The sequence below is a fragment of the Phyllostomus discolor genome, chromosome 3, assembly GCF_004126475.2.
Source record: "Phyllostomus discolor isolate MPI-MPIP mPhyDis1 chromosome 3, mPhyDis1.pri.v3, whole genome shotgun sequence".
Classification (NCBI taxonomy): domain Eukaryota; kingdom Metazoa; phylum Chordata; class Mammalia; order Chiroptera; family Phyllostomidae; genus Phyllostomus; species Phyllostomus discolor.
Genome location: NC_040905.2, coordinates 120086156 through 120158244, shown reverse-complemented (window position 1 = coordinate 120158244; position 72089 = coordinate 120086156).

Sequence of the window (72089 nt, the reverse complement as noted above, 5' to 3'; positions counted from 1 at the left end):
TGAAGGTTTGTCAAGAGCAGAAAGCAAAGGGTCTAATTAGGAGTCCAGTGAAGCTGTCCAGGGAATGATAATGGTGCCTTGGAGTAGGGTGGCAGTACTGGAGATGATGAGATGTGGTTGTCTCTATACCACCATAATGGCTAAGATTAAAAAGACTAACGACTCCAAAAGATGGCAAAGAAGTGGAAAACTGAGACTCTGATATACTGCTGGTGGGAGCAGGAACTGGTATAAGTAGTTTTAAAATTGCTTGTATCTTCTGAAGCTCAATATACATCTACCCTACAACTCAGGAAGACAACTCCTGGGAAGTGTCCAACCAAAATGAGTGCTCATGCTCACCAAAGACACGTGAATGGCTTTATAATGGCCTTATTCATGGAAGCCCCAAACTGGAAAACCAAATGTCCATCTGCAGGAAAACAGGTAAATGAATAAACTCCTGAATCACCCAGCATCATGCACAAAACTCACATAAGTCGTTGTTGAGCAAAAGAACTCAGGTGCAAAGAGTAGGTACTGCATGAGTCCATTCATAGATGGGTCAAGAACAGATCATAGAGGTCAGCACAGTGGTTCCTTTTTGGAGGACATTCACCAGAATGGAACGCAGAGCAGCCTTCTGGTATGTTGGGAATTTAGACATCTTGTGAGTGACAATGCAGATGCATTTGTGTGTAAAAATGAGTGGAGCTTAATGTTTCAGAAATTTATTCAATTCTGAGTGTAGATTATACGGAAATGATAAAGTTGACAGAAGTGAACTGTCAACTTCATTTAGTGAAGACATGTTTTAGAGGTTGGTCTAAAGATCCAGTAAAGCCTGTGGTTTGATTTGATGTGGAATAAGAAGGAAAGAGATGACTCAAGTATAACTCTTGAGTTTCTGGCTTGAGCAATTGGGTGACTGGTCTCACAAATTGGAGTGCTTGATATCCAGGGGTCAAGTCATGTTACCAAGGATCTTGACTATCACTTGTAATTTACAGATAAATGGTGGACACTGAGGTATAGTGTGAAGGAAATATCCAGATCTCTCAGCAGGTGGGCTAGCACAGAAATAAGAAAGCCAGGCCCTTGGGGAGCAGAACCTTGAGCTTCGGAGGAGAGAGCCACAATCCCTAATGTGGCATAGCCTCCATCTTACAAAAGCCCTGGAGAGAAACTAGTCACTGGGCACAAGAAGCAGACAAGTTCTATCCTGTGGAACAGGGCAAGAGATGAGATGAGATACAAAGAAAGCTTGTTGTGACTGAGCTAGACACTTACAAATCCCATGTCTTTCACCTAGGAACACAGGGAGACCTTATTTCCCAGTCTCCCTTGCTATTAAGCTGAAGGCATGTGCTGGTTCTGGTCATTGGGCCATAAGTGAGTGATATGTACACCATTTCCAGTCATGGCCCTAAATTTCTCAAAAGATCCTTAGTTCACTCTCTTTATTCAGAGCATAAGGGTCAGGGGAGGACTACAAAACTCTAAGAGGAAGACAGAGCCTCAAAATGAGAAAAAAAATGGATTGTTAAATTACGACATGTGAGATTGCCAGCTCGATAGCTGATTGAATTGTGACATGAGTAAGAAATACACTATTGTGCAGAACCTGGGAGATTGAGGTGTTGTTGCAGTAAATGGAGTAAATCATCCTGACCAATATACTTGTTTTCAGGTGGAAGGGAAGGGCTGCTACAGAATATGAGCTAGGGCACTTAGGTCAGATTAGCTCTGAGGAGCCTAGGGCACTGTCAGCCAATGCAGTGGATACAGATGAAGCTGAGTCTATGTGATGAAAGTGCCAAGAAATGACAATGTAAAACTTCTGTTTGGGGAAGGAGTAAGGGAGCTAGGCTGTGGTTGTGCATGTACATTAAGGGACACAGCTATAGGGATGTTGCAATTAGGAGATGTAGAGATATTCATTAATTCATCCATCTGTCCATCCATCCATCTATCCATCCATCCAACCAACTGTGCATCTGGCTATGCAATACTTCCAGTATGTGCTATGTGCTGAGCATTTTAGACGCAGAGGACAAATAAATAGCCATGGCTCCTACCTTCTGATTTAGCAAGATAGGGAGGGTAGCTATGAACTTAATCTCAGGTCAGTTCTTCCTAGAGAGGAATAGATACTTTGCTGCATCCTTTATCCTGAATATCCACATTATGGACTCTATTTCTTAAATTATTTTTATTTTTATTCTATTATACTTGTCTCACATTTCCCCACTTTGCCCTTTTCCACCCAGCCCTACCCCTGCTCTCAGTCAATTCCCACATGGGAATGGGTCACCGGCCAGCAGTAATCACAGAACGCTGCGAATGGCTCGTCAAAACTCGAGAAAAAACATGCACAGAGACAGACCAGCTTCTGTGGAGAAGTAGGGACGGAACGGCCACCCCCTCTAGTGGGGAGCGCCTTGGCCAACCTCTCTCCTGGAGGGCACATTGGCCACTCCTCACGTGGGGAGCACGCCGCTTGGCCACCCTTCCTGGTGGGGAGAGCGAGCCGTTCCCCCTCCGAGAGGCCGAGAGGCTTTTTATTGGTTTTGTTTCAATAAGAATTCAGGTAAAAGCTCATTAATCATTGCTAGGAAGTAAGGATCAAACAATAGGTAACAAGGAAGTTTGAGGACCTATATTGAGTCAGGATCAAAGAGCTATAAAACGTCAAAGAACAAACTTCCTTCTTCCTTGGACCTTTGTCATTCAACTGAGAGCATTCTAAACAAAGCAGGTTTCACAGTATTTTACATATTCTTTCTTAGGCCTGATCACCCAGGGAACCCGCCCTTTTCAGCACAGAGCTGCACCACCCTGTCATTGTTTCAGGCTTAGGTGGAGCAAGGAAACTAAGGCAACCAAGAGATTAGGGGATTTTCTCCCAGAAGATGAGGACTCAGGCTATGTCAAAGCCGAGGAGCAAGGGTCCATCACCCCCTTTTGCTGTAGCCCCTAAAGTCCTTTCTTGGGGGCCTCTCATATGATCGTACCTGTCTTAGATCGTTCCCCCCCTTGGGGAATCTTACCTGTCATTGGCTAACCGACCAAGCACTGGGGTTCAGTTATGAATGAAGCAGCAGAAGCAGTGCTCCTGCCAGGGCAATAAGCTTTTGTCTCCTTGCTGGTTTATGGTCCAAGGCCACTCCCTCAGCCTTAGCCTGGGCGGGGTTACAGCTTCTGATACCATGCAGGGCGGTTCCCAACAGTCATTCATACATGTTCTTTGACTAGTCCCTTCCCCTTCTTTTCACTATTAACCCCATCACCCCTCTGCTCTGACAGCAGTCAATCTTTTCCATGTTTCCATGCCTCTGGTTCTATTTTGCTCATTAGTTTATTTTTTTCATTAGATTTCTCTTATAGATGAGGTCACATGGAATTTGTCTTTAACCAACTGGCTTATTTCACTTAGCATAATAGTCTCCAGTTCTGTCCATGCTGTCACAAAAGGTGGGAGCTCCATCTTTCTTTGTGCTGCATAGTATTCCAATGTGTAAATGTACCACAGCTTTTTGATCCATTCATGCACTGATGGGCATTTGGGCTGTTTCCAGCATTTAGCTATTGTAAATAGCACTGCTATGAACACTGGGGTGCATAGGTTCTTTTGGATTGGTGTTTCAGGGTTCTTAGGATATAATCCAAGCAGTGGAACTGCTAGGTCAAAAGGAAGTTCCACTTTTAGTTTTCTGAGGAAATTCCATACTCTCTTCCACAGTGGCTGCACGAGTCTGCATTCCCAGCAACAGTGCACTTGGGTTCCCTTTTCTCCACATTCTTGCTAGCACTTGTTTGTTGATTTATTTGTGATGGCCATTCTGACAGGGGTGAGGTGATGTCTCATTGTGATTTTAATTTGCATCTCTCTGATAGCTAGTGATGTTGAGCATATGTTTATGTGTCTCTGGACCATCTGTATATCCTCTTTGGAGAAGTGTCTATTTGTTGCCCATTTTTAATTGGATTGTTTGTCTTCCCGGTGTTGACTTGTATAAGTTCTTTATATTTTTTTTCGGAGATTAAACCCCTGTCCAATGTACCATTGGCAAATATGTTCTCTCATACAGTGGGTTCCCTTTTCATTTTGATGATGGTTTCTTTTCTTTTTATTGTTGTTCAAGTAGAGCTGTCTGTATTTTCACCCCACCACAGCTCCCTGCCCTACCTAGCTCTGCCTCCCACCCTTGAACCTACCCTCTTTGGCTTTGTCTATGTGTCCTTTATGCATGTTCCTTGATGGACCTTCCCCTATTTTCCCCCATTATCCCTCTCCCCATTCACCTCTGGTTCCCCTCAGTTTGTTCTTTATTTCAATGTTACTGGTTATATTTTGCTTGCTTCTTTGTTTTGTTGATTAAGTTCCACTTATGGGTGAGATTATATAGTATTTTTCTTTCACTGCCTGGCTAATTTCACTTAGCATAATGTTCTCCAATTCCATTAATGCTGTTGTAAAGGGTAGGAATCCCTTCTTCCTTTCTGCTGCACAGTGTTCCATTGTGTAAATGATGGTTTCTTTAGCTGTGCAGAAGCTTTTTAATTTCATGTAGTACCACTTGTTCATTTTTCCCTTTGTGTCTCTTGCCCTGGGAGATATATCAGCAAAAATATTGCTGTGTGCAATATCTGAATTTTACTGCCTATGATTTCCTCTAAGATTTTTATTTTATTACAATTTATATTTAAATGTTTTATCCATTGTGAGTTTATTATGGTATAAGGTGTAAGTTGGTGGCCTTTTTTCATTTTTTTGCATATACCAATCCACTTCTTCCAACACCATTTATTGAAGAGGCTATTTTTACTTCCTTGTATGTTCATGCCTCCTTTGTCAAATATTAATTGACCATAGAGACATGGGTTTATTTCTGGGCTCTTTATTCTGGTCCATTGCCCTATTCTTATGCCAGTACAAGACTATTTTGATTATAGTGGCCTTCTAGTATAGTTTGATAGTGTGATCCCTTCTACTGTGTTCTTCTTTCTCAAAATTGCTAAGGCTATTCAGGGTGGTTTTGGTTCCATATACTTTTTAAAATATTTGTTCTAGATCTGTAAAATATGTGAATGGTATTTTAATAGAGATTGCATTGAATCTATAGATTGCTTTGGGTAGTATGGACATTTTAATTATGTTAATTCTTCCTATCAATGAACATGGTATGTGCTTCCATTTATTTGTATCTTCCTCAATTTCTTCCTTCACTTTTCTATAGTTTTCCAAGTATAGATCTTTTACCTCCTTGGTTAAATTCATGCCTATGTACTTTATTTTTTGTTGTTGTTGCTATAATAAATGTGATATTTTTCTTGCTTTCTTTTTCTGATAGTTCATTGTCAATGGACAAAAATGCCATCAATTTATGAATATTAACTTTATATGCCACTATTTTGCCAAATTCACTTATTAAGTTGAATACTATTTTACTTAGTTGAAAACTAAGCAAATACTGTATAGTTTTCTATGTACAGTATCATGTCATCTGTGAATAATGAGTTTTACTTCCTCTTTTCCAATTGGGATACCTATTATTTCTTCTTCTCTCTGATTGCTCTAGCTAAAATGTCCAGTACTATGATGAATAAGAGTGGTGAAAATGCAAGAATCAGTGTGGCTGTAGCACCAGGCCCAGTGCCTTCCAGGTCTACCACAAAATTCTTGGGAGAGAGCCAGGTCAATGGCTCCCTCCACTACCAAACATGGTTTGAGCAGCACCAGGAGGGACCTGGATGCTTGAAGTCGCAGGGGGGAATAAAGACAAAGTAGCAAACACACAGGGGCAGTATGCACCCAGTAAGACTGTGTATGCCAGCTGGGAGGAGTTGGGCAGTGACAGACCCTGATCAGGATAGTCCCCAGTCTGGTTAGAGAGTTGGACCATGTGAGAGGCCAGGTGCTTGTTTGGAGTGGCAGGTTTGAATAAGAGGATTTTTTCAAAAAGAAAAAGAAAAAGAGAAAGAAGAGGTATTCAGGGGCTCTTTGGGGAACACTCTGGCAGCAGCCACCCCTGCCTCCTGTGCCCCTACCCCTGCCTAGCCACAGCTGTTGTACTCCTGCTATAGCAGTGGAGGCCACACACTCATGCCCAAAGCCCCTGGGATGGTGCACACCCGAAACTTTGGCCCACTGGCTGTTGGTCCCGCCCCACCTGCAGAGGCAAAGGGCTCACTCCCGCAGCCACAGGGATGGAGCATACCTGGCCTCTGCACCCAGAGGCACCCCGCACCCAACCCCTGCACCACAGGAGCAGTGGCAGAGGAGGTGCACACCTGAACCTGCAGTGGCAGCCATGGTGGTTCTCCCATCCAGCAGGGCCTACTGGCTCTATAAGAGGAAGGTGGAGATACCCCCACAGAGGAGAGCTTCAGGGCTCAGAGAGTCAGCAACCCCAGAAAGACTTAACTCAGTGTGGGGGCTGAACTATTCTGAAGGGACTCTGAGAGTTCCTAGCATCTAGGACAGCAAAGAGCAAGAAGTGGGTGTGAGTTGCCCCTAATGGGTGCACCTCAAGGACAGAACAACTGGTGGACTGAAGGTGTAGACTGAGTGCAAAAGGACACTGAGGCCTGGCAGCATACTGAGAAATTGGGATGGAGGCTGGGCAACTTCAAAGAGTGAAACTCGGGAAGGGAGAGAAGGGTAACCAATTCCCCCTCAACCTGCTGTAGCAAAGACCAGCAGAACTGGCTTGGTCAGTAAAGCCAGCAGGAGGCTTTTTTTTAACCCTTCTTCCTTTCTTCCTTCTTTCTATTTTTTTATTCCCTCTTCCTTCCATCCTTCCTTTTTTGTTTGTTTGTTTTAATTCCCACAGGTGAGACAATAAAACCTGGAGCTGTCAAAGGTCCAGAGTTAGAACCAAAGAGGGGTCATCCAACAACTGAGACAGTGAGACAAATTTCACTTTGCTACTCCAGAGAACTTGCAAGTTATTGTATATTTGTATTATTATTATTATTTCATTATTATTACATCTTTTATTTTATTAGTTTTTTCTATTTCTCTTCTTACTGTTTAATATTTTTTGCTTGATTTGTTAAATTGCATTGTTTGACTGGTTTCCCTTGTTCTCTCTTTCATAATGTATTTTTAATTTTCCATCTTTCACATCACTTGTGTTCCAATAGCACAGTACTCTAGGTCCTGCACATCCTATTCTTGTTATTCAGATCACATACATTCTGTCATATGATTGTTGCTCCATTGCTATTGTAAATAGTTGCCATTCCATACAATTGCAAATACTGCACAGCACCCCATCCTGGATCTTAGCTCACTTCACTGTTTCCTGAAACTTATTACTATTGTGGTTAATTTTATTCTCTCACACACTACACCTATTTTCTATCCCTTACTCTAACTTTACACATAATCTGACCTCCCACTAGCTAACTTCTTTCTAGATCCAACTCAGAAATCCTTTCCCCCCACCTAACAAGAGTCTTCTTTTTTCCACCCTTTCTAAAAGTGGCTAGTTAGGTGAAACATCACAGTTAACACTATACATATCCAAAGGATTTCCTATCTATTCTCTAAAGGATGGTATTTTAAATACCATAGAATACACTCATGCTGTCTTACGCCATTTTGTCTTTCCCCTCCACCTGATCACAAAAAAGAGTAGGTGGTAGCTGTGAACACCAGTATACCTGCTGGAAGAGGAAAACCACCAACAAAGGAACCGCCAACAGATAACAATGGAAGCAGGTGAAGGGGGGGAGTGGAAACCACACTAACCTCACCAAGGACTGATCTGGAAATACAACTAAATAGTGGGGAAATTACCCAGAACAAACAACTGAACAAGAGCGAGAGAGAAGCCTCAAAACCTCATATACACAGAAGAACCAGCTGCAACACGACCTGTCCACATCTGCACAACAGAATACAAGATGTTGTGGACAGAGTGACCCTCAGTTAACCAGCTGGAGGGAAGGATCCACCCAAAGAACACCCAACAATCAAAACCCAAAAGACATACAGGGAGCCACATAAGTGACAACTGAAGACCAACAAGCTCAGGAGATCAAGGAGACTGTACCAATGAATCTCACAGGATTTCTACCATAGAAGTTCACACCATAAACCCAGGGAGTCATAACAGATCAATTTAAAAAGCAGAGGCTAACAAAAAGAGTCTCACAAACAATGGGAAGACAATGAAACAATTCCCAAATGAAAGGAAAGGAGGACACCTCAGAATGAATGCTAAATGAAGAGAAGAAAGCAAATGAACTATCAGATATTGAGTTCAAAGCAATAGCTAGTAGGAAGCTCAATGAACTCACAGAGAATTACCAAAAACTATAGGGAAGCTACAATGAACTCACTGCAGACAGTATCAGCATAAAAGGAAAGAGAAACTAACAGTAAGGGCCAAGAGGAAATGAAGAATACAATTTCTGAACTGAAGAAACACAGTAGAAGGAATCAAAAGCAGGCTATATGAAGCAGAGGGATGGATCAGCAAGCTGCAGGACAAGGTAGAAAAAAACCCCAGAAAGGGCAAGATAAAGGAAAAGAGGTTGAGAAAGAACAATGATGGGTTAAGGAAATGCAGAGCAACGTGAAACATAATAATATCCATATAATAGGGATACCAGAAGGAGAAAAAGAGCAAGGGATAGAAAACCTATTTGAAAAGTAATGATGGGAAACTTCCCTAATTTGATGAGAGAAAAGGCCACACAAATCCAGGAAACACAGAGTCCCAATCAAAAGGAACCCAAAGAGGCCCATTTCAAGACACATCATGATTAAAATGGCAAAATCCCAAGACAGAGAATCTTAAAGGCAGCAAGGGGAAAACAGGAGGTAACATACAAGGGAGCCCAATAAGGCTAGCAGCCCAACTTCTCAATAGAAAAGCTCCAAATAAGAAGGGAATGTCAAGAAATATTCCAAGTAATGAGAACCAGAGGTCTGGAACAAAGACTATTTTATCCAAGCAAGGCTCTCACTTACAATGGAATGCCAAAAAGGAGATTCCCAGAAAAAAAAGAAGCCCTCAAAGAATATACTGCCTCCAAACCAGCTCTGCAAGAAATGCTAAAGGGTCTGCTTTAAGAATAGGAAAAAAAAAAAAAAAAACAGTGAGAGAGAAAGGAACACAGGTATAGAAAACATGGCAATGACTAAATACCTATCAATAACAACTTTTAAACATGAATGGATTAAATGCCCCAATCAAAAGACATGGAATAGGTGAATGGATAAGAAATCATGACCCACACATATGCTGCCTACAAAAGGCCCAGTTCAGAACAAAAGACCTACACAGACTAAAAGTGAAGGGCTGGAAAACAATATTCCAAGCAAATGGACAGAAAAAAAATCCAGGATAGCAATACTCCTATCAGACAAAATATACTTCAAAAAATGAGTCATAAAAAGAGACCTATAAGTTCACTTCATAATATTCAAGGAAGAATCCATCAAGAAGACATAAACATTATAAATATACATGCACCCAACATAGGAGCACCCAAATACATAAAGAAATCTTGGAGGACTTCTAGACACATATTGACAGCAACACAATTATAGTAGGGGATTTTAACACTACACTGTCAAAAATGGATAGATCTTCCAAACAAAATATCAACAAAGATATTGTGGCATTGAACAATACCCCAGATAAAATGAATTTAACTGATATATATAGAGCCTTTCATCCCAAAGAAGCTAAATAAACATTCCTTTCAAATGCACATGGAACATTCTCAAAGATAGGCCACATGACAGGACACAAAACAAACCTTAACAAAGTCAAGACAATTGAAATCATATCAAGCATTCTCTCCAACCACAAGGGACTGAAACTAAAAACCAAACTCAAAGAAAAAACTGAAAACACTCAAACTCATGAAGATTGAATAGCATGCTGTTAAACACTGAATGGGTCACAAATGGGATTAGGGAACAAATCAAAAAGATTCTGGAAACAAATGAAAATGAATTCACAACAACCCAAAAGTTATGGGACACAGCAAAGGCAGTCCTGAGAGGGAAGTTCATAGAGATACCAGATTACCTGAAAAAGATAAACATTTCAAATGAAAAACCTCAATCTACACTTACAGGAACTGGAGGAACAACAAAGACAACACAAAGCCAGTAGAAGGAAGGAAATAACCAAGATAAGAGCAGAATTAAATGACATAGAAACTAAATGATCAATTCTAAGGATCAATAAATCCAGGGGCTGGTTTTTTGAAAAGATAAACAAAATCGACAAGTGTTTAAGCAGACTCATCAAGAAAAATAGGGAGAGGACCCAAATAAACACAATCATAAATGAAAGAGAAGAGATTACAACCTATACCACAGACATAAAAAAAGATTGTAAGAAATCACTACGAAGAACTACATGCCAAGAAATTTGAAAACCTTGGTGAAATGGACAAATTTCTAGAAAAAATATAATCTTCCAAAACTCAGTGAAGAAGGAGCAGAAAGCCTGAACAGACCAATAACAGCTGATGAAATTGAAGCAGTAATCAAAAATTTTCCACACACAAAAGCCCTGGACCAGATGGTTTCACAGGAAAATTTTACAGAGCGTTTAAGGAAGAGCTAATCTCTGTCCTTCACAGATTATTCCAAAAATTTCAAGAAGATGGAAGACTCCCAAACTCTTTTAATGAAGCCAGCATCACTCTAATCCCAAAACCAGATAAAGACATAATAAAGAATGAAAACTTCAGGCCAATATTGCTGATGAACTTAGATGCTAAAATCCTCAACAAAATATTGGCAAACTGCATCCAGCAACACATAAAAAAGATCATACACATGATCAAGTGGAATTCATCCCAGGGATGCAAGGGTGGTACAATATTCACAAATCAATAAACATAATACATCACATAAACAAAACAAAAGGCAACAATCCCATGATAATATCAATAGATGCGGGAAAAGCATTTGATAAGGTAAAGCGCCTATTTATGGTAAAAAACACACAGCAAAGTGGGAATAAAGGGAGTATTCCTCAACATAATAAAGTCTGTATATGAGAGACCTACAGCCAAAATCATATGCAATGGGCAAAAACTTAGAGCTTTCCCACTAAGATCAGGAAGAAGACAAGCATGCAGCTTTCACCACCCCTAGTCAACATAGTTTTGGAAGTCCTAGCCACAGCAATCACAAAAAAAAGAAATAAAAGGCATCCAAATTGGATAGGAGGAAATAAAACTGTCATTGTTTGCAGATGACATGATAGTGTACATAGAAAATCCTATAAACTCCACCAAAAAAAAACTGCTCAACCTAATAAATGAATTTGATGAAACAGCATGATACAAAGTCAATACTCAGAAATCAAAGGCATTTTTGTACACCAACAATGAAGTATCAGAAACAGAAATCAAGAAAAGAATCCCATTTGATATATCAATAAGAAAAATAAAATACCTAGGAATAAACCTAACCAAGGAGATAAAAGACCTGTAGTCAGAAAACTACACAACACTGAAGAAAGAAATTAAGGGAGACACAAATAAATGAAAACATGTACCGCGTTCATGGATTGGAAGAATTAACATCATCAAAATATCCATACTACCCAAAGCAATTTAGAAATTCAATGCAATACCTATTAAAGTGCCAATCACATATTTCATAGATATAGAATAAACATTTCAAAAATTTATATGGAACCATAAAGGACACCAAATAGCTGCAGCAATTTTGAGAAAAAAGAGCAAAGTAGATTTCACAATAACTGATATAAAACTGTTACAAGGCCACTGTAATCAAAACAGCATGGTATTGGCATAAGAACAGACACATGGACCAGTGGAACAGAAAAGAGAGCCCAGAAATAAACCCAAGTCCCTATGGTCAATTAATATTCAATGAAGTAGGCAGAAGCATAAAATGGAATAAAAATAGCCTCTTCAACAAAAGGTGTTGGGAGATCTGAACAGCTACATGCAAAAAAAAAAAAAAAAATGAAACTCAATCACCAACTTACACCATACACAAAAATAAATTTAAGGTGGATAAAAGATTTAAATATAACTTGTGATACAATAAATGTCCCAGAGGAAAACATCAGCAGGAAAATCTCTGACATTCCACGCAGCAACATCTTCACTGATATGTCCCCTAAAGCAAGGGAGATAGAGGAAAGAATAAACAAATGGGACCTCATCAAGTTAAAAAGTTTCTGCATGGCTAAAGACAACAGCATTAAAATGAAAAAAGAACCAACTATATCGGAAAACATGTTTGCCAATGATACCTTGGACAAGGGTTTGAACTCCAAAATATATGAAGAACTCACATGACTCCACTCCAGGAAGACAAACAACCCAATTAAAAAATTAGACAGGACTTGAACAGACACTTCTCCAAGGAAGACATACAGAGGGCCCAGAGACATATGAAAAGATGTTAAGCATCACTAGCCATCAGAGATGCAAATTAAAACCACAATGAGATATCATCTCACACCAGTTAGAATGGCCATCACAAATAAATCAACAAACAAGTGTTGGAGAGGCTGTGGAGAAAGGGGAACCCTAGTGCACTGTTGGTGGGATTGCAGACTGGTGCAGCCACTGTGGAAAAGAGTATGAAAGTTCCTCAGAAAACTAAAAGTGGAACTGCCTTTTGACCTAGCAATTCCACTGTTTGGATTATATCCTAAGAGCCCTGAAACACCAATCCAAAAGAACCTATTCACCCCAATGTTCATAACAGCACAATTTCCAACAGCCAAGTGCTGGAAGCAACTTAAGTGCCCATCAGTAAATGAGTGGATCAAAAAACTATGGTACATTTACACAATTGAATACTACATAGCAGAAAGAAAGAAGGAACGCCTACCATTTGTAACAGCATGGAATGGAACTGGAGAGCATTGTGCTAAGTGAAATAAGCCAGTTGGTGAAAAACAAATACCATATGATCTCACCTTTAACAGGAACATAATCAACAAAGAAAAAAAGCAAACAAAATGTAACCAGAGTCATTGAAATTAAGGACAATCTAACAATAGCTAGAGGGGAGCGGGGAAGGAACAGTGGAGGGAAGGGTTTTCAGGAACTACTATAAAGGATGTATGAACAAAACCAAAGGGTAAGGTGGCAGCATGGAAGGGAGGTGGGTTTGGCTAGGTTGGAGCTGGGGGAGTGATGAGGGGAAAATCAAGACAACTGTAATTGAACAACAAAAAAATAATTTAATAAATAAGAGTGGTGAAAATGGACACCAGCTTCTTGTTTCCGACCTTAAGGGGAATGCTTTTAGATTTTTCCCATTGAGTATGATGTTGGCAGTAGGTTTTTCATGTATGGCCCTTATTATGATGAGGTTTGCTTCCTCTATTCCCACTTCACTGAGTGTTTTATCATAAATGGGTGCTAAATTTTATGAAAAGATTTTTCAGCCTCTATTGATATGATCGTGTGATTTTTGTCCTTCATTTTGTTAATGTGGTGTATTGTGTTTATTGATTTGTGAATATTGTACCATCCTTGCATCACTGGGATAAATCCCACCTGATCAGGGTGTATGATCTCTCTAATGTATTGCTGAATCCAGATTGCTAGTATTTTATTGAGGTTTTTAGCATCTATGTTTATCAGAGATATTGGCCTGTAGTTTCTTTGTTGTGTCTTTATCTGGTTTTGTTTCTAGGATAATATTAGCATCATAAGAAGAGTTTGGGAGTCTTCCCCCTTATTAAATTTTTTGAGTAGTTTGAGAAGGACATGAGTTTTTTCTTCTTTGGATGTTTGGTGAAATTCACTGGTGGTGACACCTGGTCCAGGGCTTCTGCGTGCCAGGAGTTTTTTTATTAATGTTTCAATTTCACTAGCTATCAATCTATTCAGGCTTTCTGTTTCATCTCAATTCAGTTTTAGAAGACTGTATGTTTCTAGAAATTTATCTATTTCACCCAGGTTTTCAAATTTCTTTGCATATGGTTATTCACAGTAATTTCGTATACTCTTTTGTATTTTGTGGTATCAGTTGAGACTTCCCTCTTTTGGTTCTGATTTAATTTATTTGGATCATCTCTCTTTTTTTTTCTTGATGAATCTGGTTATAGGTTTGTCAGTTTTGTTTATTTTTTCAAAGAACCAGTTCCTGGATTCATTTATTCTTTTAATTTCTTTTATTATAGTCTCTATGTCACTTAATTCTGCTTTGAGCTTAATTATTTCCTTCCTTCTACTCATTCTGGGCTTTATTTGTTGTTGTTCCTCTAGTTCTTATAGGTAGATGGTTAGGTTGTTTATGTGATATTTTTCCATCTTCTTTAGGTAGGCCTTTATTGCTATATACTTCCCTCTCAGGACTGCCTTCACTGTGTCCCATAGGTTTTGGTTGGTTGTGTATTCATTTTCATTTGTTTCCAGATACCTTTTGATTGCTCCCATGGTTTCATTAACCCATCATTATTAATAACATGTTATTCAGCTACCCATGTATTTGAAGTTTTTGAATTTTTCCTTGTAGTTGGTTTCTAGTTTCAAGTCATTGTTATTCTAGAAGGTGCTTGATATGATTTCAGTTTTCTCAAATTTGTTGAGGCTTGTTTTGTGTCCTACCATGTGATCTATTTTTTGTTCTATGTGTGTTTGAAAAAAAATGTATGTTTTGCTTCTTTGGGGTGAAATGTTCTATAAATATCAATTAAGTCCATTTGTGCCATTCAATGCCACAATATCCTTGCTGATTCTCATATGGAAAATCTGTTCATTGTTGGCAGTAAGGTGCTAAAATCTCCTGTGATGGCTGTATTTTTGTTGATCTCTTCCTCAAAGTCCTCCAAGATTTTCCTTATATATTTAGGTGTTCCATGTTGGGTGTCTATATGTTAATAAGGGTTATATCCTCTTGTTGGACTCCTCCCTTAAGTATTATGTGATGACATTTTTTGTCTCTTTTTATGGCCTTTGTTTTGAAGTCTATTGTGTCTGATATAAGTATTGCTACCCCCGCTTTCATTTCATGCTCATTTGCTTGGAATATGTTTTCCAACCCTTCACTTTAGATTTGTGTAGATATTTTGTTTTGTGGTGGGTCTCTTGCAGACAGAATATGTGTGAGTTATGTTTTCTTATCCATTCAGCTACCCTATATCTTTTGATTGGAGCATTTAGTCCCTTTACATTTAAAATTATTATTAATGGACACTTATTCATTGTTATTTTTACCCTTTGTATCTTTGTTCCTTTCTCTGCCTTTTTCTTCTTCTTAAAGTAGTCCCTTTAGCAACTCTTGCAATGCTAGTTTGGTGGAGAGGTACTCTTTTTAGACTTTTTTTTTCAGGGAAGCTCCTTATTTTGCCTTCCATTTTAAATGAGAGCCTTCCTAGGTAGAGTAATCTTGGTTTCAGGCCTTTGCCTTTCATTACGTGGAACATTTCTTGCCATTCCCTTCTGGCTTATAGTGTTTCTATTGAGAAATCAACTGATAGCCTTATTGTAGCTACTTGTATGTTACTAGCTGTCTCTGCTTTGATACTTTTAAGATTCTCTCTTTGGCTTTAAATTTTGCTGTTTTAATTATGATGTGTATTGGAGTGGGCATCTCTGGGTTCATCTTGTTTGGGGCCCTCTGTGCTTCCTGAACTTGTGTGACTTCTGCACTTTCCATGTTAGACAAATTTTCTGTGATTACTTTTTCAAAAAGGTTTACTACCAATTGCTCTTTTTCTTCTCCTTTTAGTAACCCTACCATGTGAATATTATTGCATTTCATATTGTCCTGCAGGTTCCTTAAACTATCTTTTTTCTTTTTAAGCCTTTTTTTTTGTTTTATTGCTCTGTCTGTTTTCTATCTTGTCTTCCAATTTGCTGATTTGATCTTCTGTTTTATGTAGCCTGATTTTAATTCCTTCTATTGCATTCTTCATTTAAGATATTGTATTCTTAATTTCTTCTGGCCATTATTCATAGATTCTATGTCCTTCTTTCATGCTGATGTAGTTCCCACTGTGTCTGGTAGCTTTCATTGAGTTCCTTGTAGTGTTCACTGAGTTCCCTAAGCATTATATAACCATTATTTTGAACTCTATATCTAATAGATTCCTTGCCTCAATATCATTTAGCACTCTTTCTAGGGATTTCTCCTTTCCTTTTGGTTGGGGATTGTTCCCTTGTCTCCCCATTTTAAGTGACTTTTTGTTCCTTTTTTTGCATATTTAATTGATCTACTATGACTCCCTGTCTTCATGGGGTGGCCTTCTATGGTAGGAGATCTGTAGGACTGAGTAGTGCAGTCTCCTTGATGTCCTGAGCTGGATATTCTTGGGATGCCCTTTATCCCATTTATGTGGACTCTCTTTTGCAACAGGGTTTTGGTTTTTATTAGGTTATTCTTTGGTGGGTTCTTCACTCCAGCTGACTGAGTGAGAGTCAGTCACATCACCCACCATGTCTTATATGCTGTTTTACAGGTGCTGCCAGGACAAAGCCAAACAATGGAGGAAACAAAATACATACCACAAAAATAACCCCCAACCACAAACACACTATCAACAACAAATGAACAAATATTAATAAAGGCTCAAAGAGAGAAAGGGAAAAGGAAAAACAAATTATTAGAAAGGAAAAAGCAAATAGGATATGACTACTGGAAAGAAAAAAGATATTGAGAGATTAGAGGAAGGAGAAATAATAAGAGTAAGTAATAGAAACAAGGCAAAGAAAGAAAAAAATAAAATTTACAATGTAAATAAAAATGGAGGGAATAAGGCAAAATTGAGTAAGAATAAGAATGAGTATAGTATGAAATTAAAACAAATTAAATAGGGGAAAAATTGAAGAAAAACAACTACCACAAAAATATCAATGGCAAATGATAAATAAAGATGGGAAGAAAATAAAAAGGATCAAAGAAAAAAGATATGAGATGTTTAAAGGCCATAAAAGTGATTTTGAGAGGATATAGGGAGAAGAAATCATGAGTAATGAATAAAAGCCAGATAAGGGAAAAAAACAAAATTTAAAACAAAAAAAGAAAGGGCAGGAGGAATGCAAAATGGAATAGGAGAGGGGAACAATAAAATCTGGGATTTGAAATACAAAAATAGTGAATATCTAGGAATGCAATTGAAGAAACACAACAACCACCATTGTATCAACAAAAAAGAGCAAAGATTAATTAAAAGGCAGAGAGAATAATGGTATTATAAGAAAGGAAAAAGAATGTGACATGACTAATGGCAAGAAAAATGGTTTTGAGAGGCTGGAGGGAGCAGAAATAGTAAGAGTGCAGAATAGAAACAAGGCTTAGAAAGGAAAAAATAAAAAATTGAGATCAAAAATAAAAGGAGGAAAGAAGAAGGCAAAATGGAGGAATCTAAAAGAGGAGTAAAATATAAGATTTGAAATAAAACTAAAGTAAAAAAATAGTGAAATAATAGGAATAAACTTGAAGAAAAATGTTAAAAAGCTATTCAGAAGAAAAAATAATGCAAATAATGGAGAATGCCAAGATGGAGTTTGTTTCAGCAGAGTTGTGTTTGCCAAGGCCATCTCTTTCTGGATCTGCCCCTGGTAATGTCAGATGGTGTCCTAGTCTGACACCAGCCTGTTCAAGGCTACAAGAGATCAACAGTCTATGGCTTTCTCCTTCAGGCCTGGCTGTTCTGTCCTGCTTGCTTTCCATTAGTACAAGGCTCAGGAGTAATTCATCTAATGTCCAAGAGCATTGCAAGTACCACCTCCACCTGCCTCCACAGGGGTCCTTTGGTGTGATAGGAAGGGTGGAATCCCAGGATCACCCCCAGGAGGTGCTGTTCAGTCTTCATGGAGGATGGTGGGAGTGCCCCCCCACACACACACCATGTTACACATCTTGGTCTATCCCAGATTATTTCCAGTAATGTATAGTTTCTGATGAACTAGCTGTCCATTTCCTGAGAGGGGCCAATCTATATAAAAGATCAGCTCTCTCCTGCTTGGTGCTGATGGCAGCTCTGTATAAGAGCCAAGGCTGGACAGAACCTTGAACACACCTTACGGCTCCTGCCTGTAATCTCTCTGCTCTGCTGTTTTCAGGTCCCAAGGAACCAGTGTAGCTTGTAATGTCTCATAGAAGTTCAGAAAGGGCCCTTTTAGAGCTTCTCCTTCTTTCCCTTGTGAATATGCGCTAAGCAGGGGCTCCTGAGTCAGATTTCATTGATCTGCAGAGCCTGGCAGGTAGACGTTAAGCATACCTGCCTGTGAGGGGACCTGCTCTTGCAGGAGACTTACCTGAACTCTCTGCTCTGCAAAGCCCCCTGCTTGCCAGCTACATTGGGTCAGGTGCCACAATCCCTTAATCGTGCCACTTTCTGTTCTTCCTGCACAGCTGGATTCAGTGGGACCAAACTGCACTTTCATTCTGGTTTCTTTGTTGGCAGAGCTGCTGTGTGCATAATCATGGGGTCCCTGCCCAGCCACACCTCAGCTCCCCTTTTAAAAAGTCTCTATGTGGCACCCACACTGCAGTGCTGAGCCATGTGCCAGCTCTCTGTGCACTCCACCTCCCCAAAAAGCAGGAAGCCTGTCTTGGTCCGGGCTGTCTACACCCTACCAGTGTCTCCAATAGCTTTCAGAGTTTCTCTCTGGAACTCCCCCAGGAGGCACTGCAACTATGGACATGCTGCTCACTGTGTGTGTACCGCCTAAGTTTCCCAGACTTTGTATATCCTTCCAAATCTCTCCCAGTTAGGGGTTGGAGTTTCCCTGTGCAGGTGCAGGGCCCCGGCTCCAGGAAGGGAGGGAGCCACTAAGCTGTATTTTCTGTCTGATCTCTTCTCTGCTGCAGGTGCCTTGCACAGGGCATTTCTCCCTCAACTTATAAAATCTTTTATCAGATAGCACAAAGCATCCTCTGTATTCCTTAGCTTCAGAAATTTATATCAGCTGAGACTCTATTGATTATTCAGGTCACTCATAAGATCAGCCAAAAATCCATGTTGGGGGCACAAGCAAGAGGGCTCAGCATCCACTTACTTGGCCTCCATTTTCCAGATCCTACACCTTGGAGACTCTTTTGGCACAGACAGTGCAAGTGACCTTGAGCAACTGAAGAAAGAAGCATGTCTAATCTCAGCAGGCAGGAGGAGACTACTAGAACAGCTCAGCCAGAGGACAAGGTAATAATAATAATAATAACCTGAGAGGCTATTCCTATCTGCATATCCCCCAATTGCCTTAAGAATAGTCCCTAAGGACACCAGTGGGGTCAGGTAGCAATGTACAGTGTGTGAGCTTGTGTGAGAAGCCTTGGCAATGTCCGTTTGAAATCAGGTCAAGGAAGGAGCAGTAGTTCTCAATGGAAGCACACATGGAAACTGCTATTTGAATGGTGGACAGATGGAAATGATGACAACCCTCTGAACCAGGCCAATTTTCTCTCAAGCATTTTCTCCTGAGCTATGTGGTGCACCATCTTGCTGGTACCCAGAGCCCTGTGGAGAACCAAAGGCTGCCCCACTCAAGTTTGATGCCAGCATTATTTTCACTACACTATAAGTAATAATGGTAATGATAAATGATACTAATGATAATAATAAAAAGCCACTCACTGAGGTTCTTCTACCACCAGTCATTTTGTGTTATTTCCTTTATTCTCATGCCAAAACCATAAAACATCAGGAATAAGGCCATCCAAGTTACAATACCTAAGATTAATTGAGCGTTTGATGTGCATCAGGTTCCATGTTAACTGGTTTAACTTGCTGACTTTACAACACATCTGTTATGTAGGCACCACTAGTATCTCCATTGCGCAAAGAAACTGAGGTCCAGAAAGGCTGACTAGCATGCCAAAGGTCACACACAGCCAAGAACATGGCAAAGCAGGTTTTGAGCCCAGCAGCCTGGCTTCAGAGTCCATGCAGCTATATACTGACAGTAGCATGCCAGTCTATAACTTTCTCCAGAAGGATTAACAAGCTGATGCCATTTTGTGTAGAAAGGCAATGCTATGGCAAGGCTAGTAATTCTACTGAGAAGTAAAAATCCATGCTGTGTAGATGGGGAGATTTTCCTGGGTTTCTGAATAATGCCTAGATTCTGATCCTCTGCCTTTCCGGAAGACGCACAGACATAATCACTCACAACATGAACTTGATGGTCTGAACCAATGCTCTTTCTTCCCCCTCCCCATGGGAAGTGAAGCAGGCTGGCACGGGGAGCAGAATGTGTTGATCACTGGTCAGCTGGTCAGTCTGAGGAGGGCTATACCTGGCCATGATGTAAGCCTGGAATAAATCCTGGGACAACTGGATATGGCAAATTTCCTTTCAGAAAAATTTGTGTTTTGTACCATGCAAAGAAAGTTCACAGCCATAGGCTGATTGAATTTGAACCTTAAAAAATAAGTCCTGGTAGGCAAAAAAAAAAGCAGAAACTAATATCCCTAACACTGGTGAGAGTGTTGTTTCCATGCTATAGATAAAGAAAGTGAACTTTGGTAAGCCAGTGTCGTTTGAGAGCTCAGGACCCTACAGTCTCTGTAGAACAAAATCTGAACCCATAACCATCAGACCCACTGGCTCCCAGCAACAGACACCTTCCCATTGTTGGCCCAACCATGGCACCCATCCCACTGCATCCTCAGGGGTTCCATCAAAAAAGGCACATAGGAGGTACTTGGTTAGTGTTCATTGCATAAATGGGTGGGTGACTTTGCTACCTCGAGATATAATGGTGACTTAGATATGACAATAGTGTGGCAGGACTACTTCTTCACTCTGACTAGAATCCAGGCCAAACCTGAATTTTGCACACGTAGTCAGAAGAGTGTAAAATGCATGGGTTTCCCTGAAGTATCTCTAGAATCTTCTCTTCTTCATTTATAACATATCCTTTTATTTATCAGAATCTGCTGTGCACTATCCAACATATACATTATCTACCTGAATTCCCTTTCCAGCCATGGTAGGCACATATTATTACTCCCATTTTGCAAATGAGAAAACTGAGGCCCAGAGAGATTAAGTAGTTTACTCAATTCATACTGTTATTTAGCAGCATAGCTGGGAATCTAATTATAATCTGCCAGTTGCTGAAGATCATCTCCAAACTAGTAGTGGTTTTCAGGCAAGTGTGGTCCTCTCAAGATTGTTCAGATGAGTCTGGGAGTTTCAGGGAGCCTGATTATACACAGCTCACCTCCCCTAAGGGACTCTTGTGACTTCTAACAAATTCCACCTTCCCCTACCCCCAACAGAGAAAGGAAACAGCAGAGAGATCTCACTTTGTTCATCAAGAAGCTTCAGATAGAAAGCTAGTTAACAATTCATCTAAAAGAAGCAGCGTACTCCAAGCATATCCGAATTAATATTTATGGAGGGAATGCTTGCTCAGACCCAATTATTCTAAGGGCCTAGAAGACAGGCAAAGTGATGCATGGAGTAGTGGGAGGGAGCAGGCTTCCCAGGGGCTGGGAACAACTGACAGGACACTGCTGGGTATAAAGTATGGTGTCAGTGAAGGCTGAGTATATTTGATGGGTGAAGAGGTAACTCACCCCAGTCCCTTTTATTTACAGGTGAACACTAAGCTTCACCACAGTGTTAATGGTTCTCTTTAGCACAGAGCTTGAGCAGAATGCATCTTTCCAGAGGTCAGAGTCCCAAAGGCATACAGGGATGCACAGTTGGATAAATCCATAGATGGACCACCTAGGAGCTCTGGTAAACCAGACACCAAGCACCACATTTTCCTGCCTTTAATTTATTACTGCCAGAGCAGATGGTGCCCAAGTCTGGGCAGCAGATTTTTTTGTATAGGAGACTCAAATTTTAATAAGAAAACTCTATAGCAACTAATTCACATTTTTAAGTAGTGAGAGGGTCAACAGAGCAGGTCTGTGTAATTTTTGGCCCTCATGCTACCTTGTTATAACCTCTGGCCTGAAGGCTGGAATCAGATTATTTCCAGTACTTTTGATTAAATCCTGCCATTTTTACCTTATAGATTTCTCCCAGCACTGGCATAAAACCAATCTATCTGTGATGGTATTTCTCCAGGTTCTAATAGACACAGCCCATTGCAACCCTGGGAGCTGAAGTTCCTATTAGAAGTCCCAAACCACCACTGAGAGGAGTAAGGAATAATCTCAGTCATTATTCCCAAGGCCTTAATGTCTGCATCAGAACATTCTCCCCGCAACCTCCTACCCATGGATACCCATTTCTGGGTCTCTGATCTCTAAATTTCTCCTCTCCTATTTATCATCTGCATCACACCAGTGGGATCTTTGAGAAGTGAAAACCTGATTTTACCATTCTACTTCCCCTCAAAGACTCCCCATTGTCTTACCCAAAAGGTCAGCCTCCTTAGAATCTCATTTAAGCCCCTGTATGATGTGACCTTGCCCATCTCTCCTGCCTCATCTCCCATCATAGTTAGCCTCAATTCTTTTTTTAAATTTTTTAAAAAGATTTTATTTATTTATTTTTAAAGAGGGAAGGGAAGGAGAGAGAGAGACAGACACATCAATGTGCGGTTGCTGGGGGTCATGGCCTGAAACCTAGGCATGTGCCCTGACTGGGAATCGAACCTGCGATGCCTGGTTTGCAGCCTGCGCTCAATCTACTGAGCTACGCCAGCCAGGGTGCCTCAAATTCTTTAACAGTGATTGGTCTTTGTTTGGAAGCAGCAGAAAGTAGCTTTGACTAACTAAAGCAGACTCTGAATCACCACAGTCACTTGCCTGAATTTCTGCTTGTCTACTTGCCCAATTCAGTCTCTTCTCAGTATAATAGCCAGAGTGATCATTTTAACCTTGAATTAGTCCATGTCCCTCCTCTGCTTAAATTCTCCTAGGACTTTTTATTTCATTGAGAATAAATATCAAATTGACATAACGATTTGCAACAATAACTAACATTCAAGCATATGTACCAGGCATGTTTCTAAGTACCTGACATGTATTAATATGTCCCAACAACCTTGTGGGGTAGGTTCTATTATAGGCTCCATTTAACAGATGGGGACACTGAAGAATAGAGAGGTCAGGTAGCTTGACCAATGGCACACAACTGAAAGGAACAAGCTGACACCAGAGTCCCTGATCTGCTGACCAGAGTCACCCACTGCTGCACCCAATGTTGTCTGTACTCTCCTGACTGTCTTCCTTGTTCACCATGCTCCAGTCTCACTAATCTTACTGCTGTGTTTCAAACCTACAACATTTGTTACAACCCCAGGGTGTTTTCTCCTGCTACTCCTCCTGCACAGAACATGGATCTTCATAGCATCTCTACCAAGAGGCTTGCCCTAGTGACCCTATGTAAACTAGCACCTTTTCTCCTATACCATGTTATTCCTCTAGACTGCAATATTTTCTCCAAAGCTCTAAATCAATGCGAAGGAAGGAGTACACGTTTGAAAAAGGCAGGGACAGGGAGTTTGGAGAGATCATTGTAGCAAGAGCTGGTGGGGTTGCTTCAGGTTCCTGGAATGAATCAATTTCCACAATTTTTCCATCCTTGTTATAAATTTCAAGGATAGATAGGTTTTTGTTGGTATATACTTGGTCATGCACATAATTCTTGGCTACAAGAGAGCCGGGCATCTTAATTGACAACCAGGGTAGCTGCCAACCTACATTGTACCTTGGTTCAAGTTAGAGTAAACTGTTCTTTCTTTAAGATACAAGTGACCACCATTGTGCATAGTTGATTTTAACTCAGCCTTGATCAGGTACCCTTGTGCAGTGAACAGCCTTCACAACCACACATCGCCACCTAGTGAGGATTGCTCACAGATGAGGAGAGATAACTCCTCAAAATGTAATTAAGGACTATCACTAAAGTGAAGGCATATGCTGACTGGCCAAAAAAATAAACCTGCTGATGTCCAACAGTTATTCTCAGGCAGTATCTCTTGACTCAAATTGCATGTTAAAGACACCTGATGGGCCTCACAAATATTATGATTTGGGTAGATCTTAAAGTCCTATCCAAAACCATTTCAATCAGTATCTTTTGGGGTGGCCCCTAAACATCAGTGTTTTTAAAGCATTCTCAGTGATTCTAATTTGTTATCAGGTTTAAAAACAACCACACATCTAAACTCTTCTTCCCCTGGCTGCTATGGTTTCTCACTTGGACCTTAACATATATTTTTACACCCCTTTGTTTCAATTCTCACCTTTTCCTAAAATGCTCACAAACGTAGAACATACACACTATCTTTTGCTATAATAACTCCTGCTCTCGTTTTTTCTAACAAAATTTTTAATCCTTACCCAAGGACATTTTTCATTATTTTCAGAGAAAGAGGAAGGTGTGGAGGGGGAGATAGAAAGAGAGAACATTGATATGAGAGAGAAATCACCAATCAGCCACCTTCTTCTTTGTGTCCCAACTGAGGATGGAACCTGCAACCTGGGCATGACCCTGACCAAGAATTGAACCCATGACACTTCAGTCCATGGGATGATGCTCCAACCAACTGAGCCACACCAGCCAGGGCCCTGCTCACATCTTAAAAAAAATGCCTGATTTCCACTGGCCTCACCCCCTTATTTCCTAATCACTGAACACACCACAAGTCTCTGTTTGTCATCAGACCTGTATGTCCATCCCATCAGATTATAAACTACCTGAAGACAGGGACTGGGCCACTTTCATAATCAACCGAAATCTAACCATAGAAACTCAACCCTAAAATACAGGGACTTATAATAGTTGTCATTACATCTATTTCTTACCAACACCACATATCGACATAGATGGGCTCAAGATTTTAGTTCTACTTGTATCTCAGTTCATTCAATCCAGAGTCTGCAAATGTACTTTATTCTGAAAATTGCTGTTAACTAGAAATCTAGACAGTTCAGGTCTCCCATATTTTAGGTAGGGCTGTCCAGAGAAACAAAACTAAGAGATAAGTAAACTAGGGCATTGATTATGGAGGCCGAGAAGTCCCATGATCTCCTATCTGCAAGCTGAAAGATTCAGGAAAGCTGGTGGTGTAATTCAGTCCAAGTCCAAAGGCCTGAGAACCAATTGCCAAGAGCAGGAGAATAGGATGTCTGAGCTCAAGGAGAGAAAGAATTTGTCCTTACTTCACATTTTTGCTCTACATGCTAACCCACAGTAGTGAGGGAGATCTTGTTTTCCCTCGTCTTTTCACAAACACACCTAGAAATAATGTTTCACCACTGATATGGGCATCCTTCCCCCAGCTAAGTTGACACATAAAATTAACTGTTGAATCCTGGATATTATTCTGGCATGCACTGAACTGTTTTGTTTTTCATTTGTTTGTTTTTGGTTGTCTTGTGTCTTTTTGGCTTTGAAAAGTAAATCTGTCCCAGTGTCTCCTACTATGACAATAAGGCTGCCCACCCACTTGGTCTCAGTTAAAATTTCTGAGTCACCTTTTTACTCTCTTTGCATCTCCTGAGTTTTTTAGTGTTCCCTGAACCTTAAGCTATATCCTTAAAGGGAATCTCTCTTACATTGCCCCTGACTTTTATTACCCCAAGGCCTGAGACTCTAATATGCCCCAGATTCACCCTGCCTTCCATGAGAGAAGTAGCCAAAACTTGAATTAAAAGGATGGTCCACAGAAAGGGCTTTAACTGATCTGTGCATGCAGTTTTTCCTCAGTGTGCTGGAGGGAAATGAAGGAGGCATTCTATAAAGAGCTCCTATCTCTACTCAGTGTCAGCAGCTGTTCTTAAGTCAACAGAGCAATGGTGTGTGTCTGGGCTGAAGAGAACAGAGGTTGCTTAAATTGTTTTCCATCCCCTCTGAAACCAATAAGTGCTACTCCACTGCTTGGCACAATTGAGTTTCTGAATGGGGCCCCAGTAGGGTGTCAAATCAAATCTTAATCCTATCAAATGCTGGCTTTGTGAGTTTTCAGGAGCAGGCATTGGGCCAAGTGAGAAGAGGTGAAGGTCCAACTAGCCCATGAAGGAGGCCATGCTGAGGAACTTTCCTCAGTTTCTAGGAGACAGGCCATCCATCCTAGCAAATATCTGGGGTCTTAGAGATGCCTTCTAGAAGTTTTAACATGGCTATGAACAATACTAGTACAAACTGGGTCTAACTTTATGATAAGTTTGAACAAGGCAAATAGTGGTCAGAGGGCATGGAGTTGATGACATTATGGATGGAAGTTTGGATGGATTTATTTAATCACCACAGTTACTGAGGGCTTAACTAAGCACTATTCTAGATCCCAGGGCAAAATCAATGAATTAAGAAGGTAAAAATCCCACTTCTGGCCAAGATGGAGGCATAGGAAGATACATTGTGCCTTCTTGCACAACAAAAAGGACCACAACAAATTTAACAACAAAAAAATAAGCAGAACTGCCAGAAAATGGAACTATATGCAAGTCCAACAACCAAGGAATTAAAGAAGAAACATTCATCCAGACTGGTAAGAGGGGCAGAGATGGGCAGCCAGAGCAGAGAGGACACATGGAAAGGCAGCAGCGGGCTGAGCAGGTAGTCCCACATTTGCATGCAAATAAACTGAGAGGAACAACTAGGTAGTGAGACAGAATGTGCCACCCAGGGTTCCAGTGTGAGGAAATAAAGCCTCAAAACCTCTGACTGAAAAAAACCTGTGGGGGTTGAGACAGAGGGAGAAATTCCAAGCCTCACAGGAGAGTTCATTGGAGAGATCCACAGGGTCCTAGAACATACACAAAACTACCCACCTGGGAATCAGCACCAGAAGACCCCAATTTGCTAGTGGGTAGTGGAGGAAGTGACTGAAAGACTACTAGGAGCTGAGAAAGCAACATTGTTCCTTCTCAACCCCCTCACATACAGCCACCAACACAGTGACATGGGTAGCCTGCCCTGGCAAAATACCTAAGGCTCCACCCTTTACTATGTAACAGGCATGCTGAGACTCTCTCTCTCTCTCTCTTTATCTCTCTCTCTCTCTCTCTCTCTCTCTCTATATATATATATATATATATATACACACACACACACATATATATTCATATATATATGACTATATATATATGACTATAGGGACTTATCTAAAGGGACTATATATATATATATAGTCCTAATGAAAATACAGATCAAAACTCCAGAAAAAATACAACTAAGTGATAGGCAACCTATCAGATACATAGTTCAAAACACTGGTAATCAGGATGCTCACAGAAATGGTTGAGTATGGTCACAAAATAGAGAAAAAGTGAAATAAAGAAAAATATACAGGGAACCAACAGTGAAGGGAAGGAAATCAGGACTCAAATCAATGGCTTGGACCACAAGGGAGAAATAAACATTCAACCAGGACAAAAAGAAGAAACAGAATTCAAAAAAATGAGGAGAGGCTGAGGAATGTCCAGGACAACTTGAAATATTTAACATCCAAATCATAGGGATGGCAGAAAGAGAAGAGGAAGAGCAAAAATTTAAAACATATTTACAAGCATAATGAAGGAGAACTTCCCTAATCTGGCAAAGGAAATAGACTTCCAGGAAGACCAGGAAACTCAGAGAGTCCCAAATAATTTGGACCCAAGGAAGCACACACCAAGGCACATCATTATTACATTATCCAAGATGAAAGATAAGGAGAGAATCTTAAAAGGCAGCAAGAGAAAAGGAAACATTTACCTACAAAGGAATTCCCATAAGACTATGAGCTGATTTCTCAAAAGAACCTTGCAGGCAAGAAAGGGCTGGAAAGAAGTATTCCAAGTCATGAAAGGCAAGGACCTACATCCAAGATTACTCAATCAAGAAAAGCTTTCATTTAGAATGGAAGGGCAGATAAAGTGCTTCCAGATAAGGTCAGTTAAAGGAGTTCATCACCAAACCTTTATTGTACAAAATGTTAAAGGGACTTATCTAAGAAAAAGAAGATAAAAAATATGAACAGTAAAATGACAACAAACTTACAACTATCAACAACCGAACCTAAAAAAACAAAATGAATCTAATCAAACACTAGAACAGGAACAGAATCACAGAAATGGAGATCACCCGGAGGGTTATCAGCAGGGAGGTGGAGGGAGAGAATGGAGGAAAAGGTACAAGGAATAAGAAGCATAAATGTAGGTACAAAAATAGACAGGGGAGGTTAAGATAGTATGGGAATGGATAAGCCACAGAAACTTATACGTATGACTCATGGGCATGAACTAAGGTGGGGGGAATTATGGTGGGAGGGTGTACAGGGTAGAGGGCAATAAAAGGGAGAAAAAAACTGGGACAACTGTCATGGCATAATAAATAAAATATAGTTAAAAATATTATCAAAAATCCCTAAAGTCAAGGGGCTGATAATCTAGATATGGTCTGCCTCTAACTCACTCTGGAAAAGCACATGTCTTGAGAGATGAAAGAGCTCTCAAGAGATGCCATTGGACAAAAAAAAAAAAAAAAAAAAAAAAAAGGAAAACCAGCTACTCAGAGGTCCCACAGAATCCAGCCTTTTTTTCAGATCACATGTTCTAACACTATAGACTTGCCTGGAAGCAGACCAGTTCTATTCATAAGAGACTATTGTGTGAGTGCCCAATGAAGTTTTTGTGTCATTTTTTTCTTTATTTTTTCTCATCAGGGATCTCATCATCACTCACAATGGCCTCTGTCGCCCTGAATGTATCCAGGTATACCTCTGCTCAGATATAATTTAGTTGATGGTATGAAGAGTAATAAAGATCTCAGACTACAAATTCAGGTTTTGGGATCCCAACTCCTCCACTTACTAATAGGTAATCTTGAACATGTCCCATAGCCTCTGAGTCTCAATTTTCTCAATTAAAAGATGAAATATATACCTGCTTTTCAGAGTTCAGGGAAGAATTCATTTAGATACAAACAACAAGTGTTGACAAGGTTGTGGAGAAAAGGGAACCCTGGTGCACTGTTGGTGGGAATGAAGATTGGTGCAGCCACTGTGGAAAACAGTATGGAATTTCCTCAGAAAACTAAAAGTGGAACTGCCTTTTGACTCAGCAACTCCACTGCTTTGATTATGCCCTAAGAATCCTGAAACACCAATTCACAACAACCTATGCATCCCAATGTTTATAGCAGCACAATTTACAATAGCCAGTGCTGGAAGCAAACCTAAGTTCCCATCAGTAAATGAATGGATCAAAAGCTGTGGTACATTTACACAATGGAATACTATGCAGCAGAAAGAAAGAAGGAAACTCCTATCCTTCATGACAGCATGGATGGACCTGGAGAGCATTATGCTAAGTGAAATAACCCAGTTGGTGAAAGACAATACCATGTGATTTCACCTAAATAAGCAAAATATAACCAGAGGCACTGAAAATTAAGAACAACCTGACAGTAACCAGAGGGGAGGTGGGAGGGGATAATGGGGAGGAAAAGGGGGGGAAGGGTTGTCAAGGGACATGTATAAAGGACACATGGACAAAGCCAAAGGGGGGTAGGATCAAGAGTTGGAGGTGGGGGCCCTGGCTGGCATAGCTCAGTGGATTGAGCGCGGGCTGTGACCAAAGCATTGCAGGTTCAATTCCCAGTCAGGGCACATGCCTGGGTTGCAGGCACGTTCCCATGGGGGCCACGTGAGAGGCAACCACACATTGATGTTTCTCTCTCTCTCTTTTCTCCCTCCCTTCCCCTCTCTCTAAAAATAAATAAATAAATTTTAATAAAAAAAAGAGTTGGAGGTGGGGATGGCCAGAGGGGAGAGGGGGAGTTCTGGGGATGGGAAATGAAAATGACTGTACTCGAACAATAATAAAAATGTGAAAAAAGAATTAATTGAGATAATTCAGGTAGGATGTAAATAACTGTTAGCTGCTACAGTAATAATATTATTTTGTTACTATGATTCACGTTTATTTTGTTTTTGTTGAGGTATGCAATGCAATGCAGAGATGAGTTAACCCATGTAACCACCACTTAGCACACAAAGGACATTGGCTCAGCCTGGAAAATTCCCTTGTACCCCTTCAGTCAGATTATTTGTTTCTAATTTGAATTATAAATTCTTTATATGTTTCAGATGTAAGTTTCTGGTCACATATATGTTTTTTAAATATACTCCTCCAAGTTTGTGGTTGTTCTTTTGATTTCTGCAAGTCTTTTGAAGAATACAATTTTTATTTTTAATAAATCTAATTTATTGATATGGTTCCTTTTTTATTTTTGTGTGTGTTATGTAAGAAATATGTTGACAGCCTTATAAGGTCACTGAGATTTTCTCCTGTGTTTTCTTCCGTACATTTTATATTTTGGCTTTTACATTTAGATTCATAATCCATTTAAGTTAAAAAATTGATTTGTATGTGAGGGCAGGCGCTGAAGTTCTTTTTTATTTTAGCATGTGACTAATCAATTTATTCTTGAAAAGATTGATCTTTCTCCCAGTGTATTGCCTCTGCATCTTTGTGAAAATTCACCAAAACGATGACCAATATTTGTGGGTGTATTTATTTCTGGACCTTTTATACTGTTCCATTATTTTTACAATCACTGCCACACTGGCTTGATTCCTCTAGTTTTGTAATAAGTCTGGAAATTAGATAGTATAAGTTTCCATTTTTTTATTGTTGTTCAAGTACAATTCTGTTCCTCAAAGTTGTTTTCAGTATTCCAAAGCCTTTGCCTTTCCAAATGAACTTGAGGCTCAGCTTATCAGTTACTACAAGAAAACAGCTTCCTGAGACTTTGATTGAAATTTGAAGAGAATAACATCTCTAAAATATTGAGTCTTTTGATCCACAAATGCATTATTAGATTTGGGTTTCTTTAGTTTTTCTTAAATTTATCTTGTTAATTTAAAAATGTTTACAGGTATTGGCCCTGGCTGGGTGGGCTCAGTGGATTGAGAGCCAATCTGGGAACCAAAGTGTGCTGGTTCCACTCCCAGTCAGGGTACATGCCTGGGTTGCAGGACAAGTCCCCATTACAGGTCACACAAGAGATAACCACACAGTGATGTTTCTCTTCCTCTACTTCTTCTTCCCCTCCTCCCCCTCTCTAAAAATACAAAGAAAAGAAGTTTACAGTACATCTTTTAGCAAGATTATTACTATGCAATTTATTTTGTTTAATTTCTAATTATTAAGTACTAGCATACAGAAATACAATTAAAGTAATCTTCCCCCTTTACAACAGCATTATATTTATTTGTCTGGGTCCTCCAGTGGTCTCCAAGTCTTGCTCTGCTCAATTATCTGCTGAGAATTTGGGTTTTCTTATTACTTTCACTAGACTTGGTCGCCTTACTGTACCCTTGGATGATGTTCCTGGTCTCATTTTTCATGCCTTCATCAGGAAGGTCCAGCCTATCCTGAGCTCATCACTTAGAATGTGCTCTGACCATTCCATTATATACTTCTGGAAGTTGACTCCTACTCAAGGGACAACCTACCCAAGAGAATTATCATGTCTTCTCAAGATGGACAAGTTCAGCTGCCACAGATGATGTAGTTTGCTCAACCTCTCCTCACACCCTGACTGTTCATCCATTTTCTTATAGTCCACTGTGAGGGGGCTCCACCCACAGAGCGCCCCCCACCATCTGCCATGTATGAGAATAAATCTACCAAGACATGATCCACTTGGGGAGGAAAGGTGTCCAATCTCTCAGAGGAGAAGGGCCTTAAGCCTGTTTTCTCAATGGGCTTTTATTGGGTTTAATCTGCATAGGAATACAGGGTGTATATGTAAAGCTCATCAATCATTGTCAGGCAGTAATGATCAAGTAATAATAACATTCAAAGAATATAGAAGGGCTTATTCTGAGTCAGGGTCAGATAGATAGAGTGAAACAAACTCGTTTTATATGCTTGGATCCTTATCATTTAAATTGAGCAAATTCTTAGCAAAGCAGGTTTCACATAATTTTATGCATTCTGTTCTTAAGGCCTGATTGCCCTGGGGAACCCATCCTTTCTAGCCTGTGCTAGATGCACCTACCTCCAGCATTGTTTTAGGCTTAAGTCAAGTGGGAGATTGCAGACAACCAAGAGATTAGGGAGACTTCTTACAGACAGGATGAGGACTCAGACTAGGTCAAAGCTGAGAGGTAGTGGGTCCATCACCCCTTTTTGTATAGTCCCCCATGTCCTTCTGATAGGGAACTTAAGACTTGGAAAATTATTAGCTTCAGGTAAATAGCCAATAAATCTAGCAAGTAAATGTATATGTTAAGCTTTTTTGTTTCAGAAACTACAGATAAGGCCCATCTGGGCCCCTGAGAAAAAGCGGCTAAACCTGCTGGGGTTGCTGGCTAGAGATTACCCCCTGGAGACCTCTGTATGGGGAAGAAGCAGGTGACTACCCCTCCACTTGGAGATAGGCTAACTGCCCAGGATAGAAGTGCTGCAGCTGCAAACTTCAAAGACTCTCACTGACTCCTGTTTGCCCTCCCCCAACCCCCTTATAAAAGATCTGGCCAGGAAAGAAAAGGGGAAGATGGGCTGTTAGGGTATGAACCCGCCATCTTCTCAGATCGCTGGCCATCTGAATAAGCACCTATAAAAGATTCAATCACTATCATTGCTTATTGGATTTGGTAGTGACAGGTAGCCTGAACACCGGCATCTTCTCCGGTTTACACTTCCATCATGGCCCCATTTTGACTGTGCCTGTCTTAGGTCATCCCTCCCTTGAGCAATCTTACCCATCATTGGCTAACCAGTCATCTGCCTGGGGCCAAGCAGGGGAAAGTAAAAGGGGCAGAGGCAGTGCCCCTGCCGGAAAGATCAGCTTTGTCTCCTTAGTGGCTTATGGTCCCAAGGTCCTTTACTCGGCCTTAGGAATGGGGGTGGGGGTGTTACAGCTTCTGAAACCAGGCAGGGCAGTTTCCCACAGCCCACCAATTTTTCAGCCTGGTTTCTAGACTATCCCGGTAGAATATAATAATTTGTGAAGCTCTGTATTTTGTTAGAATAAAAAAAAAAAACTCTTAGAAGCATGCATTCTCCACATTCTCCATGGTAATGATTATTGGCAGGACTTCCTAGTGGTGGTGTGAATTACAGATGCAACAAATCAAAAGTTCACTCAATATTAAAAATGTCCAGTTAGGAAATGAAATGAGAGAAGGGAAGACCCATTCACAATAATAAAAATTATAAAATATCTATGAATAAATTTAGAAAGCACAGGTACTTATCTTAATAGAAGCTATAAAATTTTATGGAAGAGCATAAAAATGATCTGAATTAATGGAGAGATATAGCAGGATCCTAAATGGGTGACTCTGTACATTACATATACACCCTTCCCAATTAATGTATTTACCACAACTTTCTCTCAGAATTCCCATGCTTTTTTTTTTGCCTTGATTAATTTTTTAAGGGAATGAAGAAAATTAGTTTCACTAAAGAACAAATTTGTGGTTTTTGAAAAAAAGAAGAGTGGCAGAGAGGGAATTATTTTAAATCTACATAAAAAAGATACTCTAAAGACGCTCTAATCAAAACAGTATTGTCCATAGTAATAGATATTATTGTAGAAAGTAACAGAAAATACAGAATACATCCTGGTACATCAATAAATGTAATGCTTTTTCCGGATAACAGTTTCATTCAAATGAGAAAAAAGGTTTATTACTAAAAGTTTTCTGGGATAACAGGCTGCATGTCCAGGCTAGATGCAATGCTTAGTCCCTACTATACAAAACATAGAGAAACAAGTTCAAACTTGATGAAAAAATATAAAATGAAAGTAATCCACAATAAAATATGAATATATACTTAAGGAAAATATTTGTAAGACCTCAGGTTAGAGAAAAACTTCTTAAATAAAACAGGACATTCAAAAATCACTATTAAAAATAATGAAGGAAGAAGATATAATATAAAATTAAATAACAAAGAATGGACTGGAGAAGATATAAATTTGAGATATTGCAAATAAATGTTTAACAGTTATATACCAGATGATTCAGAAATGTTAACATAAAATCAAGCACCTTAAAAATACAAAAAGAAAACCCCAAGGACAGATGATATCAACAGGATATTAGTAAAGATAGTGGTGGATGATCTATGACCTCTGATCTCTATATTTTAACATAATACAAATGTCTGTATTACTCTCATGAGGACTAGACTGGTTCTTCTTGCACAGCAGTACCATTCATGTGGTTATTTACAGGCCTAGTTTCCTTTCATCTTGTAACTCACCTTTTTCTAGGGCCTCTAAGTCCTACAGATATGCCACAGATATATGAAAAAATGCTCAACATCACTAGGCATCATAGAGATGCAAATTGAAACCACAATGAGATATTACTTTACTCCTCAAAATGGACATCATTAATAAATCAACAAACAGGTGATGGCAAGGACGTGGAGAAAAGGGAACCCTAGTGCACTGTTGGTGGGAGTGCAGAATGGTGCAACCACTGTGGAGAAACAGTATGGAAGTCCTCAAAAACATTTAAAAATGGAACTGCCTTTTGACCCAGTGATTCTACTGCTGGGAATATAACCTAAAAGTCCCAAATCACAACAATTCAAAAGAACTTATGCATCCCTATGTTCATAGCAGTGCTATTTACAATAGCCAAGTGCTGGAAACAGCCTAAGTGACCATCAGTATATGAATGGATCAAAAGCCATGGTACATTTACACAATGGAATACTATGCAGCATAAAAAAAGAAGAATTCCTACCTTTGCGACAGCATGGATGGAACTAGAGAGTATTATACTAAGTGAAATAAGCCAGTCAGTAGAATGATGAATAACATATGATCTCACCTATAACAGAAATCTAATGGACAAAATAGAACCACAGGCATGGAAACATGGAACAGAACTTAAAGTGACCAGAAACAAGTAGGAATGGGGATAATGGTGCAAAGAAGGGGAAGGGACTAGTCAAAGAACATGTATGAATGACCCATGGACACAGACAACAGTGTGGGAATTGGGTTTGGGAGCAGGGATTTGGGATGGGCAGATGAGGGCAAAGGGGGAAAAATTGAGACAACCATAATAGAATAATAATAAAAAATTATTAATAACAAAAATTAAAATAAAAAAAGAATGGCAGAGGAAAAGAAGAAAGGATCACAAATGGAAGGATTTATTGAAACAGTCCTAGGGAGAGAAGAATCACATTACTTCCACACACATCTCATTAACCAGTTTCACATGATCATGCCCAAGTGCAACAGGCAACAGGGAAATGTAGTTCAGATATGTGTTCAAGAAAGAGGAAATGGGTTTGATGATCTTCTGGAAGACTTTGCCACAATTTGGCAATTCGCAGGAGCCAAAATCAGTGGTTAATGAACATTTGACAAGCTCCTTGACTAAGTATTATAGAAAAGCAAATTAAAACATTACCTCTCATTCAATGAAAAAGAAATAAAAGCATTAAAGCACAAATATGGAATGGGAGGGAAGGAATACTTTAATGTGTTTTCTGGTATAAATAAGAAATGCTACAGCTTCTTGGAAAGCTGTCTCACAGTACCTATTATACGAATTAAAAAAACACATACACAATAGTCACCAACCTAGGAATCCCACTTCAGAAACTCTATTTCATAAATGCAAATGTGTGAGTAATAAAATATGTATACAGAGATGTTACTGATATATGTTTAAAATAACAAGGAAAAAAGTCAGGAAAATCATGGATATTGACCAATAAAGGAAGAGTTGAACAAGTTTCAGTATATTTATTCTATGAAATATTAAAAAAATGCTGAATTAGATGTACACATGTTTTTCTAGAAGTATGTTTACAATGTACTGTTAAGTGGAAAAAACAAGGTGCAAAATTGATTTGAGTATTGTCTAATTTTGTAAATAACTTTCATAAAAGATTATTTTGTGTATAAATTTACATATTATTACATGAGTAAGGAGTATGAACAGTATATTCTGGTAGTTGGGGAAGCCAAGAACCATTTCAAGCAAACATACAAATAATTATTTTGCATAAATAAATAAATATGAATTTTATAAACATGAGTTAAGTAATTCATCCACATATTCATTCAAGTTATCTTTGAGCCAAAGCACCTTACTAAGTGATAAAGTGGTGATCTAGCAAATACGACAGATAATATTGGTACTTACAAGCAGCTTGCAATAAATGTGTTGTTTGTTAGGTATGAGTAAATGAGCAATACAACAGTATGATAAATTCCTTAATGGGAAAATTTCAGGAAAGGAAGCAGTTAACATCACTATAATGAAGTGGGGAATCAATATCTATATCATATTTGGACTCAATAAATACCCTCTATGTGTGACCCTGAGCAAGGTGCATAGAAGCTTCTAGACTCAGTTTCCCCATCTTTAATTAGTATCAAAACCCCTCTAACTTACAGGGTTGTTGTAAGAATTGAATGAAATAGTAAATATAAATTATTTATCACTGTGCTTAGAAAATATAGAATCCTGGCAAAGTGAGGTACTTTTGATTTTCTCTCCTTGATACACTACCACATGCACTTTCTTCAATATGGGGAAGGCTGCAGGAGCTGGAGAGGAAGGATTTCCCCAAACCTGCACCACTTTAGCTTTCATCATTTCAGCATCCAAGAGTAAATAAGCTAGCCTCTGTTATTGAACAGTATTAACCAATAGCTGCCTCCTAATAGACCAAGTGTTCTTTAGCCAGAAAGACAGACTTCAGGCCTGGCCCCTTGAAAATGCTCAGAGTGGTTCTAAGGTAGTTGGCTAGTGTTTATCAGGAGTGAGATCCCAGCATCTGATTAACAGTCACATCTAAAGATCTCCAAGATCAGACCTGTGACGGTTCTTGTTTAGTGTCTTACTTTTACTTACTCATTTGCAAATGGTTTAATGGAAGAGACTGTTAAGAACTGAAGTAGAAACATGTTATTATAACATCCATTTCATCCCCTTCTTGTGACAGTGTCCTGGTTTTATTTTGCAAAGCCACTTCTCCCACACTTCCCCATCCTGTGGTTTAGTGGGGATGACCACAACCTCAACTACAAAGATGGTAGACATACGACCAAGGCTTGGTGATTCAGGGCATTTAACCCACAAGAAAACACTGGTTGGTTGAAGAACAATAGACGTCAGCTTCTGGACTTTTGCTTGTGCTATTATAAAAGAGAAAGATTCAGCTTACTAAGGTTTTCTGTAGCTTCCAGTGTCTACCATGTGAACATGCCTCTATCTGAGTTTTTATGTAAAATCTTTTAATATTTTAACATTTGTAATTAATTCAATTTTAAAAATAAATAATATATAGTCAAACAATACACATCTACAGGAGGGCTGCAAACAGTGAGCAGTATCTTTGTAAACTCTGGCATAAACATTTCAGCAAGGCATGCCTCTAGACCAGCCCTGTGAACTTTTCAACCAGAGTGGTATGAGCAGAATAAAGAAGACTACTTACTGAACATTGTTCTCCAGATCTCCTCATAAGATGAGTAAACAATGATACTTTTCTTTCCACTCTTTTAACAATAAAAGAGACAGTGTTTACAACTTCAGGTTTATAGTTAAACATACCAGATTTGAATCCATCTCAGCAGCTTACTAACTTTGTGATGGTGTTGACAATAGTACCTGTCTCCTAAGGTTGTTTGTTATGAGGGTTAGGTAGAAAAAAATGAACCTCAGGACTGCCTTGATAGTCTCCTTCAAAGGAGAAGTCACTGTAGAAAGCAGACAGACAGGTTCCCATCACAAAACCTCAGGCCAATGTTGCACATCTATTTGTATCTTTTTCCTGAAAGCACTTGCAAATATCTGTCCCCTTTTTAACCAGTATGTGTCTTTTTTTGTGTGTTCTCTGCACAAACAAGAATTAGAACAATCTTTTCCCATGAGAAAAAGAGCTCAAGTTGTCCTGTTTTTAGGGTCACTGAGATTTAAATTTGTGTTGGTTTTCCTCTTACTCCTTTGTTTTTTGTACCTTTATAAGAACACTGTCATCTCTCCTCTCTCATTTTTTTTATCTTCCCATTTATATATGTTGATTTTTGCTTTCTTTTTCTCTTCTATTTCTCTCTCCCCCCTCCCACCAGCTTGCTTTACACATTCTTTCTCTCCACATCTTACCCATTATTTCTTCTTATTCCTACATCTGTAAAGTAAGGATCAATAACTGTATCATCATGACTATGTTAAGGTTTAGAAAAATACATTTAAGATTTCTAACCTTGCCTGTATATAGTACAGGCTTTTAGTTGATGAAAGATGTTCTTCCAGTTCCTTTGCATCCACCCTCTCCTCGTTCTTATTTCCTTATTTGAATCGCTCCATGGCATCTGCCTTCTGCCTTCCACCCCCACCTTCTGCCTGTCAGATGTGTGTCATCAGCACTTCCATCACCCTGCAGCTCAGTGAGGAAGCTGCCTTTATTCAAACCATTAACAGCCCTTCCTTGACTTTTTATTGTTCCTTCATTTGAGATGCACAAGGGTAACTTGTTATACTGCTAAGATGATTGACAATATATCACAAGAGAAAACAGTCACATTTCATGAGCTTCAGAAATTTTCTCAATATAGGCATATTTACTCTATGTACATTTTAGTTATCTTTACCAAAGGATTATTTAAAATGTTAGAGGCAAAATTTTTTGGAAGTCAGCAGGTGGAGCTTGGCTCATGACAGAAGTCCTCTCCAAGGTGCTGAAACAGAAACCCACAAGATGTTTTCAATTAATAGCTTTTTGAGAGGGTGGACTGCAGATACTCACAGACAAGCTTCACAGACACTGCTGCAACACCTGACTTGGAGGTTTCTGAATTATGTTACATGTAATTCATACCTCATTCCTGTAACATCATTTCTTGGCTCAGATATCTTCCATGATTTTTTTCTATTGCAACAAGCCCTTCCAGCTCTGTCTTGTCACAGCATCAGGTTCTGGCAAAAACAATGGCTCCAGAAGCAATCCCTCTCTATCACTAACTATGTGATCTTGGGAAGATTACTTAACTTCCTTGTGCCTCTATAAAATAGGAATAAATAGGAATAATGGCATATGTACTCCATGGGTTTTGTAAGCATTAAACAAATTAACGTATATTAAAAAATCCTTAACAAAATACCTGTCATATATTAAGTACCATATGAGTTAGTCAATAAAATATTTTAAAACAAAATGGAAACAATTTATCTCTCCAGTTTAGGTAGACTAGCATAGTGGAATTTACTCGGAACTTAATAATAAAGGCTTCTATGTATATCACTCACTACATACCAGACACTGTGTTAGACACTATACATTATAACTACAACAATCTTTTGGGGGAGATGCAATTATTATCTCAATGTTTCAGGTCAGAAAGTAAGATGCTGAAAGCTTACAATGTTATTTTAGATTATCCAGCTCTAAGTATTTTATTGAAAAGGATGTTTTTAGGTGCAAGTGAAAAATATAATGAAAAGTGCCTATGCAAGGAAGTGGAGGATTTATTGTTCAGTTAACTAAAAGTCCAAAGGGAGAATTTCTAGCTTCAGGCACAGTCGAACCAGGTGATTAAGTAATTCTGTCTGGAATCTGTCTTTGTTATCACTTGGCCCCTGTATATTCTCTGTTGGTCTTACACTAAAGTAAGGTCTCTCCACTTGGTGGCAATATAAAAAATATATATATATAATATTTTTAACTTTGTAGTCTCTGTGAATTTACCTCTTTATTCACATGTTATCCCAAACTAGTATTCTATACCATTATTTTGCTTGTAGTTGAGCCTGTTTTATTCCTGTAATTTTTATTTAATTCATTAATTTGTATAATAATTGGGAGGTTCTCAATTTGTTTCTTAGAATCTGCAATGTCCCCTTTTATTCTGTTTTATTGTTTTAGCATCTCAACATTGAGGTTTCATATTATTGTTCTAATTAGCACTTTTCCATTGCTTAAAGTATTCCTCAAGCAATTCTGTGAGCTATGTTTTCTTTCAAACACGTTTTTTCACTGAACTTTTATGAACCTCATTACATGTTTCTCTATTTCTTGTGTTTTAATTGCATTAGTAAATTTTCAGTGCCACAGTGCTATTGTAAGCCTCTTGTTCATACTAACCATGGGTGCTCTACCCACACCTTTTACATATATAAATGTGAATTTGCTGCGCCTTTTTTGGTCCTTATCTGAAAGCTGCTTAACTTTTGATGAACAAGAGGTGAAGTCTGGGTGTTGCTACATGAACTTTTACCTACACACAAACACAAATACATAAGAAGGTGTGAGGTGGGGCAGAAAGAAAGCTTAGCTATAGAAATGGTTAGATCACCCACTGGCATTCTCTCTCACTCACTCTTTCTCTCTCTCTCTCTCTCTCTCTCAATAAATGACCAAAATCTAGATTTTCACCCCTAAGTTGAAGATATATTTCAATGACTTGAGAAAATTAATTCACACTTTGGATATTATGCTTAATTAAGTCTAGATGGCTGGGCTGGAGGGGTGGGGGAGGCAGAACTTAATGGTTCCACCTGTCTTAACAAAAAGAATTTTTCAGGTAAGTAGCCAAGATTGAAGGCTGTTCTATAGGTTTTAATGGGCAGATCCTCAGGCCATATCTCCTTAAACTAGAAAGTGTTGATGAGCATTTTATTGACTCACACCCTTTCTCTACCCCAGTGCTATTCTGGTGAATGCAGGCTGGATTAGAAGCTCTACAGCATTTCAACAGATATTCTGTTCTCCCCACCCTCTTATTCTCATTTTTCTTAGGTATATAACATTAAGCTAAACTCTTTTCATTGTATGGTTTCTGGTAGCAATTTTTGTGTTGCTTTTACTATTTTTATTTTTTTTAATTTTTATTGCTATTCTATTATAGTTGTCCCAATTTCCTCCTTTGCCCTCCTCCTCCAAGTGCACCCCACTCCCACAGTCAATTCACACACTGTTGTCCATGTCTATAGGTAATTCATACATATTATTTGCCTAGTACCTTTCCCTTCTTTCTATTATTATTCCTCTTCTTCTTCCCCTCTGGTCATTGTCAGCCTGTTCCATGTTTCCATGACTGTGGTTCTATTTTGCTCATTAGTTTATTCTCTTCATTAGATTCCTCTATTAGGTGAGATCATATGGTATTTCTCTTTCACCAACTGGCTTATTTCACTTAGCTTAACATTCTCCAGTTCTAACCTTGCTGTTGCAAAAGGTAGGAGCTCCATCTTTCTTTCCACTGCATAGTATTCCATAGTGTAGATGTACCACAGTTTTTTGATACACTTATTTACTGATGGGCACTTAGGCTTTTTCCAGCACTTGGCTATTGTAAACAGTGCTTGCTAAGTAGTGCAGAAGTTCTTTTGAATTGGTGATTTGGGATTTTTAGGTTATATTCACAGCAGTGGAATCACTGGGTCAAAAGGCAGTTCCATTTTTAGTTTTTTGAGGACATTGCATACTGTTTTCCACAGTGGTTGCACCATTCTGCATTCTCACCAACAGTGTGCCTTTTCTCCACATCCTTTCCAGCACTTGTTTGTTGATTTATTATTAATGGTCATTCTGACAGGTATGAAGTGATATCTTGAGTATTGTGCATGTGTGATTTAAACTGAGCATGCTACCATTGCCTACAACTCCATTAATTTATTCATTAAAATATTAGGAAATTTTCGTATATGTGCAGTAACTAGAGGGGAGGTGGGAAGGTATAATGGGGGAAAATTGAGGAAGAATTTTCACGAACAACTATGAAGGACCCATGGACAACACCAAGAGGGGGTGGAATCAGGAAAGGAAGGTGGGGATAGCTGGGGTGGGGAAATGGTGGGAGTAGAAGCAGACAACTTTCCTTGAACAATAATAAATTAATTTTAAAATAAAAAATAAAAAATTAGGAAATTGATGTCCTGAGAAATTGGATTTCTCTAAAATACTCAGTAGTTAGGAACAAAGTTAAGAATTGCAATCTGTTCTTTTAATTCCAGTACTATTGAGTTTTCCTCTTACCTGCACAGTTTCCATAAATAATTTCCACCTGGACTGGAAACTGAAACAGAGACAGTGGGCTTCAGCCTCAGCATGAGGAAAGAAAGCTTATTTAACTGACAGAGCTTAAATAAGAGCTATTTTAATGAAATCATATATTCAGCTATTTTTAATGAATTCATATATTTATTCATCCAAATACATGTGGTTAAACTGAGTGTCTCCTTCAGACCAAATACCCTATTGGGTGTTAGGATATAAGGACAGAGGGGAACAACAGAAGCAAGACCTTCTCTCCTATGGAGTTTCTGATCTAATGGAAGGCATTGCTGATAAACAAGAAAACACACACATAGGGTACATTTCAGTAAGTTCTACAAAGACTCCAAGCAAGTGATGTAATAGACAGTAACTGGGTTTGAGAGCATCAAGGATGCTACTGTACATGATGTAGGAAGAGAAAATCTTTAGAGGGACTGATAATATTTTGAGATATGAAGAAGGAGAGGGGGACATTCTTGTGAAAAATGAAAGGAAGACGTGACCCAAACTCCAGAGCAGAGAAGATTTGGGGGGGCATGGAGAATTGGAATGGAGACTAAGGTGGCTGACATACAGAGATAAAATGGGAGAATGACAAAAGATGATGTCAGAGCAGAAGGCAGAGACCAGATGGAGCAAGAGGAATTACCAAAGGGCTTTACCAATTGCCAAGTGATCAAGTGCCTTCCTAAAGGAGGCCTCCTGTCTGAGAAAATTTTGAAAGAGGAAATTTTAGATACCGGAGGTAGTGGCACTTGTACAAAGTCACCATTACAATCTCTCTCAGCAGAGGCTGCTTAGATTAGTACTAAGTGAAGAGAGCTCAGTATATTTGTATAACGTGGTAAAGAGCTTGGAGATGAAAGGTGCTCGAGAAAGCCAAGCCTGTGGCTGTTGGAACACTCTGAGATCCCTGCCCATGACTGTAATAGATTCCTCTGGCATTTTCTGCTTTATGCCTTAACATTGGGTAAGAATCTTCTTTTTATTTCCCCAGTAACATCTTAGCTGCCTGTGTCTTTCCACTTTGCAAGATAAATGTAAAGGTTAATTCCACATCTGTAACTTCAGAAAGTGTTTTCCTCCAGACTGCCAACCTCTTTCACTATTTGTCTTAGCTGTTGTGCATCACAATGTCACTTCTCTCCACTCACCCTTTAAAAACAGCTTATTTTAAAAAAGATGATTTGGGATTACAGTCAATAAAATCAGGTGGTAAGCAATTCTTCAGCATGTTTGGTCCTCAACAAATAGGCTAAGTGACCAGAGAGCCATTTTTTATGACAAATGTCTTCTTGCTGTGTAAGCCTGGGAGATTCTCTGTGCATGTGCATGCTAAAGACTTGGGGTGACTTAAAGATGCACCCAAATTAAAACCAAATCTGAACTATAAAGCCTTCATCTGTAGCTTTTGTGGGGTACTCACTATGAGGATTTCCTGGAGAGAATGGAAGCACAGTCCAGTGTGAGCTCTGTCTCTTTAGGCAAGTAAATATTTTTAACCTCAATTACTTTATCTACGAATTGGGATAAGTATTTCTACCACCCAGTTTTATTTGTAGGCTTAAATAAGATACATGAAAGTGATCAACCCAGTGCCAGTACTTCTTTGTAGCTTCACACACAACCCCATTGTCACCTTTTTTCTCTCCCTTTTCTGTCTTTTTTATCCGCCATTTGTATCTCACTGTCTGATCTTATCAGGGGTTAGAGCCACTGTTAGAGTGCCAAGTCTGGGGCCAGTCTACTTGGTGTGAGGCCTGGCCCTGCCACTGCTCTTGCTGTGCAATCTTAGTCAAGTCACTTAAACGCTGTGTTTCCATTCTGTTATGTGTTAGCTGGTGACAATAGAAAATACATCTTAGAGTGATTTTGATGATTAAAACAGTCAATACAGAAAGTGTTTAGGACAATGCCTGGAATGTAGTTTGTGCTGTGCGAGTAACAGTTGTTTGTATTAATATTGTAATTATGTCATCATTATTATATTTTCTTTTGAGTTTATCTTCTAGAACTCAGAGTTGTCACCAAGGGTATTTGTCAATTGTTTTACCTCACAGTATACAGATCAAAGCCACTGGCATAGGTGAGTTCACATGAAGCTTTAATTCTTTCATTTGTCCTGTACAGGGTGTGGCAAAAGTAGGCTTAGAGTTGTAATACATAAAACACAGAGTTTACTCATGTATTATTGTTTATTAGTTATAATATTATTTTCCACATGAACAGCTTCCTTTCATCCAACCCTGTATTTTCAGATTGAGACAATAAATTAATATTGGCTAGATTATATCATAGATGAACATAATATAAATGTTTTTCACAGCCTTATTGTTAGTAAAACATTACCACACATATTTTTTCTACATCTGTCAAATATACCATTGGTATTTTTATAGGAATTTCATTGAATCTAATCTATAGATTAGATTCAATGAAACTGGGTAGTATGCATATTTTAATGATGTTTATTCTTCCAGTCCATGAACATGCTTTATGCTTCCATTTATTTGTATCTTCCTAAATTTCCTTCTTCAGTTTCTTTAATTTCTTTTTTTTAAGATTTTATTTATTTATTTTTAGAGAGGAAAGGGAGATAGACACAGAGAGAGAGAAACATCAATGTGCGGTTGCTGGGGGTTATGGCCTGCAACGCAGGCACGTACCCTGGCTGGGAATCGAACCTGGGACACTTTGGTTCCCAGCCCGCGCTCAATCCACTGAGCTACACCAGCCAGGGCAGTTTCTTTAATTTCTTATAGTTTTCTGAGTACAGGTCTTCTACCTCCTTGGTTAAATTTATTCCTTGGTAATAAATTTAAATACTAATACTAATAAATAAAAATACTAATACTTTATTAGTATTTTTATGTTGCTATAGTAAATGCAATTTTTCTTGGTTTCACTTCCTGATATTTCATTGTTGATGGACAAAACTGACATTGATTTCCGAATATTGACTTTGTACCCCACTAATTTGCCAAATTCACTTATTAGGTTGAGTAGGGTTTTTTTGGTAGGGACTGTAGGGTTTTCTATGTACACTATCATGTCATTTGCAACTAATTACAGTTTTACTTCCTCCTTTCCGATTTGGATTTTATTTCTTTTTCTTGTCTGATTGCTGTGGCTAGGACATCCAGTACTATGTTGAATGAAAGTAGTAAAAGTGGTCACCCTTGTCTTGTTCCTGAACTTAAGGGAAAAGATTTTTAGCTTTTGCCTATTGAGTACAATGTTGGCAGTAAGTTTTTCATATATGGCCTTTATTATGGTGAGGTATGCTCCCTCTATTTCCACATTGCTAAGTGTTTTTTATCATATGTGGGTGCTGACTTTTATAAAATGCTTTTTCTACATCATTTGATGTGATGGTGTGATTATTGTCTTTCATTTTGTTAATGTGGTACATTACATTGATTGATTTGTGGATATTGAACCATATTTGCATCCCTGTAATAAATTTAGAACAAATATTCCAAAAACTTATATGGAACCAAAAAAGACCCCAAATAGCCTCATCAGTCATGGGAAAGGAAGAACAAAGTAGGAAGAATCACAATACCTGACATCAGACTATACTACAAGGCTACTGGAATCAAAACAGTCTGTTAGTAGCATAAGAACAGACAAATAGATCAATGGAACAGAATAGAAAGCTGAGAAATAAACCCAAGTTTCTATGGTTAATTAATATTTGACAAAGGGGGCACAAATATACCATGGAGCAAACATAATCTCTTCAATAAATGGTGTTGAGAGAACTGGACCGGTACATGAAAAAAATGAAACTAGACCACCAGCTTATAATGGTATAAGAATAAGCTCAAAATGGACAAAAGACTTAAATATAAGTCATGATACCATAAAAATCCTAGCAGAAAACATAAGCAGTAAAATTTCAGGCATCTCACATAGCCACATTTTTGCCAATATATCTCCTAGGGCAAGGGAAAATAAAGGAAAAAAATAAACAAATGGGACCGCATCAATTTAAAAAGCTTCTGCACAGATAAAAACTCAGAAAAAAATGAAAAGAAAACCAACTGTATGGGAGAACATATTTTCTAATGATACATTATACAAGGATTTAACCTCCAAAATATAAAAAGAACTCATGATGCAACACCATGAAGACAAACAATCCAATTAAAAAATGGGCAAAGGACCTGAATAGAAACTTCTCCAAAGAGGACATACAGATGGCTCACAGACATAAGATAAAATGTTCAACATCACTAGCAGTCAGAGAGGTGCAAATGAAAACCACAATAAGACATCACCTCACACCTACCAACATGGGTATCATGAATAAATCAACAAGTGCTGATGAGGATGTTGAGAAAAGAGAAACTTAGTATACTGTTGGTGGGAATGCAGACTGGTGTAGCCACTGCAGAAAACAGCATGAAATTTCCTCAAAATATTAAAACTGGAACTACCTTTTGACCCAGTGACCCACATTTGAGAATATACCCTAAGAATCCCAAATCACCAATTCAAAAGAATTTTTGCACCCCTATGTTCATAGCAGCACTATTTACAATAGCTAATACTTGGAAATAGCCTAAGTACCCATTAGTAGATGAATGAATTAAAAAATTGTGGTATACATTTACTCAATGGAATACTACACAGCAGAAAGAAAGAAGGAACTTCTACCTTGGAGACAGACTGGAAGGGACTGGAGGCTATTACTTTAAGTGAAATCAGTCAGTCTGTGAAAGACAAATACCATACAATGTCCTTTATAAAAGGAACCTAAGAACAAAATAAACTAATAAGCAAGAGATAACCAGAGACTTTGAATCATGGAATAGAGTGACAGTGGTAAGAGGGGAGGCCAGAGAGAGGGACTGTTTGAGAGAAGGTGAATGGATTAGTCAAAGAACATGTGAAGGACCCATTGAAATGGACAACAGTGTGGGGATGGACTACAGAAGTGGGGGCCCAGCTGGGCAGAGTGTATGAAGGGAAAAAATACTGGGACAGTTATAATAACATAAACAATAAAATATTATAAAAATAAAAAACATTATCCCACATAAAAATGAAGGAAGAATTCATGATACTCTAGTAATATAGAATGCTACATACCTGTAAAAAATTTTAAGTGTTTGATAATATAACATGTATTTTTACATAAAAAATTAATGTGGGCTCCAGAATTATCCCAAAACAGAAACACACACTCACACACTCACAGGAAAAGAAAGTGTACCAAAATATTAAATAGTTACTTCTCAACAGGAACTTCATACACTGAAGATTCCTTAAATGCTTAGAGATTGAACCTAAATCTTCCAGCAGTAAGAAAGCATAGCCTTACGTGTCCCACCATATGGAGATTTTTAAAATTTTTAACATTTAAAAAATACTTAATGGATTTAAGAACAGTAATTCTACATATTAGATTAAATAGGCAGGAAAGCTTCTTTGCTGCATTGCTGCAAAAATTTCAGAACCCAGGTCCCATAAATATGTGGATATAAATTTGAAAAAAAATATTTTTACATATATCCAGTAAAATTGACTACCTAAGAAATTTTACCATTTTAAAATTAACACTGTCTACCTCCTTCATACTGACTCATGCTTCTACAAATCATAGTATTTGAAGAGCAAATTCTAACTTTGCTAAAAATCTTCTAATGCAGTTTGTCCCAGACACTATTTCTCTACCTTCTGGCATCCTGGAGCTTCATCTCCTCCACCAACACATCCTTCACCAGTGCAAGGAGGATGTGTGTCGTCTCCCAGGCCTTCCTGCTGAAATAGATGTATGAGTCATTGCTGGGGATTTGGAAAATAGAGGGCCTGGACTGGATGGTTTTCAAGACAATTCCTAAACAATTGGTGTAGGAGTGGCTAGTTGTATTTGAATGTTTATTAGTTAAGTTTCAAAAGTCCAGTTCTATGCACAGTGGGCCTTTTTTCCAACCTACTTTGGAAAAGACCAACATGTTAGGTGCAACCCAATCCTTTTCCCTCAACCCAGTGATATAACTGTGATTAAGAGCACAGATGTTAGAATCAGACACACTTGGGTATGAATATTGGCTCTGATATAGTCTGCCTTATACAAGGATAGTAACACCGGATTTAGTGGGTGCTAGTGGGGATGTTCCAAACCTCAAAATCAAATAAAGATGAAAGCGTTTCCGAAAGAAATTATTCATTTTGCCTAGAAATCCATTTTTAAAAATCATGTGCTTGATATGCATGAAGGAACTCTTCAAAAGATACTAGAAGACACAAAATAGATAGTAGAAGACACAACACATGGCATAAACAAATGGAAAGGTGTATTCTCTTAGATTATAGGACTTATATAAAAATTATTAGTTCTGTCTAAATATGCATTCAATATACTTTCAGTAAACTGTACCAACATATTTGTTTCTGAACCAAATAAATTGATATTAAAATTTACATAAAAATAAAAATATCCAAGAAAATATAAGATTTTTGATAAAGATTTGTTACCAGATAAAAATATTATAAAGGTACAGTAATTAAAATAGTGTGATTTTAGCAAATAAAGATAGACCAACAGCAGAAAACAGAAAATGTAAAAACTGAAGCAAATACAGAGATACATTTAAGAAATGATAAAGGAAATGCATATTGGTAGGGAAAAGGGTGAATGACTCAATAATTATTATTGAGGAAATTAGAATCCATATAGAAATAACTATATCCCTACTTCACACTTTATAGTAAGTATATTACAGATAAAACAAGTATTTTAACTCAAAACTAAATCAGACAATAGAAATTATTTAATGGAAAATAAAATGAACTGCATCATACTCAATGGTGAAAGGCTACAAGCTTATCATTTAAGATCAGGAAAGAAAGACTTCTGGCCAAGATGGAGGCAAAGGTGGATGCACCACACCTCCACGCACAACCAAGATTAGAACAACAAAAATTTAGAGGCAGAATAACACCCAGAACTGATAGAGAATTTATCTGAATGGAAGTCAGACAGCCAAGAAGTTGAAGTAGACCCGTTCATCCAGACCAGTAGAAGGGGCGGAGAGGAGCAGCCGGGCGTGGGTCACAGTGAGGAGAGCAGAGAGAGTTGGGCGCATAAGGCAACTGGAGGTGCGTAAGGTATCTGGGGTGTGCAAGATCGCAGCTGGTAGACCCTGAATATGCAAGTGGCAGCTGGCAGACCCAGTGAGGCTGTGATTGTGGAGCAGGGCAGAGCGCGCAACCCAGGATCCCAGAGGAGGGACTGAGGTCCCACGGAGAACAGAGCTACCACCATTGTTCCCTCCTGCCCCTACCCCCGCCCCCACATACAACGTCACAATCTAGCGACTGGGGTGCCCAGCCCTGGTGAACACCTAAGGCTCTGCCCCTCACCGTAACAGGAGTGACCAGACCAAAAAAGAAAAAGACAGAGGTAGAGAGAGAGACATATCTCAAACAGAAGAACAGATCAATGCCCCAGGACTCATCATTTTAAGTGACTGAGAGATAGCCAATCTATCAGATGCACAGTACAAAACACTGGTGATCAGGAAGCTCACAGAATTGGTTGATTTTGGGTGCAAATTAGACGAAAAAGTTTAGGTTACCATAAAAGAGATGAAGGAAAATGCATGAAGAACCAATAGTGATGGGAAGGAAACTGGGACTCAAAACAATAGAGTGGACCAGAAGGAAGAAAAAACAACCAATCAGGAAAGAATGGAGAAATAAGAATTAAAAAAAATGAGGAGAAGCTTAGAAACCTCCAGAACATCTTTAAACATTCCAACATCCAAATTATAGGGGTACCAGAAGGGGAAGAGGAAAAGCAACAGATTGAACACATATTTGAACAAATAATAAATGAGAACTTCCCCATTCTGGCAAAGGAAATAGACTTCCAGGAAACCCAGGAAGCTCAGAGAATCCCAAAGAAGTTGGATCCAAGAAGACACACACCAAGGCACATCATAATTCCATTAACCAAGGTAAAAATGAAGGAGAGAATCCTAGATGCAACAAGAAATAAGGGGACAGTAACCTACAAAGGAGTTCCCATCAGACTGTCAGCTGATTTCTCAAAAGAGACCTTACAGGCAAGAAGGGGCTGGAAAGAAGTATTCAAAGTGATGAAAAGCAAGGACCTACATCCCAGATTTCTCTATCCAACAAAGCTTTCATTTAGTATGGAAGGGCAGATAAAGTGCTTTTCAGATAAGGTCAAGTTAAAGGAGTTCATCATCACCAAGCCCTTATTTTATGAAATGTTAAAGGGACTTATCTAAGAAAAGAAGATAAAAAAAATGTATAGTAAAATGACAGCAAACTCACCATTATTAACAACCACACCTAAAGCAAAACAAAAAGAAACTAAGCAAACAACTAGAACAGGTACAGAACCACAGAAATGGAGATCACATGGAGGGTTAGCAACAGGGGAGTGGGAGGAGGAGAGGGGGGAAAAGGAACAGAGAACAAGTAGCATAGATTATAGGTTGAAAATAGATAGGTGGAGGGTAAGAATAGTATGGGAAATGTGGAAGCTAAAGAACTTACAAGTATGACACATGGACATGACTAAAGGGAGGATGTGGGTGGCAGAGGGTGTACAGGGTGGAGGGGAGTGAGTGGGGAAATTGGACAACTGTAATAGCATAATGAATAAAATATATTTAAAAAAAAGATCAAGAAAGAGATAAGAGTGCCTGGCTTCACCAGTTATTCCACAATGTACTATAAGTCCTAGACAAAGGAATTGGGCAAGAAGAAGAAATAAGGAAAATCTAAATTAGAAAGGAAGAAGTATTAGTAAAACTCCCTCTATTCACAGATGATATGATTCTATATGCAGAAAGGTCCAAAGAGTACACACACATACAAAACAATTAGAAGTAATAAATGAATTCACTATAAATATAATCATTGAATATATATACTTGAATAAATTATACATAGAGATATAGATATATAATTGAACCACATGTAATTGACAATATTTGTTGTTGTTGAAATAAAAATATGAAAATTGCTCCCATATGAGGTTATCTTCAATATATACATGATAAAATTAGTTGTATAAAAGTCAAATAAATTTCTTAAGGAGATGGTACTAAAAGATAGTGGGGTTGAGATTTGAGTTCAGGTCTTTCTGATACAAACTTAAGCTCATAATGGTTACAATGTATAGTTTTCCATATTCACCTTATGGGCAGGGAGAGTCATTGGCTATTCTGAATCAGAAGCATGACATGTTCTAAAATGTGTTTTTATTTTATTTTATTTTCGTACACAAATGCTTATACAACAACTTTATAATCACCACAAACTAGAAGCAATTAAGAGCTCTCTCAAAAGTGAATGAATAAACAAGTCGTGGTATACCAATGTAATAGAATATTATTCAGTGATAAAAAGAAATGAGCTTCCAAGCCATAAAAAGATCCAGAAGAACTTCAATTGCATACTACAAAGTGAAAGAAGTCAATCTGAAAAAAATCTGTATACTATATGATTACATTACATGACATTCTGGAACAAGCAAACTCTCTCTAAAAATAAGTCTTTAAAAAATAAAATAAAATAAAATAAAATAAAATAAAATAAAATAAAATAAAACAAAATAAAACAAAATAAAATAAAATAAAATAGAAATAATAGTCCATCTTATAGAATTGTTAGAACTCATTTATATATGTGCTTAGAAAAATGCTTAGTGCATAGGGAGTGGGCAATAATATTCATTATTATTATTGATAAAATTAACAACTAAGCAAAGAACTAAAGGAGATGGGATGTGATTGCTTATGACACTAGTTTTTACCTTGGGTCTTCTGGCTCACCAGTATTTGATTCAAAATAATCATCAATGACCATGCACAGTGCTGGCTTCTGTAATAACTACCAGTTTGCATTTCCCAGTATTTGTGAGTTTGGCCCTAATATGGAATTCATCATCCATGAATATTAAACAAAAGCATAGAAGCTGGTATGAAGAAATTTGCATCACTCAGCAGGAGGTAGAAATAGTGAGTGATGAGGATTGAGGACAGTGAGAATTACATCTATTTTCAAGCTTTAAGAGAATTACCTATGGAATTTATTCCACAGTCAGTGGTGATAGTTTTCTAAATTCTAAAATGGTTAATTGCACCCTGACTGACATGGCTCACTTGGTTGATCATTTTCCTACATAGAGAAAGGTGGCTTGTTAGATTTCCAGCCATGGCACACACCTGGGATGTGGATCCAGTTTCCTGTTGGGGTATGTGATAGATGTTTTACTCTCTTTCTCCATTCCTTTCCATAACTCAAAAAATAAATAAATAAATAAAATATTTTTTAAAATTGTTAATAAAATGTGTTTTTAAAATCACCATATTAAGTGAAAAACACTAATGACACATGTAGGATACAACAACTATAACAACATGGCACACAACACAAAAAAAGTTTCTAAATATATCAGAACTTCTATATATTATTAAGAAAAAAGGTCCTACATTTCCATGAGAAAAAAATGGTCAAATATACAAATAGGGAGTTCACAATAGAGACAATTCAGATGGCTTTAAAAATCATAATGGATGCAAAATCTTATTATAGGGGAAATGTTATTTATTGTTAAAATGGACTTTAGTAAGAAATTATTTGTATATAATAAAATGCATCGAAAATTGTTGTTCATCTTCCAAAATTTGCCCGAATGTCTCCTCCATATGTCCTTCTTTGACCTCCAGATTCTCTGTAAGTGTTGGAACACACTCTTGTATCAGGAATTACATTGTACCAAAATTATTGGTATATACACTCATTGAACAATGCTTTCCAGGCTTCCCAGAACATTCCATGGTGTGTGATCTGATCCCAAGTCCCCAATCTGGTCTTTATTCTTACAATGTTTACTCACATACCAGAATCTCCTTGCTTTCTTCATTAACTTGGTGGGCCCTTTTGCTCAGCCTAGCCACTAGGCATGCTTAATGCTGCCCAGATAATCTATTTGCCTTTATGCCCTATGTTTCTTTCATATCTTATGGTTTATCCCAAGAAGGCTTTCACCAACCTGGCCTACATGCTGAACTCCTAGTTATTTTCCAAGTCCCAGCTACAATGTTAAGGTTTGGGGAAGACTTTCCTTATCACTACCTCTAGCGAAGTTACTAGCTGCCTCAGTTTTTATTCAACATATTCTTGAGCATATTTTTACTGATACTTTTGCGCACACATCTGTTGTATAGTTATGAAACAATGATCAGTTTCTATGTGTTTATTTCTGATACCATAGTGCTACAGTGTGAGCCCAAAATTTAAAAATCATGCTTGATATATTTATCCTCCACATGCTAACAGAGACCTGGCAAAGAGCAGTGTCTGTTGAATAAATCAATGAAGAGAGGAAAGGAGCAACATTCAAGGGAAAGAAACATGGAAAAACATGGAATGAAAGTCAAGTTCATTAGTGGGTGCTCACATGAGGGTAAAAGAGAGCTTCATGTCCAAGTTTATGGTTTCTTCTGGCATCCAGTGCTGATTAACTAAAGCTCACATCAGGCCTGAACCCACAGGAAAGATGAGCGCTCCTCCATAGAAATGCTTGAATGTTCTGAAGAGAAAACAGGGCTTCCCAGGGATTATTGGGGGGATATCAAAGTGGGTCAGAGCTATTCCTCCTTCTCCATATCATGTCACCTCCTAAGAATGAAGACAGGAGGAGTGGGGTGAAGCTCTTTTCAGCACCAAGAATAGCATCTTCTTGCCTAGCCTCATCAGTGCAGTGAATTTGGTCAAGGGACAAACCACGTTGTTGTCCATGTTTTGTGAGTTACTCACATATGTTCTTTGATTAGCCCCTCCCCCTTCTTTCTACCATTATCTCCCTCCCCTCTAGTTACTGTCAGTCTGTTCCATGTTTCCATGCCTGTGGTTCTATTTTGTTTGTTTATTTTGTTCACTAGATTCTTCTTATAGGTGATATCATGTGGTATTTGTCTTTCACTGATTTCACTTAGCATAATATTTTCTAATGAGCAAACTGAACTAACAAGCAAAATAGAGACAGACACATAGATAAAGACCAGTATGACAGCTAAGTGCTGAAGGAGGTTAGGGGGTTGGAGGGATTGAGCAAAAAGAAGAAAGAACTCATGGACATAGATAACAGTGTGGTGACTGTGGGAGCCATTATGAGGGGACTAAATGGTAATGACAAAAACACAATAAAAACTATAAAAAATGAAATATAAAATGAAATGAAATGAATAAAATAAAATAAAATAAAATAAAATAAAATAAAATAAAGACCAATCAGCCCTGGCCAGAGAGACCTCATTTGGTTAGAGTATCATTCTGACACACCAAGGTTGCAGGTTTGATCTCTGATAAGGACACATATAAGAAGCAATCAATGAATGTATTGAATAAGTGGAACAACAAAATAATGTTTCTCTCTTGCTTCTCTCTCTCTCTCAAATCAATTAGAAAACAAGAAAAAGACCACCCTTTGACAAAATATGGGAGGCTTGCCATAAGCACTAAGTCACCACGAGAGCCTTGGAGGTGCTTTTGACAAAGAAAACAATATTTGCATCTAAATTTGGGGCAGTGATTGCAAGATAAAGGCAAAGAGGTACTGAAATAATCTGTGACTGATTCTGGGCAAAGGAGGCACTGGGTGGTGAAAAACCACTCCTTTGAAGCAGACATCTGCAATAAAAAGGGAGTTGAGGCTTTTTTCCAAAAATAGTTTGCTACCTGTCATGCTGCTGCTTTGTGAAAAACCTAGAGAAAGTCTCAATTCCAGAGGGAAATTGGGTAATGTTCACAAGCAGGTTTTTTTTTATCAAATATATCAGCTCTTGCTGCTGAACAAACAATAACTTTAGTAGGTCTGTGGATCAGAAGCATATCAGATGGCCCTGGGTTGGGCATTGGCATGTACCCAACCCAATGAGTATTCTTCTAGATGTTTCTCAAAAGGTGGTGTAATATTCCCTCAACCATTCGCCAGTGTTTTCATGTCCAAAGAGCCAATAAATCAAAGGGCATTTAACTTTTTTATTCATCTTATATAACTACTATGTACCAGACAAATACTAAGTGTTTCAGGCACTGGAATCTCATTTTACATTTTCAGCTACACTAACATGTAGATATCATGGTCTCATGTTACAAATAAATAAACTAGAACTCAGGAACATTAGTGAGACTTGTTCCAAGTTATCTTTTCCTAAATTCATTTCTATCTTCAGTCAGTACCTGGCCTCTAAAGGCAAAACATACCCCAGCATTTGTTCTTCAACTTCTTATTAACAGATGGCAAAAAAGACTAATCTACTCTCTATATATAGGCTTCTATGCACAGGACAGGCATCATGATTAACGTACATGCATGCACATCCCACAAGTGGATATGCATACACACACCTAAAACAGAGCTTTTCAGAAAACACTGGACCCACCTCATTCATCCAGCCAGTAAGGAGTGAGCTAGATTAATTACATCCCAGAACATTCTGGTGTCAATGTCCTTTCCAAGGTGCAGCTCCCAGAGATTGTGGCTGTGTAGAGTCAGACTTGGCTACTTGTGTCTCCAATGTCTTCTTACATTCTTTCTTATTAACAAAATGCTAGCATGGACTAGTCAATCTCCTTTCTATTGGCACTGCCTCTTCATTGGATCCTATTGCCCCTCACTTGGATTATTGCAAGTATCTCTATTCCATATCCCAGGCTCCAGTCACTCTCCTTCCAAATTAGTCCGTTTCCAGGTTTATTTAGGTATGTCAAAACTAGTGGAAATGTTTTTATGATGACTGGAAAAAGTCCAAACTCCTTCACAATCCTTCACAACCAAACTCCAAGCCTCCCTTGCAGTCTCATTCTACTATTCATTTAAATAACATGCTCTGTCTAAGCCAGACTCATCTGTCCCTGTCTTCCACATGCCTCTGGAATATTTTTATATCTTGTCATTAACTTATGCCAAGCAAGCCACCTTACTTCTTATCCATTCAATCTCATAGCCCTTTTAAGGTCTGGATCTCCAGACACCTTAAAATATTTCTCTCCTTTTCTAATCTGAGAACAGATATGACAGATCCATGGTTATTAGACATAGACCAGGTTCAGTCTGGTATTTTCATCCATTGATTAATGAGTCAATTGAATGATTAAATATGCAACATTTAGATTGCACCTATGGAAGCCATGCTTAGGATCTGAGGATGCAGTAGCAAACAAGACACACAAATATATTACCTTCAAGAAATCTATTGAGAACCATCTCTCTGCATCTTTGTTTCCCCCCAATTCTCACACATAAGTTATTTAGAATGTAAAATATGAGGGATGGAAACTGTCTTTGACTAGACTATGAATTTTCAAGGGAAGAAGATATATGAGGTCTGTCTGGATAAAGTCCAGCCATGGTTAATATAATGTGAAAAGTTTGCACAACATTGATGTAACCTGGAAGCCAAGGAGAGTAGACAGGAATGCACATGTGTGAGCAATGGTGACTTCACTGTATTAGTCAGTGGGGGCAGGAGACACCATTGAGTGAGCATGTGTACTTTGTGGCCATTGTATTCAAGATGACTGAGTAAGTAGAGCAACAAATCTGCATCAAATTTTATATTAAACATGAACATTCCTCCACAGAAACTATTCAGATGATTTGGAAGGCCACAGCTATGGACAACTGGTGATCAGCAGCTTCATCACAGCAATGTGCTCACTCATGCATCACATCTCGTGCAGGGTTTTTTGGTGAAATATCAAATCACCCAGGTGACTCAACCCCCTTACAGTCCATATTTGGCCCTCTGTGACTTCCAGCTTTTCCCCAAATTAAAATCATCTTTAAAAGAGAACAGATTTCAGACTGTTGATGAGATTCAGGAAAATAAGACAGGGCAGCTGATGGTTATTGGGAGAACTGTGTGAGGTCCCAAGGTGCCTACTTTGAAAGGGTCTGAGGCACCATTGTCCTATGTACAATGTTTCTTGTATCTTGTATTCTGTTCAATAAATGTCTCTATTTTTCATATTACATGGCTAGATACCTTCTGGACAGACCTTGTATATTACTGTATAATTATGCTATTATTGGATCATATGTAATAATTATTAATAATTATTATCATCAATATTGACAGATTTATACTTATATAACACATCTTGTGGTTTGATTCTTATAATAACTCTGAATACTAGAACTAATATTTTCTCCATTTTACTGATGGGAAGAATGAGGCACAGAGAGATTAAATGACTTACAAGAAGTAGGCAGAAAGCAGTGGACCATCTTCAGACTGAGATAGTGTGAACTCCACCATCCAGATCCTAAACAATTTCAATGTCCCCACTCCTGTATTGCAATGTGGACCTAACACTGGACACTTGGAAAGGTACACATTGAGAAGTTAAGAGTCTTACCTCTTGTGTTACAAAGCCTGGGATCAATCACTGAATTTCTTACTCATCCACTCTGTGACCTCACTGTGTCTCAGTTTACTCATCTGTAAAGTAGAAATAATAATAGTATATATCTCATAGGGTTGTTGGGAAGACCAAATACCTAAATATATAGAAATCATTTAGAGCAGCACCTGGAAAAAAAATAAAGTTAATTTAGTCAATAAAAATAGTTACCACTCTAGAGGTTCAGGAAGTACCTGTGAATGAATGAACATTCAGCCCAGTGTCCCATGCACAGTTTGAACTTAGCATCGATGAACAAATCCAGAATCCAGTACTCAGAACACAGCAGAGTACCCAGTAATTGTTTACTTATTGAACAGCTGACTGTCAAAACCTGAGGTGGCACGGTACCTTGTAGAGATCCATCATGAGTTTGCATCGTGAGCTAAACATTGATCAGACTCCACAGGGTCACAAGTCCCCAGCCAGGAAGAATCCAATTCCAATATTATAAATAGCACAAACATCCTTTAATCCAGCATACTTCTGCCTTATAGTTCCATACCTTTAAGTACAGTCACCTCCACAACACAGTTATCTCCTTGACAATCCCATATGTTTTGTCGGATGGCTCTGAAAGTTGCAATTCTATCTTCCAAACAAGGAAGGTAGGTAATTCATTAGAGGGTGCTAGTCCCAGGCTGATGCACAGGAATTTCAGCTGGAACAACCCCTGGAATATCTGGAGCCAGTGAGGTAAGAAGTCATCCAACCACCTTCTGCACCATACATGCTGTGCATGCACTTTCCCTGAGAGGAGGGTATTGCAACTTTTCTTCTGATCTTGGAAGAAGTGAGTCAGGTGTCTCCCCAATAGGGAGTTGAAGTTCTCTTTTAGACGTGTATCTTTGGAGGGGTGGGGACATGAAGAGGAGGGCAATACCATCACATGATCACTTTCTATCCCATCTCTTGCTTTTCAGAGTCCTCAGACTGCTTACCTACATTAAGCCCTTAAGGTAAAGGATAGTGCTGGTGGCCAGCTTAGTACCTCACACAATCCTGTAATAATGAAGAGATGGTATGAGGCTTCATCCTGGAACCCCTGAATACTCAAGTCTCTACCTAGCTGCCTATGCTTCCATCAGATCAAAGACGGACACAAGGAAGGGACACTCCAGGCAAATCATTCACTTTTTTGTTTTGAACATAAGGACTCTCAGGCCTGGGTGTGCATCACTGTCCTCTAAACTCTTTGACATAGAATTTCTGGGCTTACAACAGATTCTTCCACTGTTTCCAGTCCAGTTGATCCTAAAGGTCAATTAAAGTTGAGAATCATTTTTATCAAGATTTTGCACTCCTTCCACTGCATGGAGTTTTAGTGGACTGTATACTACAAGTAGATCTAAAAGTCCTACAGTCCAGCTTAGGCAAAAATCTATACCTACAGCTTTAACCATGGTTAGACAGCCACACAGGAACCCTATCTGAGGCTCAGAGCCCACCTCAGCCCATAGTACTTCTCCAAAGCTGAAGTAAGAAAGAGTTTCTCCATGAGGATTGGAGTGAAATTATCTCTAGAAAAAGAAACATCAGGGCCCTCTTGTCACACTGACCACATGGGACATTGGAATTCCAAAGTCAAAAGAGAGAAGGAGAAAAGGTGAACAACAATAAAAAATGTGAGAAAAAAAAGAAAATGTTCAGCTCGGGGGCACAGAGATTAACTTTATCCTGAGGTCATGATCTTTGATCCTAGCCCAAGCACTGGCTCTTACTGAGTGTTCTTAAAATGCTTGTTAAATGGACGGACAAAAGAAATGTCAACAAGCAAGTCTTCTGTCCCATTTTATCCAGTCCTTGTTCTGGTCAGGGTTAATCTGCAGTCAAGTCATTCTAAGATACTATCTAAGCAAAAAGCACCCCACAACATTTTAGCTTATGAACATTTTAGTCTCACAAGAAAGGGGAACAGATGCAGTGGAAGGAACACAAATGAGTGTTGGGGATAGATCTATTCACATTTGTCCCACCACTTACCAGCTGTGTAATTTTTTTATTGTTTATGCTTTCACAGTTGTACCAGTTTTCCCTCTTTTTGCTCCCCTCCCATTCACTATTGCAACAAAAAAATAAGGTGCCTAGGAATAAATTTAACCAAGGAGGTAAAAGACCTGTATTCTGAAAATAAGCCAGGTGGTGGAAGAGAACTACCATATGATTTCACCTATAAGTAGAACCTAATCAACAAAATAAACAAGCAAGCAAAATACATCCACAGACATTGAAATAAAGAACAAACTGACAGTAACCAGAAAGGAGTGGGGAAAGGGATAATAGGGGAAGGGCCATTGAGGCACACGTATAAAGGACACATGGACAAAGCCAAAGGGGGCAGGTTCAAGGGTGGGAGGTGGGGATGGGTGGGGTGGAGGGACAAAGTGGGGTGAAAATAGAGACAACAATACTTGAAAAACAATAAGAAAATAAAAAAAGAAAACTATAAGACACTAAAAAATGAAACTGAGGAAGATACAAATAAGTGGAAGACTATACAGTGTTCATAGATTAGAAAAATTAACATTATTAAAGTGTCCATACTACCCAAAGCAATTGATAGATTCAATGTAATCTTTATTAAAATACTATTGGCATATTTCACAGACCTAGACCAAATATTTCAAAAATTGATATAGAGCCAAAAAATACCCCAAATGGCCTCATCAATCTTGAGAAAGAAGAACAAAGTAGGAGGGATCACAATACCTGGTATCAAACTATACTATAAGGCCATTGTAATCAAAATAGTCTGGTATTGGCATAAGAACAGACACATAGATGAATGGAACAGAATACGGAGCCTAGAAATAAACTCACAACTTTATGACCAATTAATATTTGACAAAGGAAGCAAGAGCATACAAAGGAGTATAGACTGTCTCTTAAATAAATAGTGTTGGGAGAACTGGACTAATAAAATACTTACAAAAAAATAAAACTAGAACACCAACTTACACCACACACCAGAATAAACTCAAAACAGATAAAAGATTTAAATATAAGTCATGATACCATAAAAATTCTAGAGGAAAAGATAGGCAGTAAAATTTCAGATGTCTTGCATAGCAGTATTTTTGCCAATACATCTCCGAGGGCAAAAAGAACAAAGGAAAAAATAAACAAATGAAACTACATCAAATTAAAAATCTTCTGTACAGATAAAGAAACTATTATGAAAATTAAAAGGGAACCCACTGTATGGGAGAACATATTTGCCAATGATACATCAGACAAGGATTTAACCTCCAAAATATGTAAAGAACTCATACAACTCAACACCAGGAAGACAGACAATCTGATTAAAGAATGGGCAAAGAACCTGAATAGACACTTCTCCAAAGAAGACAGAGAGCCCATAGACATATGAAAAACTGTTCAACATCACTAGCAATCAAAGAGATGCAAATTAAAACCACAATGAGATACCACCTTACACCTGCCAAAATGGCTAACATTAATGAATCTACAAACAAGTGCTGGTGAGGTTGTGGAGAAAAGGGAACCTAGTGAAGTGTTGGTGGGAATGCAGACTGGTGCAGCCACTGTGGACAGCTACAGAATTTCCTTACCAACTGTGTGACTTTGGATGAGTCACCTCAACTTGCTATGCCTCAGTTCTAGCATCTGCAGATCAGGAATCATAGCATGTATGCCACAGGTGATGGCAGATGTTTTTGCAATGGCAGCTGTTAATACGACTCTTGCTGTCTGGCCTTTGAGTTCAGAGGAGAGTCCTGGCCAGTGGAATTAGGGATTTATGAAGCTCAGTTGTCCCCAGGACTTTGGAGGGGTTTTATGTCCAGAAAAGATCTTCTGGAGAGTGAATGGAGATAGTTAAAAGGAATTGAGATGTAGAAAGACAGGGTAAGTTTAAATGCTAGCTCTGCCACTTATCAGCTGTGTGACTTGAGTCACTTTCTTGATCTCTATTTCTCTATCTGCAGAGGTCAGGAGTCAAATTAAAATACTTTTATGATCTCTCCAAGAGTTTCTAGTTTTATTTCTATGTTAGTAGCTTATCTGGCTGGCCCCTCAGATACCTACATCATGGTGACCTCTCTCCTGTCATATATCCCTGCAGTGCTGGGCTGAATAAGCTTTGATTCTATGGTTCAAGCACTAACCCTGAACCATGTGGTTTTAGAATTGGAAGTCACAGTTTAGCCTTTGTTTTTTGTGCCCTGATGTATCTGTTATTCCTTGGGCAGTATCCCTTGTTGACATAGAGTAGGTACTTACTACACATTTACTGAGTGCACTAGGCCCAAATCAGACACATGAGTGACCTACTGAGTGTTCACACACATGGAAATGCTTGTTAAGCTCACTCAGCACATTCACTATGAAGCCTGTATAAGAATAATAGCCCTTGCCCTGGCTGGCTTACCTCAGCGGATTGAGCACGGGCTGCGAACCAAAGCATCGCAGGTTCGATTCCCAGTCAGGTCACATGCCTTGGTTGCAGGCCACAGCCCCCAGCAACCACACATTGATGTTTCTCTCTCTCTCTCTTTCTCCCTCCCTTCCCTCTCTAAAAATAAATAAATAAAATCTTCTTTAAAAAAGAAGAAGACGAGCCCTTGATGTTTGAGGTCACTTTTGTTATTTGCATAAGATTCTCAAACTGGGGGAGAACATTGATCATCTGAGAAGTCAGTATCCAATGTTACCTTTGTTGTTAGTTATATGAACTTGAGGAAACCACATACCACTCAAGACTTGTATTTTCAAAAAAAAAAATAAACAAGCAAGCAAAATATAACCAAAGACACTGAAATTGGGAACAGGCTGACAGTGACCAGAGGGGAGAGGGGAGGTAATTTCAGGTGAAAAGAGCAAAGTGTTTGCCAGAACAATTATAAAGGACACATGGACAATAACAAAGGCAGGGGAGTGGAAACAGAGGAGGGAGGTGAGGAGGGCTGGGGTGTTGGACTGAGGTTGAGGAGAAAGGTAGAAAACTGTATTTGAACAACAATTTAAAAAATGAGAAACCAACTCCTCATCTTAGCAGGAATTAAGCCAGATGTTAGATATGAAAGAATGAATTGCACATTTTATTCAATGCATGGCACTATTATTACTAGGACAAGTGGCCACAAAGTAAAACTCTGAGTTCATAAGCAAATGTTTGGTAAGGATCACCCACCCATTCTCTGTCAGGCCCTGAAGCCCTCAGATCTTTTTCATACCCTCCCAGGTACTCTTTTTCTTTTTCTTTCTGTTTATCCATAACCAAACATTGTGGGGACTTCTTAGGTATGAAAACGACATCCTGCCTAGAGCTCTGATAATATATTGAAGTGTTGCTGCAAATCAAAGAACTGGAATTTGAGGCAAAAGCTCAGAATAAATAGAGTAATTGGAGGAATGAAATATCCATTAGTTTAAATGAATATTTCTATAAAGCTGCATGTTAGACATTGATAAAAAGAAATGATTAAATGCAGAATTAACCAAGATTAATTATTTTAATCAAGAGATTAATCATGATTATATCTTTACATTCGTTGGCTCAGCTGACGTTTGCTCAGCAATCTAAGGGAAAAAATCTGTTCATTTATCACATTCATATTTGAAAATCCGCCCATATTTTACTGTCTTGCACCCACCATCATTAACCTCTTTGTAAGCAGAAGCTCCCAAACAGATAAACAGCACTGGGGATGAGCACACATGGGGCCAAGGAGCTTTACGCCAGGGACTCAGATGCAAGGTTGAAGGTTTTTGTTAAGTCTCGGGAAACCACAGCTGTTCTTCATTTTCACATCAGTCACCTAATATGGTGGTTGTTTCCCCAAGACACCTGTGGATGGGCTCAGATAGCTGCTCTGAGGGCCTGCTAAGGTTATAAATGGTGTTTTTGTGCAGGTAACCACCTGAGAAAGCACTGCCACTGAGGGAACAGAGCAGTTGAGGACTCTGGCTCTGAAAACTAAAAGATATCAGTGCCAAATGAGACAGCCAGAATGAGAAAACAGATTCAGATGATGTAGGTTTTCCTCCTTGATTCTTTCACACATTGTCCTTCGTCTCCAGTTAAATTTACTGATGAGGATTCAAAACTAGTTCTTTCTAGGGCTCCATCTTCTTACTAAAAGGTTCCACCATTCACTCAATATTCATGCCAGGAAACTAGAATAATTCTTAACATGTCTCTATTATTACCTACCCAATTAATCAGAATATAAGGCACCATGAAAAACAGTATAGAATTTCCTCAGAAAACTAAAAATTGAACTATCTTTTGACCCAGCAATTCCACTTCTGGGATTATACCCTAGGAACCCTGAAATACTGATCCAAAAGAACCTATGCACCCCAATGATCATAGCAGCACAATTTACAATATCCAAGTGCTGGAAGCAACCTTAGTGCCCATTGGTCAATGAATGGATCGAAAAACTATGGTACATTTACACAATGGAATACTATACAGCAGAGAAAAAGAAGGAGCTCCTACCCTTCATGACAGCATGGATGGATCTGGAGAGCATTATGCTAAGTGAAATAAGCTAGGTGGTAAGGAACAAATACTGTATGATCTCACCTTTCACTGGAACCTAATCAACAAAAGAAAAAAGCAAACAAAATATAACCAGAGACATTGAAATTAAGATCAACTTGACAGTAACCAGAGGGGAAGTGGGAGGGGATAATGGGGGGAGTGTTTTCAGGAACAACTATATAGGACACAAAGAGAAAACCAAGTGGTGGTGGAAGCAAGGGAAGGATGTGGGTTTAGATGAGGTGGGGAGGAGTGTGAGGGGTAAACACAGACAACTGTAGTTAAACAACAACAAAATAATTTTTAAAAATCAGAATAGATATACTAAATTTTTATAAATATATATGAATAATGGTATACATATAGGATTCATTGTATATAATAAATGTATATAAATATATATAATGCTTACATTCATATGAATATGTCTATATAAAGTTGCTCAGTCTTGAATAACAATTCATCCTCTTCAATCATAGCTTGCATTTCTCACTTGGGCCATGAATTCTGGTTTGGAGACTGTGCTACCAGTCACTTTGAAATTAAAATTAAGAAAAGTATGCCACTTTGGACAACTCTTGCATTCCTTCTTCTAACAGATATTTATTGAATGCCTATTGTACAACAGGCCTTCTTCTATAACTGGGCTGTATTCCTGATGATTATCTTTTGTGACTAAGTTAACTTTCTCCAGTTCTCATGATTTTAAGTCCTGTTATTATTCATATTTTGCCAAGGAGAAAACTGAGTCACAGCGAATTTAAATAATTAGACCAAGATCTATAAATCAATCTGGGGAGAATTGAGATCTTAATAATGTTAAATATTCTGATCCATATATCTTAGTGTTTATTTAGTCACTTCAATTTCTCTCAGTGGTGTTTTGTAGTTTTCAGTGTATAAAACTTGGATTTATTTTATGAAGTTTACTTATGAGTACTGTATTCCTTTTTATGCTATTGTAAAGGGGATTACGTTTTTGTTTCATTTTGGGGTTTTTTCTTTACAGATATAGATGAATTGCAATAGATTTTTATATATTTGACTTGCATTCTATGACCTTGCTAAACTTGTTCATTAGTTCTAGAAGTTGTTTGTGTGTGTTAGGATTTCCTACATGTAGAATTTTGTCATCTATAAATAAAAATAGTATTGTCTTTCCTTCTGATCTGGATGCCTTTCTTTCTTTCTTTTCTTTTTTTTCTTTGTTTTGCCTAACTACATTGGCTAGGACTTCCAGTATAATAGTAAATAAAAGTGGTAAAGGGGGTTATCTTTTAAATAGTTAGTTACCTTTTAAATAACACATTTGTCAAGAAGTTAAAAGAAAAATTACATGGTCATTTTAAATGAATTAAAATGAAAATGCATCATATAAAAATTGTGAGATGTTACATTCAATAAAGCATTCAGCCTTTTTCCATCAAGTATGTTTTTTATAGATGCTTCTTACCAAGTTGAAACAGTTCTATTCCATTCCTAGTTTATTGAGAGTGTTATCAGGAGTAGATAGTAGTTTGTCAAATACTTTTTATTCATTTATAAAATAATTGCATGGGTTTTTTTAGTTTGTTGATATGCTGAATTACAACTGATTGTTATTTCAGAGTTAAACCAAATTTGCATTCTTAAGATAAGCACCCAGAAATATGTGATTATCTTTACATTATTACATATTGTCTTATCAAATATCATTGGATTCAAGTTACTAATATTTTATTTAAAATGTGTGTGCCCATATTCTTGAGCAAAGTTGATCTGTAGTTATCTTTTTTTTTTGTAATCTTTTTGGTTTTGATATTAGAGTAATATTTGCCTCCTAAAATGAAATGGGAAGTATTCCCTCATTTTCAATTTACTGGAAATGTTTGTATAGAATTATTTATATTTCTTCTTTAAATGTTTAGTAAAATTCACCTGGGAAATTATATGGGCCTAGACTCTTCTCCATGGGGTAAATTTTAATTAAAAATTTAGTGTCTTTAAAGGCCATAATAGTTAACTTGGTAATGTTAACTATTTTTCCTTCAATGTGATTTGGTAGTTTGTGTATTTCAAGCAATTTGTGCATATCATTGAAGTTGCTTATAATATTCTGTTAATATTACTTAAATATTTGTAGAATCTCTGATTATGGCATATCTCTCATCCCTGATATTGATTATTTCTATTTTTATTTTTTTTCTAGCTAAAAGTAAATTAATTATATTGATCTCAAAAAAATTTTGTTTTATCAATTTATTCTGTTTCCCATTGCATTTTTTTCTGTTCTGTTTTTTATGTTCTTTCTTCTTTATATTGAATTGGATCTTCCTTATTTCATTCTTCTAAGTGAAAGCTTAAGGTTTTGATTTAAGATCTTTTTTATTATAATATGAGCATTTAGTGCTATAAGTTTTATTCATCTGCTTTAGTGGCATCTCACAAATTTTCTTTATTTGAATTTTCATTTTATTTCATTTTATATACTTTGCAATTTTCCTTTTAACTTCATCCTTGACATCTGTGCTATTTAAAAGAATGCTATTTAGCTTCCAAATATTTTGGGAATGTCCAGAGATTTTTTTTTTTAGTTACAGAGTCCTAATTTAACTAGATTGTGGTTGAAAAACACACTTTCTGTGGTTTGAGTCCTTTTAAATTTATTGAGTTTTCTATGACCCAGAATATGGCTTATTGTGGTAAATATTACATGTGCCCTTGAGAAGAATGTATATTCTAATGTTGTTGGGTGGAGTGTTCTATAAATGTCAATTGATCATTTGTTGACAGTGTTGTTCAAATCTATAGTCTTCCAAAACTCCCCTCTAATTGTTCTATCAATTATTGAGAGAAGGGTATTCAAATCTATAATCTGTTGCTCTGTCCATTTCTAATTTAGGTCTACTGAACTGAACTGAATTTGTTTGATATTAATGTAACCACCTCAGCTTTCTTCAGAATAGTGTCCATATGGCATATATTTTTTTATCTTTTAAAACTATTGCCTTTATATTTGGAATGCATTTTTTTGTAGCCAGAATATATTTCGGTCTTGTATTTTAAGTCTAATCTGACAATCTTTTGCCTTTTAGCTTGGGTATTCACACCATTAATATTTAATGTGATTATTTATATGGTTGTACAGTCATATGTCACTTAACAATGGGGATACATTCTGAGTAATGTGTTTAGGTGATTTCAACATTGTGTGAACATCATAGAGTGCACTTCCATAAACCTAGATTGAACAGCCTACTGCATGCCTAGGCTGTATGGTCCAATCTATTGCTCCTAGGCTACAAGCCTGTACAACATGCTACTGTACTGAATACTGTAAGCAATTATAGCATAGTGATATAAGTACTTGTATATCTAAATTTATTTAAAAATAAAAAGAATGGTAAACATATAGTATAAAAGATAAAGTGTGTTTGTTGGGATTCAGACATGCATGCACATGCCAGTGGGACGTATGTAGAAGGAAGTACTGCTGTGGATGGGAACATGCACCTTGGGAGTAGGGAAGTGAGGAATGGTGAGACAAGGGGAGAGAAAGGGAGAGTAGAGATCAAAAGAGACCCAGAGAGATTGGACGATGGTGGCAACATAGGTGGTAGTTGAACCTACATGCTTGTGCACCCAACTGGGACACCTAGGAGAGGGAGAGAAACATCAATGTGTGGTTGCCTCTCTCATGTTACCTACCAGGGACCTGGCCCACAACCCAGGCATATGCTGTGACTGGGAATTAAACCAGTGACCTTTGGGTTCACAGGCTGACACTTAATCCACTGAGTCACACCAGCCAGGGCTGTTTGATTTTATTGTTTGACTGGTTTTCTTTGTTCTCCCTTTCATATTGCATTTTAATTTCTCTCCCTTCACTCATATTCCTATAACACACTACTCTTGGTCTTTTACTTTTTATTCTCTTTATTCAGATCATATATTTCTTTTCATATTATTGTTGTTCCCATTCCCACACAGCACCATTTCCTGGTTTTGGTCCATTCTACTACCTTCCTGAGCTTTATTATTGTTGTGGTTAACTTCATTCTCTTGCATGCTACACCAAATTTCTATTCCTTACTCTCACTACATGTCACCATCTAACCTAGACATAAGTGCTCTGCTTACTAGACTCAGCTCGCATTCCTTTTCTCCTGTAATAAGAGTCTTAACTCTTTTTCACCTATAAAAAAGTGGCTAGTTGGATAAAATATCATCGTTATTGCTATGCTTCTCCAAAGGATCTCCTATCTGTTCTCCACTTGTTGATACTTTAAATTCCAAGGAATAGTCAACTGCTGTCATAATCCACTCCACCTTCACCCTACCCCAGATCACATACAAGATAAGGTGGGAGTTTTGAATACCAGTAAACCTGCTGAAGGATAGAGCCCACCAGCAAAGGAGCCACCAATGGGTAAAACCCAAGTGCAACAAGAAAACCCACTAAAATGGAAAAAAAAGAGTAACCCTAGAGCATCCAGACAAGATCAAAGAGTTAACACCACTGAGTCCCATAGAACTCCTACATAGAAGTTTACCCTACAAACACCGCTAGCAAAGCAGCGCATCAGGAATTGTAGAAACAAACAAAAAGAATCACCTAAAATAGAGAGACCAAGAAAAAACCTCAGTAGAAAACAATGGAAGACTCCCCACAACAAGAGATAAATGAAATGGAGGTAAGTGAACTACCAGATATAGAATTCAAAAGAATGGTTATAAGGGTGTTCAAGGAACTCACTGACAACTACAAGGAACTGAGTGAGAACTACAACAGTATGAAGAGAAAATAAAAACTATAAACAAGAATCAGGAAGGAATGAAGAATACAATTTCTGAAATTAAAAATACACTAGAAAGAATTATAAGCAGGCTGGATGAAGCAGAGGACCGAATTAGTGAGCTGGAAGACAAAGTAGAAAGAAATATCCAGGTAAAGCAGCTGCATGAAAAAAGACTCAAAAAAATACAAACATAGATTAAGAGAACTGAAAGACAACATGAAAGGCAACAACATTCAAATCATTGGAATACCAGAAGAAGAAGAAAAGGAGCAAGGAATAGAAACCCTGTATGAAAAATAATGACAGAAAACTTTACAAATTTGCAGAGGTGAAAAAAAACACACAAGTTCAGGAAGCACAGAGAGTCCCAATCAAGATGAACCCAAAGAGGCCCACTCCAAGACATGTCATCATTAAAATGCTAAGTTTTAAAGACAAAGAGAGAATCTTAAAAGCAGCAAGAGAGAAACAGGAAAACATACAAAGGAGCTCCGATAAGATTAGCAACAGATTTCACAATAGAAACACTGCAAGCCAGGAGACAGTGGCAAGAAATATTGCAAGTAATGAAAAGCAAAGGCCAGCCACCAAGACTACTCTACCCAGTGAAGCTCTCAATTAAAAAGGAAGATCAAATAAGGAGTTTCCCAGACAAGAGAAGGCTAAAAGAATATACCTCCACCAAATAATCACTGCAAGATATGCTAAAGGGACTGCTATAAAAGAGGAAGGAAAAGAGTGAGAGAGGAACACAGGTACAAATGGGGAAAAATGAGTAAGTACTTGTCAATAATAACCTTAAATTTGAATGGATTAAATGCTCAAATCAAAAGACACAGGGTAACTGACATGGGAAGAAAACATGACCCACACATATGTCACCTACAAGAGACCCTTTCAGAATCAAAGATCTATATAGACTGAAAGTGAAGGGTTGGAAAAAAATATTCCAAGAAAATGTACAGGAAAAAGAAATCTGAGGTAGCAATACTTACATCAGACAAAATAGATTTCAAAACAAAGACCATATAAAGAGACACTGAAGGACACTTCAAAATACTCAAGGGAAGAATCCATCAAGAAGACATAAATATTGTAAACATATATGCACCCAACATAGACACACTCAAATATATAAGCAAAATCTTGGAGGACTGCAAGAAATACATAGACAGCAACACTCTTATACTAGGGTATTTTAACACCTCACTGTCAAAAATGAATAGATCTTCCAAACAAAATATCAACAAGGATATTGCGTCATTGAACAATGTCTCAGATCGAATGGACTTAACAGATATATAAACTTTCACCCCCAAAAAGCAAAATACACATTCTTTTCAAATGTACATGGAACATTTTCCTTTTTTTAACTTTTTAAAAAATTGTTGTTCAAGTACAGTTGTCTCCATTTTCCCCACACCGCTCCAACCCCACCCCAGCATCCCCACTTCCCACCCTTTATCCTACCTCACTTTGGTTTTCTCCATATGCCCTTTATAGATGTTCCTGAAAACCCTTTCCCCATTTTCCCCCCATTGTCCCCTCCTGATGCAGACACTGGCCCACAGTATCCGTGTCATTATGGATAAAGTCAGACATTCACATGGACTACCAAGTCCAGTGGAGGGAACAGGACAGCATGGCTTTTCTCTCAAAGAGAGCAAAAGTCGTGGCCTCTATTTCTTTTATTTCTATCTCCGGGCACATTATATGATGGCCCTCATTTTACTATGCACAGGTTCACTTTAGGTGGTTACCTTTACATAAAACAAAGGAGCCAAACTGCTAATCACATCACAGAAGAGGAGTATTTGCAAATGAAAAGGCAAAAGTGGTTGAACTGCTTACACTCATCCTTGGAAGGTTTAGCATGGATTTTAGGAAGTTACTTTGCAGTAAATGTCCTCAATTCAGGGTGAGGAAGTATTTTAACATAAGCAAGACTCAAAGCGGCCTAGGCACATTGTAGCCTGATTCCCCACAGGAGAACCTATCCATGGGCATGGGTCCTGTGCATCTCCGAGTGGGAGCTGGGCCCACGCCACACAGAAAGGTCTCCTATACCCTCCCATATCCTCTCTGGTTACTATCAATTTGTTCTTAATTTCACTGTCTATGGTTATATTTTGCTTGCGTATTTCTTTTGTTGATTAGGTTCCACCTATAGGTGAGATCATATGGTATTTGTCTTTCACCTCCTGGCTTACTATTGAACATTTTCAAAGACCATGGAACATTTTCAAAGATAGACCACAGGATAGGACACAAAACAAGCCTCAACAAATTCAAGAAAATTGAAATCATATCAGACCACAAGGGCCTGAAACAAGAAACCAACCTCAAGGAAAAAACTCAAAAACACTCAAATTCATAGAGATGTAATAGCATGGTATTAAACAATGAATGGGTCCATAATGAGATAAGGAAGAAATCTAAAAGTTTCTGGAAACAAATGAAAATGACACAACACACAGCAAACCAAACAAACCAAAACTTATGGGACACAGCAAAGGTAGTACTGAGAGAGAAGTTAATAGTTATACAGGCCTGATTTAAAAAATATAGAAACATTTCAAATAAAAAACCTAACCCTATACAGGTGCAAATATAAAGGACACATGAACAAAAACTAGGGAGGTGGAAATGGGAGGGAAGTAAGGAGGAATGAATGGGTGGTGGGCTGGGATGGGAGTAAAGGACTGAAAACTGTACTTGAACAACTATTAAAATAAAATTTAAAGAAAACCCTAACCTTACATTTGTAAGAACTGGAGGAACAACAACAAAGCCCAGAGTGAGTAGAAGGAAGGAAATAACCAAGATCAGAGCAGAATTAAATGACTTGGAGACTAAGAGAAAAATCTAAAAAATCAGTAAATCCAGGAGCTGGTTCTTTGAGAAGATAAACAAAATCAACAAGACTTTAAGCAGACTCATCAAGAAAAACAGAGACATGACCCAAATAAATAAAATCTTAAATGGAAGAAGAGAGATTACAATTGATACCACAGAAATAAAAAGGATAGTAAGAAATTACTACAAACAACTATATACCAAGAAATTTGAAAACCTGGGTAAAATGGACAAATTTTTACAAAAATATAATATCCCAAAATTGAATAAAGAAGAAGCAGAAAGCCTGAATAGACTTATAATCATTAGTGAAATCGAAGCAGTAATCAAGAAAGCTCCTGGCATGCAAAATCCCTGGACCAGATGTTTTCACAGGAGAATTTTACAAAACAGTTAAGAAAGAGTTAACCCCTATTCTTCTCAGGCTATTCCAAAAAATCCAAGAGAAGGAAGACTGCCAAACTTTTTTAATGCAGCCAGCATCATCCTAATTCCAAAATAAGAAAAAGGCAAAACAAAGAAGAAAACAACAGACCAATAACACTGATTAATATAGACTCTAAAATACTCAACAAAATATTGGCAAACTGCACCTAGCAGTACATTAAAAAATCATACACCATAATCA